Genomic DNA, 71,923 nt, shown 5'->3' on the forward strand with positions numbered 1-71,923 from the left:
GCTAACCTTCTCCCTGCCCCACAAGGCAAGGCACACAATAGGTATTCAATAATCAATCATTGACTGATTTCTCCTCTTCACCAGTGGGCATGGGAAAGAAACAGCAAACAAGTGCTAAAATATTTCACACTGTAATTTATCGGTTGAGAAATTAAGGATGTGGGGAAAAAACACACAAGTATGAAGGTCACCCTGATACAGAAAAAAACGTGTGAGAAGCCTACTGCACTTAAAATGCACACTGTTCGCAATGGCCAGAGATAACAAATATTTTCTAAAATCAAGGATTGCCAAATTGGTCTTCTTTGTTTCTCCATTAACACGGTATAGGGAGTCTGGTCCATCTTTGACAATCTATTCAAAATGTGAGGGATTTTCCCCTTTTCTTTTCTTTTCACCCTTTGAACATAATCCAATAAGTCTCCATTCCCAAAGCACCTCCCAAATAGTGGCGGGGGGAGCACTCTGGGAAGCCCTTGCTGAGATACTTAGCGGAACTTTGTTCTCCACATGGGCTATTTGGAGCGTCTCGGGTTCCTTGGGTTACTCCACAGTCTCCCTCGTTTCTTGTGGCAGCGAACAGTAGTCAGGGCGAGGAGATCCTCCCAGGCGGTCCGCGGAGGCGCTGACCATGGTCCTGGCCTCCGAGCTCCGGACGCGAGCGCCGAGGGCGCCCGAGAAGGTATCGTGGGAGAGCGCGCAGGGCGCGGCGGGGAGCGGCTGTCGAAGCCCCCGCCCCCCCGAACCCCGGGGAGCCTTCGGGCCTGCACGCGAACCCTCCACTGCACGCTCCGAGATGCATCAAAAAAGGGTGGGGCACCCAGCCACAACTGCAATCGGAAGCCTCCCGGAAGGATTTAAGAAGAATGGAATCGGTTCAACCCTCCCTCACACCACCATACGAACCCCAACCGGGGATCGGTTCATCCTTTACCCCCACCCCCCACCTCCCAGGCCCAGGGAGGCGCGGGCAGCCTTTGTGGGAGCAGAGCCGCCCACCGCCGAGCCCGAGCTTCCCCGCACCCTGTACGTAGAAGGGGCAAGTAGGGTGGGGTGCATGTACAGATTTGAGGATGCAATATTCAAGACAGGCAGGACGGTGGGCACGCTGGGATCCTCGGATTTCCACCGAGCTGGAAGGGGGGCGAGGGAGGGGCGACCCCACGTCTGGTCCTGCGTCTCGATCACCCCCCCCACCCCCATACCAACCTGGTCGTTGATGTTCTGCAGGGCTTCCTTGCCCGAGGCCCGCCGGATCTCCACCTTCCGGCTCGATTCAACAGATGGCTCCCCGCCGGCGCGCCGGCCCTGCCGGGAGTACGGCGGCTGCGGGTCCGGGCCCAAGTGGGCGACGTCCCGCTGCTGAGCCACCACCTGCCCCGAGCCCCGGCCCACAGACAACGAGTCGAAGTCGATGGTCTTGTTCTCGGAGGACCCTTCCACCGGGCAGAACATGCCACAGAATTTCTGCCGGGGCTTGGGGCTGCCTGAGCCCAGGTTTTTAAAAAAGGCAGGGACTTCTTCGTCCTCTGCCGCTTTCCCGGATTGCTTCCTCTCAGCCATGGCGCGGGAGCTCGGGGAGGGTCCTCTCTGTCCGTCCGTCTGCTGGTCCCTAAATCGGCCTCTCTGTGCACAAAACCTCCTGGCTGCTGCCGAGGCTGCCGCTCTCTGCCTACCGCAAGGTGTACAGAAAGGAAGGAGGGCTGGCGAGCGAGCGACCCACCCCTCCCGGTCCCTCCCTCTGACCCCGCTTTCTCCCCTCCCTGCCCACGCCCCCCGCCGCCGCGCCAGCTCCCGCGAGCGGCAAAGTTGGGTCTGGGAGGGCGGCCGCTGCGGCAGCGCGAACAGAGAGGCTGCCAGTTCCTGGCAGCGGCGGGAGGAGGGAGGCGCGGGCGGGGCGGGGGCGGGGCGCGGCGCAGGGTAGGCAAGCCTAGAGCACGGGAGGGAGGGGAGGGCCGGGCGCCGAGAGCCCCGCGCTCCGGAAGTGAAGCTGCCAGACCACCCGCTAATGGATGCGGAGCGCAGGGCCTGCTGACCGCTCTCCGCGCCAGTGTAAGTATGGGGCAGGGCACGCAGGGGCGAAGACCTGAGGGCGCAGCCCCTGGTCTCTGCTCCCCTCTCCCCCACCTGCCTGGCCCAGGAGCCTCTCCCCCACCGCATTGCAGAGGTGGGCCAGGGGCGAGGGCCCACCGGAGAGAGGACTCCCTCCCCCTTACCCAGGGTATGAACTGATGGATGGGGAAAGAGGGACGAACCGACTGACGCCTAGACACCCGGGGGGAGGGCAAGGAGCTGACTATGGAGAAGGGGCTGCGCAGACCATATGGAGAGGTGGGGGCCTTACGAGACCCGGGATACCAAACCTTGTTACCCAGGGACCTTGGTCGGCTACGCAGGGATTGAAACGAAAAGGTTCTCACTCACTGCACCCACAGTGGTGGGGGGCGCCTGGCATGGCGGGGAGAAATGCAGAGGGGCGTAGCAAAGGCGGAGGGGGGTGTGGATAAAGACATAGGTCTACGCGCCGTGGGAGTGTAGCAAAAAGTGCTGTCTGCAAATTCTGGCACCGAACGACAACTTGTAGTAAGAGTGGGTAGAGACCTGTTCTATTGCCCGAAGGCGTCATGTACCGTAACTGCGCCCTGCACCAGAAGGGCCCGGGAGAATGTCTTGATTTGGTATCTTCCGCCCCTCCTTCCTCGCAAAAAAAAAAGGGGGGGGGGCAAGACAAGGATTGAAGCCCACTCCCCAAGTCTCCAGCCGTTCTCGGCGCCCAGAGTGCCCCGCCTCGATTCCCCCGCCCGCGTTGCGCACTGCGCCAGAGACGCGGGGTTTCCCAGGTTGCCAGACGCCAAGTGCCTGGGATGTAAAGTGCGTGCTCACGAGTTCAGTGGTGGGGTAGGAGATGGGGTGCAGTCTGTGACTGTGCTTTGAATTCTGTGAGGCCACGCCGGGGAAAGGTGTGTGGGACTTAGTGTGTATGTGAGGCTAAATCAGCCATAACTACTGGGTTGGTGGGCGATAAGGGGCATTTTGATTGTGCCGGTAACGCGGTCTCTGAGAGTCCTTCATTGCTTATTCCTGTCCCCAGGTTTTTTCCATGTATCAGTCCCTGCCTGTGGTCGATTACAGCCCCGCCCCTCTTTCCATAGTGGCAAAATCCTGCAGGAATGATGCCCATCCTTTGGCGGCTGGAGAGGGAGATCTGGGCATGCTCAGTAACCAGGGTGGGTTTGGGCTAGGAGAAGCTGTATACCGCAAGACCGTCGCGCAGGGCAGCGTGACCAAGGATCCATTCCCATTGTCAGCCCTTGCCCCTGGAAGAATTAAGTTCGGATATCCGCCCCCCCCCCCCCCGCCAATCGTGAGGGACAGTTTGGGGAATGGAGTTAAATTTACAACCAGTCACAGTTTGTAGGACAACCAGTCACAGTTTGAAGACGAGCCCACTGTGACAGGTTTGAAGGAGGACCCGGCTGAGAAGAGGAGGCTGTGAGAGGGGAGGAATATTTGTGTGGAGGGGCCGGGAGAACCGGAGGCAGGCATTTGGACTTCGCACCAGATGTGCTTGGCGTTTGAATAAAGTGCTTCCACACGAATTACACCGTTTCCTACCCAGAACTAGCCCGTGAGATGAGTGCTTTTATCATCACCCATTTCCAGAGCAGGAAACAGATTTAGAGAGATTGAAGCGCTTTGGCCAAGGTCACTATCTAGCTAAATGATCCAACAATTACAGCTGAAAATCTTATTCCTTTTCCAACTTATCCCATCTTTACGTGAGAAAATACAAGATTTTTACTTTTTTTTTTTTCATGTCCAAACATTTCCATTGCAGGTAGATCTCGCCTTTGGAAGAAGCAGCCAGCCAAAGGTAGCCTAACCTCAGCATGGCCGTTATTTTGTAGACCCTGGAGATGTTTCTTTCAGGGCATTCAATGCCTTTTTACATCTCCTGTTTCCTCTAAATATAACAAGGGCCGGAAGGTTACCCCTATATCATATAAGGGAAAGTGCGGCATGGAGAGGCCCCTGGGTTCAGATCCCTGGGGCTGCTGGCTGAAGGTCGGATCCAGCATTTTGCCCTCCTGGCCCCCTGGCACACCCCAGGCCTTCAGCACCTTCCAGAAGGACTCAGGAGCAGCTGCCGCTATAGCTGCAGACTGACATCTGTGGCATATGGACCCCATTTGGACTGATGGTGATTTTTCAGGCCTATGGAAGAATATTTGTAGCCCCTTAACACACATCTCATGGCAGTAACTGGAGACGGTAGGAACTCTTCCCTTTCTCCATCCCCTGGTCTCCACCACTCTCCACAGATGTGCTTCCTGTTTTTCTTTTTCCTCCGATGACCCATTCAAGCTTAAATGTTATGAAGCATTTTTAACATTCATAGCAAAAGAAACACCTAGTTGTGCATTTGCAAAGCCTGCCCACACATAACAGAAGAGAATTCATAATTCCAAGTTTAACTTATTTGGATTTTTTTTTTATTATTGTTAAACCTAGGGGCACCTGGGTGGCTCAGTTGCTTAAGTGTCTGTCTTTGGCTCAGGTCGTGATCCCAGGGTCATGGGACTGAGCTCCTTATTGGGCTCCTTGCTCAGTGGGAAGTCTGCTTCTCCCTCTCCCTTTGGCCCTCTTCCCTGCTTGTGCTCTCTCTCTCATGCGCTCTTTCTCTCAAATAAATAAATTAAATCTTTTAAAAAAATTGTTAAACCTATACTAAATTGTTATGCCTATAGTATAGTCTGGTATATAAGTTAAACTAGTATATCTACATTAAATTGGTTTTAAATGTTTGAGTGATTTCTAAATGGATTTTTTAGTCAAAGAAATGCAACAATTCAATACCGTTCAGTAGATATAATTAAATTGTAAAGGATTGTCATATTTTTTTAATAAGTGCATTAACAGTCATCACTGGATATCATCAAGCCATAAATATATATTATTATTATTTATGTGTAACAGGGCAGCTTGGCTTGGCTGGAGCTAAGAAAGACCCAGACACACCATTGTGTGGAGTTGGGTGACATCTTCCTTTTCTAGAAGCTGACTAAATAAGCTCGTGACTCTCACGGAACAACTGGAACACATGCACAGGTATCTAGGTACAACTGATTCCGTTCTTCACGTGGGGAAAATCTCCAGTCCTTTCCACAGCTGGGGCTCAGACATTATTGGCATGCCTGATGAGCAAATGGTGGGGAAGCCAGATTGCAGGAGTGTCCCCAAGAGAAAAAAGTCACTCTAAGCAAAGAAGAGGTCTGACAGAGTGGGGCAGATGCAAATCCAATGTGGGACAGAACCCCTGGTTTACCCCCACTTCCTCCTGAACCGAAGCGCGATGCTCCCCGGGAAGGAGAGGGCTGTGTGTGTGGTAAAACTGACCATTGTTTCGCTAGGAGTCCAAGCCACCCTGCTGGGACACTTCTCTCCGGGAGCTTTGGGTGCCGGAGTGGAGGCCTTTCCCTGTGACTAGCAGAGGAGAGGTGAGGTGAGGCGGCAAAGACAGGGAGAGCAGCAGAAGCAGCTCTTGCAGGTGCCTCGGGCAGTCGGAGAAGGGTCAACACCACCATGTGGCTGCTAGCACTGGGGAGAGAGCAGCAGCAGCCCCCGGACCGCAGAGCCAGTCACAGGCAGTGGTGTGGTCATCACCGACATACCAACCAGCCACCTTGGGTCAGGGCTAGAGACCTAACTGGAAGTGCTGAGTTCTTGCCCCTGGGCAAGGAAGGGTTATTGGTCCAGAAGACTTTGGGACTGCTGTGGGAGTGGCCTGGGACCCCTTTACGGGTGGAGTAGAAGTTCAGGAGCTCGCCCAGGATATTCTGAGTCCTAAGGCAGCGTCTATCTGCACCACGGACTAACTGGTAGCCATAGAGTTAGAGTGAGCGACTACTCGGACGATGGCGCTGGCATTGTTGGAGAGCTGGTGCAGAATCATGAGTGTGGATGAACAGAAATCCCTGATGGTTATGGGGATACCAGTGGACCGTGATGAGGCTGAGATTCGGGAGGTTCTCCAGGAGACTTTGAAGGCTCTTGGCAGGTATAGACTGCTTGGCAAAATATTCAGGAAGCAGGAGAATGCCAATGCGGTCTTATTAGAGCTTCTGGAGGATATTGATGTCTCGCTGATCCCCAGTGAGGTTCGGGGAAAAGGGGGGATCTGGAAAGTGATCTTTAAGACCCCTAATCAGGACACCGAGTTTCTTGAACGACTGAACCTCTTTCTGGAAAAAGAGGGGCAGATGGTCTCTGGGATGTTCCGAGCCCTCGGTCATGAGGGAGTGTCTCCGGCCACCGCGCCCTGGGTATCCCCGGAGTTATTGGCTCACTGGTTGGGACAGGCAATAGCACATGCCCCGCAGCCTCTGCTGCCGATGAGATACCGGAAGCTGAGTGTGTTCTCAGGGAGTGCCATGCCCGCCCCTGAGGAGGAGCCCTTTGAAATCTGGTTGGAACAAGCCACTGAGATCGTCAAAGAGTGGCCGGTCACAGAGGCTAAAAAGAAAAGGTGGTTGATGGAAAGCCTGCGGGGCCCCGCCCTAGACCTCCTGCATATAGTGCAGGCGGACAACGCAGCTATCAGCGTGGAAGAGTGCTTGGAGGCATTTAAGCAAGTGTTTGGAAGCCTGGAGAGCCACAGGGCCTCCCAGGTGAAGTGCCTGAAGACCTATCAGGAGGAGGGGGAGAAGGTCTCAGCCTATGTGCTACGGTTGGAAACACTGCTCCGGTGAGCAGTGGAGAAACACGCCATCCCCAGGAATATCGCAGATCAGGTCCGCCTGGTGCAGGTGATGGCGGGGGCCGGCCTTAGCGAGGTCCTTTGGTGCAGGCTGAGGGAACTGAAGGATCAGGGCCCGCCTCCCAGCTTTCTTGAGTTAATGAAGATAATCAGGGAGGAAGAGGAGGAAGAGGCCTCTTTTGAAAATGAGAATACTGAAGAGCCAGATGAAGGGGACGGCTATGGCCACTGGGATCGTGAGGCAGATGACTAAAAACCAGCTGAGCCCAGGAGCCCCAGCCAGTGCACCTAGGGACATTCGCTTTATCCGGCTGAGACCGCGTGGCTATTTTTGTCCTTAAATGTAGGCAAATGAAATCGAGGCTTGCCAGGGAGCCAGGTCTTGCTGCTGCTTTCTCAGAAAAAAATATCCCAGAGTTTCTTGGACCCTACATCGATGATGAATTAATGCCAGATTTAATTCCAAATATGAGGTGGGAAGCCTGAAGGAAGCTGAGGCACTTCAGGTCTCCCAAGTAGACCAGAGTTTACCCATACCATAAAAGAGAGAAATGATGTGAGGGGAAAAAAAGTATCTTTTGTAATCTATTTAAAAATCTAAGCTCTTGGGCTTGTCAGGTGATTTCCTTTCTCAAATCAGCACCTTCTCTCTGAGTACCTAGCAGTGTGAGGCGCTGGTCAAGGAGGTAAGGATCCTAAACCTAGGCGCATGGGCGGTGCTCTCGGAGCTTACCGCCTCCTTGAGGGTGTGGCCTCAGCAATGAAGACGCTAAATAACCTATAAGTCACCACACCAGTAGAAGCGCCATTGCCAGATGAATGCCACCACCTCTGCCATGATGTGTCTTTTTCTTGACTTGGGATGCACTCCTCCACTTCTCTGCTAGGTGTCAGGTGGACGGTTCCAGGCACTGTGTTAGGCCCTCAAGACACAGATGACTCAGCCCAATCCCTGCCTTCAAGAGATCTACAGTGTGCCAGACACCTTTGAGAAAGTGGACGTTACAGGAAGGCATGCTAGAGAGGGAGGATTGGAGTTAGAGCAGACCGTTCTGGTCAGAGAAGTTTTTAGTGGCGACAAAGGGGACAGAGGAGAGGAAAGGAGCTTGTATTTATTGAGGGTCTATTGTGTCCCAGGTGTTTTACACATACCTCGTTTAATGTACCCAGCAACCCCAGTAGGGCATCATTTTGCCCTTTTTAAAGAGAAGACGAAGCTCTGATGAATTAAGTGGTCTCCTCAATATGGAAACTCTAACAAGTGGCAGAGCTGAGATAGAAGTCCGAGCTCTCTGACTCTTGCTAATCCTCCCACCACTATGATGGTGATTTTCAAGTTGTGCTCCACAGTTCTGCAGAGATTTCTCAGCAGTTCCATCTTTAAACTCTTCACATCTCTACTGAGAAATAGGTAGATTCAAGTGTGTTGATATTCAACTGCTCACACGTTGGCATTCACCCGCAGGCTCACTTACGTTTCCAGATTGACTCGTTTGGTGCAGACCTTGGAAGTAAGGTTCCCTTGTGATATCTGAGTGCATATCTGGACTTCTCTTAATTGTTCAAAGATTAAAGAAGTTATGGCACCTCACAGGTGTTTAAATCATGTCCATGCATGCCCTGTGATGTCATGTGTGCTCATGGAGCACAAATGAGCACCATTCAGTTAAATGCTAGTTAATATATAGCATCATGGTAGCTTTTTGTATACAACAAACTTCTCTAAACATCAGTTTCGTCTTTGGGAAAATGGGAACATAAGAGAATCAGGTTGTTGTTAGGCTCCAGTGACGTAATGCCTTTGAATCACTTAGCATGATGTCTGGAACATAGAAAGGCTTCAATACATCAAGATTCATGATTTTCATGATACTTATTGTATGTTCAACGCATGCTCTCTTTATTGTTCTAACAGTGGTGCAGTAACAAGTAAATATATAATCTGTGAGTCAAGTTGTAACAACATTGCATTAGAAACCATTTTAGCTCCTCTGGTACGTTTGAGTGCTTGCTGTCTGTTATCTCTGTGATAAGTGTGCCAGCAGCTGTTGACTGTTGTCAGTGATCTGACTTGGAAACAACAAATTATCCTTAGTGATTGTGGATAATTTTAATGGAAGAATATCCTGAGATTGTAAGAAAAGCATTTTTAAAAAGGTACCATTTGTGATCATTTCTAAGTTATAATTTTTCAGTACTGTCCAACGAAAATGATACAGTTGTCATCCAGTACACCCTGATTTCTTGGTTTTTTTGTATTCATGAAAATGGCCTCATTGTTCTCAGTGATTGACAGTATACAAAGTAAAATGTTATAAACATGAAGTTATAAAATAAATACATGCTAATAAAATTCTGAGGGTTTTTTTGTTTGTTTGTTTCATGTATTGTGATTCTGTATTAGCTATTGCTTGAAGGAGTTTCATTTAAAAAAAAAATTGATAGCTAAGGTTAGAAAATCAAACCAAAGTCAAAAGGTCTTGAACTCTTCTAGATAGGAAAACATGAGAGCAAAATGCTGGAATAAGACTACTTGAGCTTTGTCTCCAGGGATGAAAGAGAGCTCAGTCCACCCATCATCGATTTCCCTTTTAAAATACATAGAAACAACAGATGGAGGCCTGTTCCCTCAGAGACCTCCAACTCATTTTCTTGGGCAAGTTAATGTACAGATAAATTCACCACATCTATTCTGCCAAGAGTGAAATGACCTAGACGTAAAACATTGCATCTTTCAGATGAAGTAATTTTTTTTTCCTTGCCAATGTGTAGGAGGAAAATTCCTCTTGCCATTGGCCTTCTTGAAATTGTTCCTCTTCCGCTGTTCTACAGTGCAATGGGGAGGATTCCTCCCTGGGCTATACACAGGCTATTCTTCCATCCTAGTACAAGATGAGTGTCCTGAGGGATGCCCAACACCCTCTCCCAATCACTTGAGCAAAAACCTCTTAAAAAATTGGCCTCACCTTATACTTCCAATGTCTCCAGTCCTGACCCTTGGACGCTGAGGCCTCCAAGATTACACAGCCCACTGCTGAAGACAACTTTTCACCATGGCCATCAGCTTTTTCAGGCCTTAGGGTCATCTGACATCTTCACTGCACCAGCCAGTACTGCCAAGCTTCGCATCCTATTGTCATCCGTTTCCACCCCAAATGCAAGACTCTGATCATCAGTTCTCATCTTTACGCCGCGTTGCGTTTCCTCCCAGTGCTGATCTTCAAGGTCGTTCAACATGCCTTCCTGATTCTCATGATGTCCTAGACGAACTAGCCTATATCATCAGAGTCCCTGCAAAATACCCTGTCACCATATTCCTTAATTGAACCAGGTCCTCCTTGTAGCCTGCTGCCCTCAAGTCTCTTGATTGGAGACTGCTCGGTCTCCCCGTCTCAGGAAAGATTGGAGAGTGCTTGTGGCACTTCTCTTAGTTCACCATGGTCACCTCCCCACTTGCAAACACATTTCCTGGCATAAATTGACCCTCTCTGCCCCACAGCTCACTGTGGGTCAGTCTTGACAAGCCTGGACAGAGCATTGGCAAAGCAACCTAATGTGCGAAGGGCCTATTTAGGATGGCACCTGGCCAGATGTCATCTCTAGCAACAAAAAGTAGGAAGAAAAAGATAATGAAAATAATCCATATCTAAGGGAGTCCTACAAGTCAAGACTGGGAAAGCAAAGATGGCTGGAAGCTAGAGTTTTGAGGAGTGGAGCCTGAAATGAAACAGAGAAGTGAAGTAAGAGGATCTTAGACAGGATTGTCAAATACATTCTGAGTTCATTTTTTGTTGACCACCAGCATAATCTTTGGATGGTGTAAAGACTCATGATCAGAGCAGACATCACTCCCATCTCCTCTCTTTCAGGGTGGGCAAGGAACTCCTTGAGTTTGCTCAGGGAAGACTTCTCTACTCATTGAGAAAGTCTCTTGGGGTGCAAGATGGTGTCCAGAGATGGGCTTCTCAGAAGCTAGCCTCCCCACCATAGCAGGCTCTGGATTTGTCCCGGGTCCTGACCTGCATTACACGACCTTCTGCCGTGCCCGAATGGTCCTTGACATCCCAGATGAACATTTTCTTAAAAACTAACTCCAGAAATGGATGCCAAAATCAAATTCGATCATAAGAAAAAAAGGTTTAGGATTTCAATCTGTCTTTCAGGATGCCAGCTGGAGCTGCCCATTAATTCTGTGGGGTGCTTAAAGCAGCAGCTGAGACTTTTTCCCAATCTGCCCCACCCCCACCGACCCTGAAAGGGAAAGGTTACCAAAGGGAGGCTTTACCCAGACTATGTGGTGGTGCTGAGGCTAGGAGGTCCCCAGAGAAGGCAGGGAAGGCTCACCTCCATCCCACCCTGTCCCAGACCTGCCCCTGCTCTGCACAGCCTAAAGGCAGTCCCGCTGAAGCCCTTCCCTATTTTCTTGGTACAACAGCTTTCCCAATTAACTCAGCTACTAACACAGTTTTCTTGAAATAACAAGCAATTGTCACAAAAGTAAACTTCTTTGTTTTCCAGCTTTATTTAAGGTATAATTGACAAGTACAAATTGTGTATATTTAAGAAGTGCAATGTGATATTTTGATGTACTTATAAATTATGAAATGATCCCCACAATCAAACTAATTAACACATTCATCACCTCACATGGTTACCATGTGCACATGTGCACACATGCGTGTGGTAAGAACACCGAAAATCTATTCTCTTAGCAAATTTCAGGTACACAGCATAGTATTATTAACTATAGTCATTGTGCTGTACATTAGATCTCCAGAACTTATGCATCCTATATAAATGAAAGTTTATACCATTTGACCAGCCTGTTCCCTTTTCTCTCAACTCCTAGCCCCTAATAACAGCCATTCTACTCTCTGCCTGTATGAGTTCTACTTTTTTAGATTCCACATGTAAGTGAGATAATGCAGTATTTATCTTTCTGTGTCTGGCTTATTTCATTTGGCATAATGTCCTCCAGGCTCACCCATAGCAGGATTTCCTTCTACAAAAGTAAACTATATTGTAAGTGAACATAAGAAAGACAGTGGAATCCAGGTTGCGGAATAAGGGATGTTGAGTTCTGCTAACTAGTGATCAATTGCATTCCCTGGTAAAATCCCAAACAAGGGATGGCAAGCCTCTGATGACATTTGTTGAGCTTGGGAACCCTGCTTTTCCAAATAGTAGCTAGTGGACATTTTTTTTAATAAGACTTTTTTTTTTAAGATTTTATTTATTTATTTATTTGACAGTGAGAGAGGTAACACAAACAGGGGGGATGCGAGAGGGAGAAACAGGCTTCCCGCCAAGCAGGGAGCCCAATGCGGGGCTCGATCCCAGAACGCTGGGATCATGACCTGAGCTGAAGGCAGACGCTTAACCACTGAGCCACCCAGGTGCCCCTGGACATTTTAAAGGTTCTAAATAGAAAGCTTTTACATGAGCCTAAGACAACTGTAAAAGTCTGGGGCTAGATGTGCTGCCATCTTGGGGAAAATATCTACCAATCCAGAATTCCCAATTACTGCTTCAAATTGTATGATTTATGGGTCTAAAACTAAGGTCATAATCCTTTAGACTCCCAAGTCCTGTCACTGGCCTGCGTTTATGACTGACAAGTGGCAATGGGGGGGTGAGGACCCAGTCATTAGGGGTCCCACAGGCCATAGTCAGGTCCTTGAATGGGCTTTTATAGATCACCAAATGGGCAACTTGGCAGAGCCATGGAATCCCCACTTCCACACAGGGACCACTAAGTTTTATCAGTAGCTGAACTGCTTGGGAGCTATTCTTCTTTGACTAGGGCCCACCCAAAAGTTCTTTGATGCTTCAGAACACACAATGGCATGGATCTGAGATGTTTTCCACTGGTATCTAGAATATTTTTGGCTCAGCTTAAGAATCCATCAAAGTTGTAGTGCAACTTCGAGCACATGGGCTGAGCACATCTATCTCCTCTGTTACTAGGAAGGCTGTGGTGTATGCCAGGAGAGGGCAGGTTAACCTGAACTGGGCTTCTGCTTATGAAGCAGACAAAACTCTCATAGGCAAAAGGATTGGAACTGATATATATTGGGGAATAAGAAGAGAGGGAGAAGGGGTCATGCATGTCTCCTGCCCACCCACCCGCACTCCTGACACTTCCAACCTACATCAGAAACAAAGGAGAGAGCAACAGAAATTAAACCCTAAGGAGTAGAACAAAACATAAGCAAGAGAAAACAGACAACCCAAATAGAATAAGTATGAAGAAAATCATACATAAGCACATGATAATTACACTGCTGTAACCAAAAATAAACTGCTATAAACCAAGAAAATCTTGAGAGCAGCCAGAGGAAAATGAGATATTAAATACGAAAGAATAGTTATAGGAATTCTACTGACTTCTCGAGAAAACATGGCGACCAGAAGACAAGGCAATAACATCTTTAAACCACTGGATAAATAGAGGGTTTTTTGTTGCTTTTCAGCCAAAGTTTACTAAAAATTTGCCTTTAAAATCATCTGCACCTGAAATATATAGAGACAGTTGGAAGTGTGGGGAATTGGGACAGCTGGGGAGAAACTTCTAACTACTGATTAGATTTCTTTAATGGTTTTTGGAATATTAAGTTTTTCTATTTTCTTCTGAATTCAACTTTCATAGTTCAAATATTCTACTTTTTTTCCATTTCATCTAAGTTTTTCAAATGTATGTAGTCAGTGTTCTCTTCAGATGTTTTAAATAATTAACAGTTCTGTGGTTATGGCTCCCTTTTCATTCCTAATATTATTTGTTGGTGTTTTTTTCCGTTTCTTTCTGTGTTAATATTCTCAGAAAGTTATCTATTTCATTAATGTTGAAATTTCAAAGGATCACCTTTTGGGTTGGTTTTATATTTTTTATCATTTTATTAATTTCTGTTATTTTTATTACTTCTCTATCATTACTTTATTAATTTCTGTCCTCGTTTTTATTATTTCCTTCCTCTTACCATGATTAGAATTAATATGCCCTTTCATTTTTAGCTCCTTGAGGATTCTTCCTTGTTTTCTGTGTTTCATGATTTTTCAAGAAATGTACTTAAGTGTAGGAACTTATGTCTGAGTACAACTTTAATTACATCCGATTACTTTGCTATGTAATATTTTAAATAGTTTCATTATGACTTTTTTCATTAAGGCATGAATTAGTTTTAGAGGAAAGCAAAGTAATTAACAATATTATTGAAATTGTGATTGATAAAAAATATGTATTTTGGTCGTCCAGCCACAGTTTCTTGCTTAAAGCTCCCCAAACCCTTGGAATTTCCTAAGTGATAAGAACAATGGGAGCATCTTTTGTTCTATTTGGTCTCATTGACTTCTGTTCCTTAAGTGACTTCAGAGCCATAAAGCTGAAATGGGGGTCTTACTATTCAGAAGCGCTTTTCAACCACAATTGAGTTTATGTTAATGATGTGACTTTTGAAAATCCCCTGAAGATGGGTGGAGCTGGCTGCCAGGGGAACCAACCATGAATAAGAGAGTTGGAACCTTCAGTCCCGCACCCTGATTTCCAGGCAGGGGAGAGGGGCAGGAGGTTGAATCAATCACCAATGGCCAAAGACTTAATCAATTGTGGTTAAGTGATAAAGCCTCCACAAAAAAACAAATGGAGGGGGTTCATAGACTTTCCAGGTTGGTGAACCGGAATGCTTCTTCGTGCCAAAAACATCAGATACAGAGTGAATTCCTCAGACACAAATATCCAATCACAGTGTGAAGCAGAATCACAAAAGGACTCTTTAAGGAGAGTGAAATGTGACCCTGGCCACATGATTACATAGCCCCTTGTGTTAGGAGACTTGAAAGGAAAAACCTGCCTCTGGCTTGATATAATTTTCTAGGGTGTTTAGGCCAGGTATCTTCCTGAGTATTTTGTGTTACACATTAAGCCAACCCGAATTCCTAAAGTTGACTGTACAGAAATCCTATTTCTTTCCCTGTATTGGCCAAGCCCAGACAAGATTATCATAAGTTCCCCCAAACAACCACCATCATCATAAAAAATTAATTATGGTAAAAAAAATTAATTATGGTAAAGCCTGTGAAAAGACATCTTGTTATTTTTAAATATTAATATCATCATATATGTAAGTACTTTATAAAACTACTCTTACATATATTTTGGTTCTCCCCAATAACCTGTGACATAGATGTTTTCTGAGAGATTTAAAATAATTTCCTAGGTCATAGAACTATGAAGTAACAGAAGCAGATGAGAAACTAGATATTCTAATTTCACATCCCACAGTATGTCCAGTAAGTATTTGGTGATCTCAAGATCTATACAACCTATAAAATATTAATTGCTTAAGCCTTTCACAGGCATCTCAAACCTAAATTTTGCTATCAAAATTTATCAGTGAAAATTTATCAAAATTATCAGTGAAGCCAACAAAACCTGGAGATTGATTTAGGGAAAGGTTTTAATCATTATTATTATTATTATTTTTAAGTAGACTCCATGCCCAACCTGGGACTCAAACTCAACCCTGAGATTAAGAGTCACATGCTCTACGGACTGAGCCAGCCAGGCACCCCTATGGAAAGGCTTTATTACAAATTCAAGTCATTCCATTTTTCTATTTTTTATCGAGTCAATTCTGGCAATTTCAAGAAATACAATTGTGTATTTCATTTAAGTGATCAAATTTATTGTCAAAAAATTTTATTGTGATAATAAATGTATTGCTCATAATACACCCTTTGTATCTTTTCCAAGACTGTAGGAACCCTAGTATCCCCCCCCGCCCCGTTTTCATTCCTGATATTAGTATTTTGCATCCATTCTTTTTCCCTTGATCACTCTAACTAGAGGTTTGTCAGTGTTACTGACCATTTTAACAACACAACTTTTGGTTTTATTGATTTCTCTATTTGCTCATTTTCTATTTCATAGATTTCTGCTTTTACCCTAATTATTTTCTATCTCTTTACTTTGTGCTTAATTTCTTTTTCTAGCTTCTTACAGTGGAATATAAGCATTTGAAAGCTATAAGTTTCCCTTTATAAACTGTTTTACCTGCATTTTGCAAATTTTTATATGTTTTTATTAGTAGTCATTTCAAAATATTTCCTCCTTTCTCTTGTGATTTCTTCTTTGATTCATGAATTACTTAATAATGTTTGTCCAATTTCCAATATTTGGGGTTTTTCAATCATCTTTCCATTACTGATTTCTCATCTAATTCTCTAGTGGTAATGGAATACACTCTGTCTGATTTAAAGGTATTAAGACTATATTAGATCTTATGATCTAACATATGGTCTATTGTAGTGAGTGTTCAATGTGCCCATGGAAAAAAATGTGGACTCTAGTATTGAAGGTTATATGTTTTGCTAACCTTCAAAATAGAACTACCAGTTATTTTACCAACAAAAATGGGTTTATTCAGGAATAGCTGAGAACTACCATCCAGAACAAACAAGCTACTGCTAAACCATAGGCAAGTCCCAGAGAACAAAGGAGAGAAATGCTTTTTTATAGAGAAAAAAGGGAGTTGGGAGGGACTGTTATAAACTAAAAGTCCATTGGAGTAAACTGGGAGTTCAAAGTATCGTTGCTTTTCATTGGCTGAGCTATGACTGTCTCTCATTGGCTAGGCTGTTACCAGGATAGGAAGAAATTTTCCTTCCTCCTGCTGGAATAATTGTACTATTGACTTGCAAGGTCTGACTCTTCCTCTTGGATTTTCAATTGAGAAGTGCTGGACGTGGCAGCTCCCTGTGTTAGCTTCCTGATGCCATTCTAAGTGAGTTTCCTTTGTATTAATTTTCACAGTTTTAATTAAGTCAGGTTGGTTGAAAAGGTTGACAATTTTTCTATTTTCTTACTCATCTGGCTACATGTTTTATGAATTACTGAGAGAGGAGTATTACAATATCCAATTATAATTGTAGATTTTTCTATTTCCGTCATTTAGTTCTTCCAGTTTTTGTGTCTTTTTTTATCTCTTTTGCATATGGATATCCAATTGTTCCAGCACCATTTGTTGAAAAGACTATCATTTCTTTACTAAGTTGCCTTTAAATCATTGTCAAGTCAGTTGGCCATATATGGAGGTGCCTGTTTCTGTACTTTATTGTATCCTATTGATCTGTTTGTCTATCTTGACACCAATACCTTGCTTACAGTGTAAGCAATATAATGTCTTGATATCAAGGAGTATAAGTTCTCCAATTTCGTTCTCCTTTTTCAGTGTTGTTTTAGCTATTCAAGATCCTTTGCATTTCCATCTGAATGTTAGAACCAGCTTTTCAATCTCTAGCCAAAAAGCCTTCTGGAATTTTGTTTGGATTGCCTTTAATTTACAAATCAATTTGGGGATAATTGACATGATGACAATAGTTAACCTTCTGATCTATGAATTTCATATATCTCTTCATTTACTAGGTCATATTTATTTTTTTACAGCAATGTTTTATAGTTCTTAGTATTGATGTCTTATGCATATTTTGTCAAATATAATCCTAAGTATTTCATTTTTAATGATATTGTAAGTCATACTGTCTTTTAATTTGTTTGTTGCTAGTATAAATTAATTTTTACATGTCAGTCTGTGTCCTGCAACCTTGCTAAACTGACTTATCAGTTGTAGTAGCTCTTTTAAAAAATATTTTATTTATTTATTTGAGAGAGAGAGAGAGAGAGCACAAGCAGAGGGGGAGGGATGAAGGGAGAGGGACTAGCAGACTCCCTGCTGAGTAGGGAGCCCAACATGGGGCTTCATCCCAGGACTGGGAGACCATGACCCAAGCTGAAGGCAGATGCTTAACCAACTGAGCCACCCAGGCACACTGTAGTCACTTTCTCAAAGATTTCATGGGACTTTTTACAGAAGAGATCATGTCATCTTAGATTAAAGACTGACTTCTTTCATTCCAATCTGGATATCATTTATTTCTTTTTCTTGCCTTATGGCACTGGCTGGAACCTACAGTACCATATTGAATAAAAGTGGTGAGAACAAACATTCTTGTCTTGTTCTTATCTTAAGGGGAAAGCATTCAATTTTTTACCATTAAGTTTGATGGTAGCTAGGTTTTTCATTGATACTTGTAGTAGGTAGAATTTCTAAAATGGCTCCCCAAAGATGTTCCTCCTAATCCTTTGAAAAACTGATTATACAACTGCCAGGCCATGTATAAAAGTAGAACTCTGACACAAAACTTCTGCAGCAACCAGCCCAAAATAGTCAGCAAATGGTCAATAACCGCCAGCTTCCCTAATCATTTCCCACTTCCAACTTAAAAACTATAAGAGAAAGCCAAATATGCTCCCCTAAGAAACCACATAGGATGTCCTGCCTCTATTTAGCCCACTTCCAGGTTTCCTATACCAAAAGTCTCCAATCAGGGTGTACTTTAAGCCTTCTCTTTTTCCACTATAAAGCCTTCCACTTCCCCAGCCTGACTTTGAGTGTCTACTAAATGCAAATGATGGTGTCTCACTCTCCTGCAAGTGCTAAATAAGTAGCTTGTGTTTGTTCTTAGTTGGGTAGTCTTCGTTTACTCCCATGCCCTGGAACCTGTGGATATAATGAGATCTCAGTCCTGCAATTATGTTATGCTATACGGCACGATTGACCTTAAGATAGAGATTATCTCTGGGCCTTATCTAATCATGTGAACCCTTGAAATTAGAGACCTTTATGGACCAAAGACCTTAACAGACACTTCACCAAAGAAAATATACAGATGACAAGCATATAAAAAGATGTTCCACATAATATCATCAGGGAAATGAAAATTAAAGTGACAAGATACCATTACACACCCATTAGAATGGCCCAAATCCAGAGCATTAACAATACCAAATGCTCAAGAGCATGTGAAGCAACAGAAACTCTCATCTATTGATGAGAAGAATGCAAAATGGGTACAGTCACTTTGGAAGACAGTTTATCAGTTTCTTACGAAGCTAAACACACTTTTTTTTTAAAGATTTTATTTATTTATTTGACAGAGAGAGAGAGACAGCCAGCGAGAGAGGGAACACAAGCAGGGGGAGTGGGAGAGAGAGAAGCAGGCTTCCAACCAAGCAGGGAGCCCCATGCAGGGCTCAATCCCAGCACCCTGGGATCATGACCCAAGCCGAAGGCAGACACTTAACGACTGAGCCACCCAGGTGCCCCTAAACATTCTTTTAATATATGATCCAGCAATCGTACTCTTTGGAGGAGCTGACAACTTATGTCCACACAAAAACCTGTCCATAGTTGTTTATAGCAGCTTTATTTATAATTGTCCAAACTTGGAAACTACCAAGATATCTTTCCATAGGTGAATGGGTAAATAAACTGTGGTACATCCAGACAATGGAATGTTATTCAGTGCCAAAAAGATATAAGCTCTCCATGAGATGCCTGGGTGGCTCATTTGGTTAGGTGTCTGCCTTCACCTCAGGTCATGATTCCAGGGTCCTGGGATCGAGTCCTGCATTGAGTTCCCTGTTCAGCGGGAAGCTGGCTTCTCCCTCTGCCTGCTATTCCCCTCCTTGTGCTATCTCTCTTTCTCTCTGACAAATAAATAAATAAAACCTTTAAAAATAAAAAAAGAAATAAGCTCTCCAAACCTTGAAAAGGACATGGAGGAAGATTGAATGCATATTACTAAGTGAAAGAAGCCAATTTAAAAAAGCAACTTACTGTATGATTCCAACAACATGACATTCTTAGATACAAAACTATGGAAACAACTTTTTTTTAAAAAAACGGTGTTTGCCCGGGGTTAGGGTGAAGGGGAGGGATAAATAGGCAGAACACAGAGGACTTTTTGGGGAAAATATTCCGTATGATATTATAACGATGGATACAGATCATTATACATTTGTTCAAAGCCATGAGATGTATAGCACCATGAGTGAATGTAAGGTATACAGTGGACTAATGATGTGTCAATATTGATCCATCAATTGTAACAAATGTAAGGAATACTGGTAATGGTAGAGGCTCTTGATAGGGGATGCTCTGATAAGAGGTGTTGATAATGGGAGAGGTTTTGCATGTGTGTAGCAGAGGGTATATGGGAAATCCCTGTACCCTCCCCTTAATTTTGCTGTGAATCTAAAACTACTCTAAAAAAATCTTTTTAAAAGGTTAGGGACTTTTCTATGGTTGATAGAAAGGGAAGTCACACAGATTCAAAGTATGAGTGAAAACTTGATATATGATTGCTGCTTTGATGATGGAAGGTGTACCCTTGAGAAGAAATGTGGACCTCAAGGAGGTGATGTCAGGACCTGGCTACCAGTCAGCTAGAAAACATAGATCTTATACCTACAACCTAAAACCTAAACCTGAGGTCTGCCAACAACCTGAATAAGCTTGAAAGTAGATTCTTCCTCAGAGCTTCCAGAAGAGAACCCAGCCCAACCAATACCGTGAATGTGAGATTCTGAGCAGAGAATCTATGCCAGCCCACTCTGATTTCTGGTCTACAGAGTGTTGGGTAATAAGTGGGTGGCATTTTAAGTCTCTGAGTTTGTGGTAATTTACTACACATCAACAGAAAACTAATTCCAGACACTCTCACTTTGAGGATGTTTTTAACACTAATGAATGTTGGATTTTGTCATTTGTATGTATTGAGATAATCATATGGTTTTCTTTTTTAGTCTGTTTATGTGGGGAGTTGCCTTCAGTGATTTGCAAATTTAAAACCAACCTTGCGTTCCTGGGATAAATCTCACTTGGTCATGAGACACTAGACTTCATAAAAATCTTATAAATTGTTGAATTGGATCAGCTAACATTTTAAGAATTTCCTCACCTATATGTATGAGGGATATTGGTCCTTAGTTTGACCTTTTGTAATTTCCTTGTCTGATTCAAAAGTGACCACAATGCTGACCTTATAGCAGGAATTGGCAAATATGCCCTCCTTTTGAGTTTCCTAGAAGAAGTTGGTTAGAATTGACATTATTTCTTCCTTGAATGTTTGGTAGAATGCACCAATTAAACCTGGGACTGGAGCTTTCTTTATGGAAACATGAAAGAAATGTTTTAACTACAAATTCAATTCCTTTAATATTTGTAGGCCTACATAGATTATCTATACTTTCTTGTGGAAGTTTTGCATTTTGTCTCTTTTGAGAATTTTTTCCATATAAGTTGTCTAATTTATTGTCATAAATTTTTCACAATACTCATTTTTGTCCTTTTAGTATCTGTGAAATCACCTCTTCTTCTTCTCTGTCATTGGTTAATTGTGTCTTCTCTCTTCCTGACCAGTCTGCTTAAACCTATGGAATACAGTCTAATAATTGTTTTAATGATCTCTTCTACTAACTCTATCTTCTGAGTCATTTCTGGGTCAGTTTCAATTAATTTTCTTCTCATTGTGAGTCATTTACTTCTGGTTGTGTGCATGCCTGGTGATTTTTGCCAGACATTGTGAGTTTTGCCTGCTGAATAATTTTCTAATCTTATAAATATTCTTGAGCTTTGTTCTGGAATATGGGCAAGTTACTTGGTAACTACTTTATCGTTTTGATTTTTGCTTTTAAGCAGTTAAGCAACACCAGAAGAATATAATTTAATCTAAGTCTAATTTTACCCAATACTTTTAGAAGTACTCTACCTAATACCCCATGAATTAAGAGACTTTCTGCTCTGGCTTGTGGGAACAGGCACTATTCCTGGACCTGGTATGAGTACCAGCAGGACTATCTCACTAATCCTTTGAAGTGATTCTTTTCTCAGCATTAGATAGTTTCCTCACACACATGATCTAATCAGTACTTAGCTGGATCCTTAGGGGCACCTTCTGCAGATCTCTGGAATTCTCACTATGTGAAAGCTCTCTTATCTCCAATACTCTGGCTTATGAATTCTATGAATTCTCTTTGTGCTCCCACCTCCATGAATTTAACTCAGGGAATCCACCAAGCTCTATCTGGGTTCCTTCTCCCTGCACTACAGTTGAAATTCTCTTCAGGCAGCAAGCTGGGGCAATTATGGAGGTCACCTCATTTGTTTCCTGATTCTCAGGGATCACTGGCCTTTGATGCCTGGTAGTCAATATCCTATAAACTGGTATTTCATATTTTTTTTCTGGTTGTTTCAGACCAAAAAAAAAAAAAGTATAAATCCAATTCCTCTTAATCCATCTTGGTTGAAAACAAGTCTTCTGGGTTCAATTTTCTTTTAAACAAAACTAGAACAAATGTCTTCTAGTTTTAATATTTTTAGCACTCTTTATTTTTTGTGTACAGTTGAGTTTCCATCTAGTATCATTTTCTTTCAGCCTGAGGACACAACAGTTTCTTTAGTGCTAGCTTATTGGCAGTGAATTATCTTAGCTTGTTTATATGAAAATGTCTTTATTTTATCTATACTTTTTAAGAATATTTTTACTAGATATAGAATTCAAGGTTGGTAATTTTTTTTATTGTAGCACACTAAAAGCCATTCCTTTATCTTCTGGCTTGCACTGCTCTTGACAAAAATACTGTGGTAGATCTCATTTTGTTCTCCTGTATATGATGCATCTTTTTTCTCTAGTTTCTTTAAGATTTTCTCTTTCCCACTGGTTTTCATCAATTAGATTATAATGTGCTTTGATGTGGTATTTATTCTGCTTGGCATTTGTTGAGCTTCTTGAATATTGAGGTTTATATTTTTCATCACATTTGGAAAAATTTTAACTATTTTTTCAAACTATTTTCTGATTCCACTCTCTTTTTGGAACTCCAGTTGCAAATTTCTTAGACTGCTTGGTATTGTCCTTACAGTCATTGAGACTCTGTTCCTTTTGTCAGCCTTTTATCCCTCTCTGTGCTTCAACTTTGAGAGCTGCTATTACTATGTCTACAAGTTTATTAATTTTTTTTCTTCTGTGGTCCCCAATCTATAGTTAAGCCCATTTGGTGAATTTTTCATGTTAGGTAATTTTTTTTCAGCTCTGGATGTTCCATTTGGTTCCTTTTATGACCTCTATTTATCCATTATCTTCAGTTTTTCCTTTAAATTCTTTTTTTTAAATAATATGGTTTTACTTATTTATTTTTTAAGGTAATCTCTACATACAATGTAGGGCTTGAACTCATGACCCTGAAATCAAGAGTCACATGGTCTACCAACTGAGCCAGCCTCCTTTAAATTCTGCAGTATGTTTATTATGGATTTTTCGAAGTCCTTTTCTATTAATTCCATGATTTCTGTCATATACAGTTCTGTTTATATTTTTTTCCTGGTTATGGGTCCCATTTTCCTGCTTCCTTGAATGTCTAATATTTTTTAATGGATGCTGAATGAGATGGCTTTGTGATGTGTCAAGTTGGCTAGGCTGAACTATGCTCCCCAAAATTGTTTTTCTGGTGAAAATTGTACCCAATTAGGATAGGGTACAAGGCATACTGTCTCATGGAAGTTAGAGTGTACAAGGAAAGCAGCAGTGGTTTTGTAGGACATGCACACCTTTTCCAAATTATTCAGTCAAACACAAATCTAGGTGCTGTTTTGAAGCAATTTTACAGATGTAATTCAAGTCCATATTCAATTGTCTTTCATCTAATAAAAAGGATATTATTACAAGTGGGCCTAACTTTATCATTTGGAAGACTTTAAAAGAGGGCTCACACCTCCCAGAACTCAGAGACTCCAACAGCTAGGTCTGAAATTACTCTTCTTTGTTCTTTCTCCCTTCCCTTCCAGTCTGCTGTGATCTCTCCTTCCTGACTGTCTGTGCTATGGACTTCAGGCTTGCTTTGCCAGTTTCCATAATTATATAAGCCCTCCTCTAATAAATCCATACACATACACACTTTTTTTTTTTTTTTTACAATTTTGAGGTGTTTTTGTTTGTTTGTTTGTTTGTTTTTATACTTACCATGCTACGAAATCCTAGGGAATGGGTTCCAGCATCTCAGGCTCCTTTCTCAGGTTCTCACAAGTGTGCTTTGGGTGGAGCTGGCTGGTGCTTCAGTTGAACCTAAATATCTTTCTCTTTGGCTTCCTTCTTTTTCTGATCATTTTCCTTCACACACTTCAGGAAGCTATCTTGGCTCTTTGAGTACTTAATATACTCAATATGCACATTAATTCTCTTGGCAAGAATCTTGCCCTCATTTGTTTACAACAATGCCAACAACATGCTGGGTAACATTGTAGATTCATCCAGTTTTGCCCTGGTAACCCTTGTGGGGGTATTCCTTTTTGAACAGTGCCCATTCCCTTAATATCTACAATATCACCTTTCTTGTAGATTCATGTGTATGTGGCCAAAGGAACAACTCCATGTTTTCTAAAAGGCCTAGAGAACTAATAGTGGGTGCCACTCTTCTTTCCCTTTGTTTTGGTCATTTTGGAAAATTACTGGAAGATGGTAGTTCCAGCTGAAAAGCACACATATGTATTTCTTAGACACTGACCCTTGAACAATGCAGGGGTTAGGGATGCCAACTCCCTGTGCAGTCAAAAGTCTATATAAAACTTTTGAATCCCCCAGAACTTAACTACTAATAGCCAATTGTTGACTGGAAGCCTTACCAATAACATAAACAGTTGATTAACACATACTTTGTATATGTGTTATACATTTATTTTTATGATAAACTAAAGAAAGCATTATTAAGAACATCATAAGGGAGAGAAAATACATTTATAATAGTATACTGTATTTATTTTTTTAAAAATCTGTGTATAAGTGGACCAATGCAGTTCAAATCCATATTGTTCAAGGGTCAACTAGATAGATAGATAGATAGATAGATAGATAGATAGATAGATAGATAGATGATAGTCTCCTACTCATTCTGCTTCTCTGGTTGAACTCTGACTTCTTATCCCTGACAATACACTAGTCATTGTGAATGTTAGATTGTTGAGTGTCTGGATTTTGTTATCTTCTCTTAAACAGTGTTGAAGTTAGTGCTGGCAGGTAAATTCTTTCTGAAAGAGCTTCAACCTTTTGAAGCTTGCATTTAAACTTTATTAAAAGGAGTCAACCAGGGCTCACTTAGCCGTGATCCTGCTGGAGGCTACTGAGTGATCCAGGTGCTCAAAGAGGCTTCACGCTTGCGGTTAGTCATAACTCAACTCCAAGCCCTGTGTGAGCTCTGGCAATGCTCAGTTTTAGGAATTACAGTTTTATTTGCCTGGTGATGTGGAGTGTTTTTTATAGAGTCGTAATTAAGTATTTAGCCAAAGATTCAAGAGGACACTATGCTTCTATCTGGAGCTGTTTCTCTACACAGCTCCCTTCTCTCCAATACTCTTCCTTGACAAATTCCAATACCGTGGCTTCCCTTCAACTCAATGAGACCACTGTCTCTGCTTGAGTACCTCTTTCTTGCACCAACATCAAGAAAATGTCACTGGTAAGAAAGCCAGGGCAATCTTAGGGCTCATCTCATTTGTCTCCTATCTATCAGGAATCACAATTCTGCACTGTCTACAACTAATGTCTGAAAACACAATTTTTTTCATATATTTTAGCCAGTTTATTGATGTTTACAGTAGGAAGGCAAGTCTGGTGTCATGCTAGGTGTTACATCATGTACAAGAGTGTAAGTCCACTTTCTGGTTTGAAATATATAAAAAACATTCAGTACATTAAATGCTGGTAGGAAAGAACCATTAGAGAGAATGAAGTTGAAGATGGAGAAGAGGAGTGACTGAGGGTCAAGGTCTCTTAAGAGTAAGGTTCTTTGCACACAAGGCCTTGGGGAGGAGGAAAGAGAGAGTTGAAAGCTCTACGAAGAGCAGCTATTTGGGATGATGCTCAGTCGAAGTGTTAAGGCCAGAGTGTCTTAGAGATTGTCCAGTCTAAAATCCCACTGTAGAAATGAAGAAATTTCAGCTGCAGGGTTTGTGACTTGCCCAAGGTCCTGGCTTCTCTGAGCAGTGAAGGCAAAGGCAACACCTGTTTCCGTCTCTCCAGGCTCTCTTCCTAACTCACAGCCCTATTTCAGCAGGCTGTGTAAGTTCCTCTTCCTCCAGCCATGCCTTCCAGACCCCACATCCTCCTGCTCTTATTCGTGCACCAGGCCAGAAGGAGAGGGGGCAGGGAGAAGCTTCAGTTAAGCTTGAAGAGGTGAGAAACTTCAGGATGGACAAGTAACGAAGACAAAGGTGATCTGAGTCTGAGGGAACAAGCAGAGCAGAGTTACAATCGACGCATTTTTCTGGGACCAGAGAGGAAACTGAGCCAGCTAGAGCAAAATATTATTATCTGTAAAGACTGGAAATTAGGGAGAACTGTGAATGCCAGGGGGGGAAATTAAGAATTATTTCTTCTTTCATTTATCCATGAATTCATTCTTTCAATTGTATTGAGTGCTTACTGTGTGCAATCTCTTTGCTTGGAACTGTGGGCGTTGGTAGCCATTATGAGTTTGACTGAAGGAATGGAAAGATGGAACAGGTAACTCGAGTAAGTACACAGAGTCCTAGCAGGTCCTGCGAGACCTAGCACGTATATTTACACTCAGTTGCTGTCCCTGAGACAGTGTGCTTAACTGAAATTGCAGGTGTGGTCCTTGTTCTCCTGAAGCGGGTGTTCAGGCAGTGAGCTGTGTGTTAAGTTCATGGAATGGCAGAGCAGGAACATTCCCGAGCTGAGATCCCGGTGACCTTGGTTGTAGTGCTGCTTCTGCCTCTTGGTGCCTCAGACAAGCCATTTCACCGCCCTAAGCCTTTGTCCTCTTAAAAAAAAAAAAAAAAAAGCACATTAGGAACAAAAGACCACCAGTTTTCTTCCTCAGTAAGATTCATTAATGTATTCAAAAACACTTACTCCATGTCTTCATGCTAAGTACGGTCCCAGGGGCTGGGATGAAAAGGGGAAGAAGAGAGTGTGCCAACCTCAAGGAATCCCATTATGGGATCTCACGTGCATTACCATATGTTAAAGGTGATATTGTGGAAGAAGCAAGGACACAACCACGTGTGTGGCCCAGGCCTCCCTAAGCTGAATCACCCAGACCAGCCTTTGCCTCCTTTGGCTGGGCCTCCATCAGCAACTTCACAGGACGCTGTATCCAAGGAGAGAAAAGACCTTCAGACATGTCAAGACCCAAGTGTATCATGTGAGGGCAGCGAGCATGCTGGTGCCCCTAGTGGACCCCATCCTCTCAGAATGGGACTGTAAAGCAGAATGATTTGAGGCTGATGTTCCTGAGTCTGACAGATGGAGCCTCTGCAGCCCAGAGGGAGGTCATTAGTTTGCTCAGGCCGTCATAACAAAGTACCACAGACTGGGCGTCCTAAACAACCAACATTTATATCTTCCAGCTCTGGAGGCTGGAAGTCCCAGATCAAGATACGGGCAGGCTGGGTTTTTCCTGAGGCCTCGCTCTCTGGCTTGCTGATGGCCATCTTCTCATCGGGTCCTCACAAGGCCTTTGCTCTGTGTTTGCATCTCTTCCGTGTGTTCAAATTTCCTATTCTTATAAGGACACCACTCAGATTGGATCGGGGCCCACCCAGATAGCCTTGTTTTAACTTCCTTAAAGGCCCTATCTCCCCAAGGCACATTCTGAGGTGCTGGGAGTTGGGGCTCCGACATAAGATTGGGGGTGAGGGGCACGTCCATCTGGAACAGAAGTCAAGTCTGGGTCTCTCACTGCTTAGCACAGTGGGGACAAGGACGAGGAGCAGGGGCCGGGGGCAGCTCTCCTCTGAGGGGAAAGCACCACCCACGTGCCAAGACTGACAAAGAAACAAAAAAAGGGAAGCTAGCAGCTTCCAGGGCAGGCACGGCGGCTCAGAATGTGCGAACATGGCCCTTTTCCAAAATTAGAGAGCTCTGCCGCTACTATGTTGCTCTAAATAGCGCCTGTTGATGCCACTGTCAGCTTTTTTCAGACCTCATCTTTTAACCCCTGGGTGACCACCAGCGTGGCCCTCGGGAGACACATTGAGATGTACCCTCCCTGGCCAGCCCTGCTGGCCCCGCGTGGCTGGATGCTCTCTCCTTGTCTCATCTGATCTCATTTTCCATGCTGGCCATTACTCTCAAGAAGAGAAAGGCGGGGGTCTGGCACACCGAACAAGAAATTATTTCAAAGAAAGCCTGTTGCCATGGGAACCGGTTGTCAAATGCTTTTCTGCGAGGGAGGTGTCAAGAGTGGGGCCCAGCAGCTTTGCCTGCCTTTCTCCTTCATTTGCAACAAGAACAATGAATGATTGGAGAGGGGGGTGGGGGAGAAAGCACTCATCTGTCAGAAATTCACCCCGAAAGTGAGCCCAAGGGCTTAAGGTATGGCCTGCTCTAATGGAACCTTGGAACTGCTGTGCTTAGAGACAGGGCTGGGGAGGGGCTGGAAACAACGCAGCGAAGCCACCTTAGACGGATCAGAAAGTGTTCCCAGGGCTTTTACTCTGTGCTCAGCCTGGGGCGAGGCTCTGTCAGGGATGCTAAGAGAGTCAGACATAGTCTGTCGCTTTGGAGAACTGGCAGTCTCACTGGAGAAGGGGAACCAAGCCACTGAGAGCATGAAGCTTCCCCCCCTCCCCCCGCCGCGTCCTACCCGTGGGCCCAGGCAGCCCACGTGGCTTCTCCATTCCGGACGCTAGGCATTTCCTCCACTGCCCCTGGAAGCTCAACCTGATTGTACATCTCCGCAGCCTTAGATGTTCTTACCTTTTTGGGCTCAGGGACTGCTCAGAATCCGAAAACAAGTGTGTAGTTGCAGTTTCAGAGGCAGGGGAGGAAATGCCTCCACTCAATCTCTTCTTAAATTATCCAGAGATGGTTTCTGTCTCCTGTCACTAAGAACCTTTATAATTTGGGCACAAGGGTCACTGGATTACAGGAAGTGACTTTCTGTCATGAGGCAGCAGGAACTTTGCATCTGAAGAGACCTTGGGGATGAGGCAAGCCCCACAGAGAAGTGCTAAAGTGCAACATTATTTATTTTTATTTTTATTTTTTATTAAGTAAACTCTAAGCCCAACGTGGGGCTCGAACTCACAACCCGGAGACCGAGAGTCCCGTGTTCTACTGACTGAGCCAGCCAGGTGCCCCTAAAGTGCAACAGTATTAATCATATACAAGGCCAATATTAATTATAAGGAAGTCTAATAATTCAAATGTTCAAAGCCAATCCCTCCAAGCTTCTTTGAAAAAGGATGCATTTGAACAATCAGAGATATGCAACACGGTTGCTTCCCCTCAGCTCCTGGCATCCCCAACTCACTGAGCCTGAATCCCCACCTACATTGCCTTTGGACTGCTGGGTTCATGCTTGCTTCGGTTAGAAGCCCCAGTGAACAAGGAAGAGTAAAGGTGGGTTTTATGGTTGAATCACGTCCCCCTAAGACTCATTTGTTGAAGTCCTAACCCTCAGTACCTCAGGAAGTGACCTTATTTGGAAATAGCATCGTTGCAGATATCATTAGTTAAGAAGAGGTCTTACTGGAGCAGGGTGGGCCCTTAATCCAGTATGACTGGTGTCCTAATAAGAAGAGAAAGCACAGATAGACATACGGGGAGACACAGAGGCAGAGATCGGAAAGATGCATCTATAGGCCAAAAAACATCAAGGACTGTCGGGAACCACCGGAATCAGGGCAGAGGCATGGAGCAGACTCTTCCTTGTGGCCCTCAGAAGGCACCAGCCCTGCGGACACCTTGATCTCAGATTTCCACCCTCTCGAACTGGGATTCAAGAAACGTCTTTTATGCAATACGTGCCCTCCATATTGCATGGTGCACTGGGTGTTATACACAAGTAATGAATCATGGAACTTTAAAAACAAAAAAAATAAATAAAATAAAAAAAGAAATGTCTTTTATTTCATGGTTTCACGCATATGTGAAATTTAAGAAACAAAACAGATGAACATAGGGGAAGGGAAGGAAAAATTAATAGGATGAAAATTGAGAGGGAGGCAAACCATAGGAGACTCTTAACTCTAGGAAACAAAGTTTGAGAGTCATCGGAGAGGAGGTGGGTGGGGGATGGGGTAACTGGGTGATGGGCATTAAGTAGCACACTTGACGGAATGAGTACTGGGTGAACTGATGAATCACTAAACCTTACCCCTGAAACATTAAAATAAAATAAAATAAATGAAATGAAATGAAATAATTAAATTAAATTTAAATTAAATAATAAAATTAAATAAAATAAAAATAAAATAAAATAAACGTCTGTTGTTTAAGTCACTCGGTTTGAGGTGCCTTATTATGGCCCTGTTGGCCATCCGGTGCTTAAGTTCCTTAAGACCAGCGACACAGCAGGAGATCCTCCTTTGTTTCTGCTCTGCTCAGCCCTCCCCCCTCAGGCTCACCTAGACTTTGGGCCCCTGGCTAGCCCGTGAGTGTGTCACCTCCGCCCTGGCTCGGTGCTCCCACATGAACTTTCTTTTTCCTCACACTAGCATTCCTGGCCTTGAGACACTCATAAACCCCCTCAGGGAGTTCAGGTCCCCTCCCCTAGCCTCTGACCTGAAAGGTCGACAGTAGCACAGTCCCCTAAGCAGTGTCCTGCCGCAGAGAGTGAGGCTGTGGGGTGTCTGCCCCTTCCTCCCCCAGGCCCAGGCTCCTCGCCGGCCGCAGGGAACAGTACCGTAGAAAGGGACTGGTCTCAAAAGCTGTCTCAGCTGCCATGGGTGCCCCGAGGGCCCCAGGCTGGCCCAGCTGGCCCCCCTGAGGCCGACGTCATCTACTTGCATTTGCCGGGAGCCCGAACATTTTAATAAGCGGAGCAGAAGAACAGTGGGCTCGTTATGAGCTGTCAGGCACGAGGACAGCAGGTGAGGGGAGCGTGTGGGGGCAAGAGATCTGGTCCAAATCACACCTCACAGGAGGAGCCCTGTGCCGCCTCAGATGGCAGCCCTGATCCCAACACCCTTTCCGGGACCGGAAGGGACTTCAATGTGGCTTTTGCTTTCCCTTAAAATTAATGGCTTTGTCCCTGTTGAGTTGAAGGCCTTATAACAGAGGGAGAACCGACACCAAGGGAAGTGGAACAGTGGGATTATTTAGGGAATTGGAGAAACATACGTTATCAACACAATTATATTCACGAGGGAGGAGAACATCAGTTTACTTTTGCTGGGAGGCTCTGTCTTTTCAACAGACTTTATCGCAGAGGTTTTATTTTGTCAGGTCTCCGCCCCCCGCCCCGAACCTCGTGCTTGTGTATCTTCTTACGACAAAACAGAACAGAAAGGACCCGAGGCAGAATGAAGGGTGAGTGCTAAGACGCAGAAAGCAGTTCACCCTGTGGGCAGGGCCTCCGGGGTACCACTCTGCTCTGGGGGCCAGTGGAAGGAAAGTGCAGTCTGGTGGTAATGTTGGATCCCAGAAAACCAGTGTTCCAGGTGGTGGGCCAGGCACACAGTTGGCAGTAAGCTGGGAATGGGAGTGGGGGTGGGTTGGTCTAAGAAGTAGAAAGGAAGGGACCGATCCTTATTTACCTCTTCCCATATGCCAAACACTGTGCCAGCAACTTTGCAGATACTATTTCATTTAACCTCAGGGAAATTTTTATGGGAGAGTCCCATTTTACAGATGAGGACACCAGATCCCCAGGTCACCCAACTGGTAAACAACAGGGATGAAATCTGATCCGGATCCCTGACTCAGAGCCCAGAGTCTTTCCCCACAATACTAAAGCATCTGAAAAGTGAGCTGAAAGGTACTGGGAACACAGGGGCTTAATGGCAGCTTCCAATCCTTACAAGGAGGTCTAGAAAGAGAAAGACCAAGAGTCACCAGAGCAGGAAGCAAAGGGCAGACTACCTGATGGTCAAGTTATCACATGTGGGACTGGAGCCGCTTGAATCCCTCCTGCCCCGGGTCTGGATTCACCTGCAATTTATATTTTCCCACGATTTGTCTTCCTCAATAAGCCATGAGTTCCTGAAGTATTCTTTGTGGTACAGTAACTTGTGCTGGCTGGGTGCTCCATAAGTGACGATGGAATGAATGAATGAATGAATGAATGAGTCCTTCACTGAGGGACAGCACCACAGAGACTTCTAGATCTGGCAGTGACTGGTCAGATGAGGTGTCAACCCCCTGCAGAAATGTCTGTGGTCCTTGTTCAAATTCTTTCCTAGATTCTTTGTACTTTTACCTGGGTTTGATAGGTATAAGTTTTAAAAACCCACACATACTTGGTTTATTTTTTTTTAAAGATTTTATTTATTTATTTGACAGAGAGAGACTGCCAGCGAGAGAGGGAACACAAGCAGGGGGAGTGGGAGAGGAAGAAGCAGGTTCCCAGCGGAGCAGGGAGCCTGACATGGGGCTCGATCCCAGGACCCCGGGATCACGCCCTGAGCCAAAGGCAGACACTTAACAACTGAGCCACCCAGGCACCCCTCACATACTTGGTTTATAAAAATAAACAGGATTTTGGGGGGGAGGGTTCCTACATACTGAAGACTGAATTGACTTAAATTTTCTTTTTGCTTGCTTTTTGCATGTGTGGTGGGAGGGGCTGTAAACCGTGTTAGATAGAGAAGGAAGAGAGAAGGTTCTGGGCTTCTCAGAAGCATCCAATCCATTGTTTACCCAAGGCCACAAAGAGCCCAGAATGCTAGCATCCTCCTTCTGAGTTGTTCCCATGGAAACCATGCTTGTGCTGTGCATACAGAAGGGCAACTTCTAGCATGATCCGCTCTAGCTCCTGAGAGAATGTAGTGCCTGAGGTAGGAAACTGCAGACAAGCCACGAGGAGGGAAAAGCAAAAAGATTGCTGCTCTCCAACCAGAACATACACTTTCCTCCTCCTTCCTCTCACACCCCCTTTCCCCCAACACCCCAATGGGAACCGTGCCAGCCCTTGAAGGACACTGAGCGCAGACCTCCCCTGGACTGAGCAACGGGTCAAAAAGGCACCTGCTTATGAAAGCTAGAGTGTTAATTGCACCCTGTCATGTCAGAGGAGGAAAGAGACGGGGCTGAGGGGCAGAGAAGGAATTCTGCACAGGGCAGTGTCCGAGGCATTGTGTAGCATGGACAGAAGAGAGATGTGCCACCACTTTCCTGGACAGGGAGATAATGGCCTCCCAGCCATCCCCATCCACTTCTGCTCAGCCCATCGGTCTTTTAGGCAAGAGCCACTGGAGTTGTCATCTTGGTTTCTGATGCCAGCCCCATATCTGTTTCTGTGCCACCTACTAGTTGTGTGACCTTGGGACATTGCGTGACCTCTTTGAGCCTCTGTTTCCTTGTCTGTAACTGGAGGATAATAAGATCTGCTGCAAAAGGTTCATGAAATTCAAAACAGAGTTGATGCACAGGAGGTTGCCAGTATGGGACTGGGCAAGAATGAGCATCCAGCCAATGTCCTCTCCCTCTTCCTGCTGCACCTGCACACTGATGTCCACTCTGTGAAAGACTAGAGCTTCTGCCTTTGAAATGTCTCTCAAGATGCCCCTCCTCCCCACCCTTCTCTCTCTGTGTTTATATGGAACAGGCGTCTGCCAAGGAAGTGCTCAAGTGCAAATTAGACTCAGGGATGTCTTGTCAAATACTGAGATGGGAAACACAGCCCAGAGCCAGGAACGTGGACCAAACGGTCCCTTGTCTTATTGTGCTGCAGGGTACCTGTCTCTCCCTGCTTGTTCGCTTGCCCTGCCTCTGTGCACACGTGGAAGAAACAGTCATGCCAGCTCTGACTGCACATGGCCTTCCAACTTGTCTGTTCGATGAGAACTAAAGAGTCTCTATGCCAGCCAGCCTGCAATTCCAGGACGATCACCTCGTTTATCCACATTCAGTCAGGTGTCCTTCTGCAGTCCATTCAGTTATGGCCACAGACAGTGCCTAGGGTCAGACCTACCCCTTCCGCAGGAGGAATTCACTGAGAAGGGGCTTAAAAATGACCAGGCACCCAAAGTCTTCTTTGGTTCTTCAAGGCCCCCCCCCCCGGGGGGGGGCCCTGCCTTATTGGATTTGTTCCTAAATCTTAGGACAGATGACTCAGAGAGAAGTGCTTGTCCGGACTTTCTCCTAACACATGCCCTGTCCTGGGTAAAGCAGGCTGCAAGTTCCTGGAAGAAATAGAGGGGCCCATCTGCACCCGTCATATGTCCACATCAACCAAATGCAAGAGGAGGAGACAGAGCTAAACCCGTCCTACGATAGGGTGCTGAAATTCGGATCTTACAAATGTGTCCAAATGTTGGCATGTGGAATCCTGAGCGCTTCCCTCAAGCTCCAAGGAAACGCAAAAGATGTAAAATACATGCTAGATTCCAGGTGTAGCTGTGCCCTGGGACAAAGAAACAGTATCTTGTTGTACTGGATCCTTTCACAGAAAGTCAAAAAACATCCTCCATAGCAGAGTTTAATAGGCTGCATCTGTCTCAGAGTCACTCATGTTTTGGGGTGGTGTTTTATCTGAATTATTACACCAGCCTTAGAAGGAGGCAGCCAGGAGGCTCAGTCCTATATGTAGAATTCTAGACAGAAGTGGTTCATTTAGTCATTTATTCATTCAGCAAATATTTATTGAGTGCCTGCTATGAGTGTGACAGTGTATTAAGCACTGGGGATAAAATGAACAAAAGCAGACAAAATCTCCAATTTCATGGAGTTCGCTGGCTAATAGTGAAAGCTCCGATCACACAAGCTTTACAAAATTGCAGCTGTAACAGGAGTTCCATAGGAGAGGGAGCCTGAGCTGTGAAAGTGAGGCTTGTCCCACTCAGGGAGTCAGCTGCCTTGCCAAGTGATGCCTACTTGAGCTGAGTTATGAATACGGAGCAGGTGTTCCCAGGTATTAAAGCAAGGAAGGATTCTAACTAGAGGAAACTGCACACGCAAAGGGCCTGAGGTCTGAGGGACATGGAGAGGAGGGACTAAATCAGGCCAATGTGAGTAGAGTGGGGAGTGGTGTTTGTGGAGCAGGGACCGTGTTAGGGGTTTTGCCTATTCTGGAAGCAAGAGTGTGACTTGAAGAGATTTGCATGTTGAGTCTAGCTATTGTCCCACTTGAAGTAATTCTGGTGAGAAAAAGTATAGCCTTGGGTGCCTGGGTGGCTCAGTCAGTTAAACGTCTCCCTTGGGCTCAGGTCATGATCCCAGGGTCCTGGGATCAAGTCCCGCATCGGGCTCCTTGCTCAGCAGGGAGCCTGCTTCTCCCTCTGCCTGCTGCTCCCCCTGCTTGTGCGCTCTCTCTGCCTCTCTCTGCCAAATAAATAAATAAAATCTTTAAAAAGAAAGAAAGAAAAAACAGGTTGTTATTGTTTTTGGTTGTGATGGCAGGGGTGGAGACGAGTGGATTTGAGAAATATTCTGGAGTTACAGCTGACCATAACCTGAATATGAGGAAGAGGGAGAGGGAGGGGAGGGTGGCCCCGAGGGCTCTGGCTTACCCAAGTTGATGGTGACATACACAGAGACAGGGACTGCCAGAGGAGGGCCAGGACCGGGTGCTGAGCATTAGAAATTTCTCCCCTCTGATCAGACTTTCCTTGTCTAACCTAGTCTAGATTTCTCTCAAAGAAGGATTAGCACTTTCACAGAACTTAGAATAGGGGGGTTAATAAGTCGTATCTGACTTCAAGGGACCAGAAGCCCCAGCTGTCACCTGGTTACACATTTTATGAAGAGAGCTCGACAGATGGCAAATAAGCATAAGAGCAGATGCACTACATCATATGTCATGAGGCGACTGCAAATTAAAGCCACAATGAAACACCACTGCACACCTATTAGAATGGCTAATGTCCAAAGATCTGACAATACCAAATGTTGACAGAGCCACAGGAACTGTCATCCATTGCTGGTGGGCATGCAAAATGGTACGTCCACTTTAGAAGACAGTTGGGCAGTTTCTTACAAAGTTGAACCTACCCCTACCACACCACCCAGCAATCGTGCTACTTGGTGCGTATACCCAAATGAGTTGAAAACTTATGTCCACAAGAAAACCTGCACACAGATATTGATTGCAGCTGTACTCATAACTGCCGAAACTTGGAAACCACCGAGCTGTCTTCTGGGAGGGGGAGGGATAAATAAAGCGTGCATTCAGACAATGCAATATTATTCCATGCTCAAAAGAATGAGCTAGCAAACCATGAAAACCCTGGAGGAACTTCAAGTGCATATTGCTAAGTGAAAGAAGCCAATCTGAAAGGGCTACATACTGTATGTTTCCAACTATATGACATTCCAGAAGAGGCAAAACTATGGAGACAGTAACAAGATCAATGGCTGCCTGGGGTTGAGCGGCGGTGGGGAGGAGGAAAGGGATGAGTAGGTGAAGCACGGGTGATTTTTAGGGCAGTGAAACTCACCTGTAAGATACCATAGCTATGGACATACGTCATCATACATTTGTCCAAACCCATAGAATTCTTTGTCCGACACAGAGACTGAAACTTGAGGTAAACTACAGACTTTAGTTAATAATAGTGTATCAATACTGGTTCATTAATTGTCAGGGATGTACCACACTAAGGCGAGACGTTAAAAATAGGGGAAACTGGGGGGGGGGGCAGGGATAGTATATAGGAATTTTCTGTGCTCTCTGCTCAATTTTTCTGTAAACCAAAAACTTCTAAAACATAAAATCAATTAGTTGAAAAAGAGAGCAAATAGACAATGTTTATCTCTGTGTGCTGAGGCTGCAACATCTTTTTCTTTTCTATTTGGCTGTATCTCGAAATTTTAACATAAGAAGGCTTTGTTGCTGGGGCACCTAGGTGGCTCAGTCTGTTTAGCCTCTGACTCTTGATTTTCACTGGGGTCGTGATTTCAAGGTTGTGGGATCAAGCTCCGCCTGGGACTCCAGGCTGCATGGGAAGCCTGCTTAGGATTCCCTCTCTCCCTCTCCCTCTGCCCCCACCCCCCAAGAAAGTTTTATGTTATGTGTCTTAAAAATTGGTAATTACCTGATTCATACACAAATACTTCCTTATTGAAAATATTTGAAACACTACCAAACTATTTAGAGGAAAAAGTCAATCCCACTCCATTCCAGGGTGGTAACCATAAACAATTTGGTGAGAATCCTTCTGGATATTCTCTGTGTATCTTCTCTGAATGTACATAAACCAATAGGTGATTGTATCCATTAGAAATGTGTTCATCTAGAAACTTTTACAAAAAGTAACTTAAACGAATGGGGATTTTATTTGACTCGCAGTCTAAGAATTCCAGACATGAGTAGTCCTAGAGTTAGCTCAGGGGTCCATGACCTTAGGTGTCACCACTGTCCTGGTGATTCCCTGGAACTTTCCCTGGTTTGTGACCTCATTGCTGCAAGATGACTCTCGCCTTCCAGCAGTCCACCTGCTACATGTTTGTGTTCAGACTGGAAGAAGGGGAAAGGACTGCTGTATCTGACCTTTCAATCAGAAAATCAAGAATTTCCTGGAAACCTACCAACAAAATTCCGTACCATTTCATTTGTCAAATGTGTCACGTGGCCACCTCTAGCCATAGAAAACTGAAAAGCAAGCACTTCAGTCTTCCAACCACTAGAGGACTTGGCATCAAGGAGGCGGTATGGCAATTACTTTGGGGTCTGCCAACAGCTGTATCGGACAAAGCAGCTATTTTTTAAAAATTTGTGTATGTTTTCAATTAACAATATGTAGTACATTTATATCATTCTTTTTAATTCTGCATGATATTCCATAGTATAAATACATGATGATTTTTGTTTTGTGTTGATAAACATCGAGATGACTCTTAAATATCCCAACTTCAAACAATGCTGCAGCGAACTCTTTGTGCAAGTTTCTTCGGGAACAGGTGATAGTGTCATTCTAGGATAGCTATAAATGCAATTGTTTGTCAAAGGATAAGCGTTTTTATTTTATTTATTTATTTATTTATTTATTTATATTTTTAAAAAGATTTTATTTATTTATTTGACAGAGAGAGAGACAGTCAGCGAGAGGGGGAACACAAACAGGGGGAGTGCGAGAGGGTGAAGCAAGCTTCCCGCTGAGCAGGGAGCCCAATGCGGGGCTCAATCCCAGGATCCTGGGATCATGACGTGAGGCGAAGGCAGACGTTTAACAACTGAGCCACCCAGGCGCCCCCGGATAAGCATTTTTAAAATGTGGGTAGATGAAAATAGAGCTACCCTACAACCTAGCATTGCACTCCTGGGAATTTACCCCAGAGATACAAATGTAGTGACCTGAAGGGGCACCTGCACCCCAATGTACATAGCAGCAACGTCCACAATAGCCAAACTATGGAAAGAGCCCAGATGCCCATCAACAGATAATTGGATAAAGAAGAGGTGCTATATATATATACACACACACACACACACACACACACACACACAGTGGAATATTACTCAGCCATCAAAAAATTGAAATCTTGCCATTTGCAATGATATGGATGGAACTAGAAGGTATTATGCTAAGCGAAATAAGTCAATGAGAGAAAGACAATTATATGATCTCACTGATATGGGGAATTTAAGAAACAAGGCAGAGGATCATAGAAGAGAGGAAAAAATGAAACAAAACCAAACCAGAGAGGGAGACAAATCATAAGAGACTCTTAATCATAGGAAATAAACTGAGGGTTGCAGACAGGAGGGGGTAGAGAGATGGGATAACTGGGTGATGGACACTGGGGAGGGTGTGTGATGAATCACAGACCTATACCCTTGGAACAAATGGTACATTATATGTTAATTAACTGAATTTAAACCAAAAATCAAAAAATAAAATAAAATAAGATGAAATAAAATAAAATAAAACGTGAATAGATTCTGCTGAATCTCCCTCGAAAATGGACCGATTTACCTCCCTACCAATCCTGGGTGTGTGAGTGCCTATTTCCCATAGCCCTACAAACAGGGGACGTTCTAAATTTTATCCAAATAAGGAGCAAAAATAGCACATTGTTTTATTCTTATTTGTTGGATTACTGGGTGTCTCAACTGATTCTCTAGGATGTTCGTTGTAGATAATGATAGTAACTCAAACAACAGTCTTCTCTCTTTAATGTTTGAAACTTTTATTTGGATTAGCCTTTCTTTTCGTTTTGAGGGGGCCTTTAAAAAAGCTTTTTTCAGGGGCGCCTGGGTGGCGCAGTCGTTAAGCGTCTGCCTTCGGCTCAGGGCGTGATCCCGGCGTTCTGGGATCGAGCCCCACATCAGGCTCCTCTGCTAGGAGCCTGCTTCTTCCTCTCCCACTCCCCCTGCTTGTGTTCCCTCTCTCGCTGGCTGTCTCTCTCTGTCAAATAAATAAATAATCTTAAAATTTAAAAAAAAAAGCCTTTTTCAGCTGAATGCTTAGTTCTCTTATGTTCTGCGTTTACTATTTTCTAATATGTGCATTTTAATATGTGCATTTCTAATATGTGCTATACATTCCTTCTGGCTACTGCTTTGTATTCATCTGCAGGTTTTGAAAAATAATGGTATTTTGCTTATTATATATCTTATTCATTTGTTACTTTATATATCTGTTACTTCAGATGCTTCAGGATGCATGACATACTTTACACACTGATGGCTTAGATTACTGATTTGCTTAATATAAAATTCAAGCAAATACTTCATGCATGAGAGGATATTTAAAGACTTCCAGACCCACCTCCAACTCTTCCCCAGAAATAATCACTACCAACAGGTTTTGATTCTTTCTTAAATTAACATATGACTGTTTTCATATTTTGTTTTCTTTTGCGATCATTTTCTTTTTTGTGGACATCCTGCATTTTTGGTATTGAGATTTTCTTTGTGACCTGGTAGCTAAAATTTATTCGTGTTAGTTAAGTGTGTCAAAATAATATAGCTTCTCTTTGTTGTGTATAAAATTCTACATATAGTTATTTGTAAAGAGTTCATTTATTCAGACCCTTTGCATCTTCACTTAGTTTTTGTTTACTTTGTCAATATCTGAAAGAGATCTTTTCAGTCTTCCACTATGATTATGAATTCATTAATTTCTCTTTATACTTCTGTCAGTTTATGCTTACTATGTTTCGAAGCTACATTATTAGTTGCAAAGGATTTATAACTATTATAACTCCTTGATGAATTATAACTTTTAAAATTAAAAAAACCCTTCTCTCATAATAATTTTCACTTTGAATTCTATTTTTGTCTGATACTGCTTAAAATATCTTATTCATGTTTGCTTAAAATATCTTATTCATGTTTTGTTTTCAACTGTCCTAAAGACATTTCATTTTAAGAAGTTCTCCTCTAAAGTATATATTCCTGGATTTGAGGTTGTTTTTCTTTTTTTAGCTCAATCTGAGAGACTTTAAATAGAATTTTTTAACCCACTTTTCATTTGATGTGATTACTGATGTACTTAGAGTTATTTCTGATTATCTTTTGTGTTTTTTACTTGTTATGCTTTCTCGTTCTTTATTTTATTTCTCTTCTGGCTTTTATTAGACTGCATTTTTTTTCTAAGGATTTGGGAATTCTACATGATGATTCTATTTTTTCAACTGATAGCCCTTAACTTAAAATTGATTTTTTTCCATCAAAATCTAGGGCTAATCAGAAAGAAATGATTCTCTCTCTTTTTTTTTTAAGATTTTATTTATTTGAGAAAGAGTGAGAGAAGGGGAGAGAGAGCAGGAGTGGGGGTGGGGGAGGGGGCAGAGGGAGAGGGAGAAGCAGGCTCCCCGCTGAGCAGGGAACCCATGCAAGGCTCAGCCCACAAAGACCTGAGCTGAAGGCAGTCGCTTAACTGACTGAGCCACTCAGGTGCCCCAGGAATACATCATTCTTCTAAATGCTCTCAGTACAGGTGGAGGGGAACTAGTGTGTTTGAACCTGGAGGCTCTCCTTGATAAAGACATATTTTTTGTCATTTCATTGGATTTGGGATAATAGAAGAAATAGATCCGTATGTCATTTTGATCGAATCTCTATTCTTTCATTATAAGGGGTAAGGCAATTGAGAAAGCATATTTCAAAACAAAAAGAGAGAGAGAGAGAAAGCAGAGGATGATGCTAAGACAAAGGGAATGATTTGATGATGGGAACATTTTAAGCATCAGAGTGAGCTGATCTGGGGGCTTGGAGCCTCTAAGGCAATCCGATTACCCCGTGAAGGTAAACCCTTCCAAGCGTAAGTTCAGCTCTGCTTGCTGTGTCTGGATTGACATTGGCTGGAGAGAAAGGAAAGCAGATAGTCTGAAGAGCCAGGTAACAAGCTTAATCTTTGATGAAAGAGTCAAGGCCAAGAGCAAGGAGCCAAGTTCCATTTTGAGTGTCACCAGGAATTGCCAAGATTTGAGCCAAAGAGAAACTATAAGACATTGTAAATTGTATCTGGGACTGTTTTAATCAGGTTTAGTGACTGTCATGAAGGAAGCTTTTCACACGCGCACCTAAAACTGGGGGACACAGCATGCCATGCAGGGCCATACCGGAAAGCACCAGGGTCAACCAAGAGGGAGAGGAAGCGAGGGGGAAACAGGGACAACAGCCTTTACTGTGGCTTTTGCTGGAAAGGCAAAGCAAGGAAGCAGGTTTAGGATCTGAGGCATTTGGGTGGGCTCTGGGGTATAGGAGCTGTCCCTACTTGTCCAATACCCGGCCCTGGGGTGATTAGGATAAGCGGATAGTGGCCCAGAGTATGAGAGCCGGATAAAGACGGTTGGGATGTGGACTTTGGATTGGTCAGATTGCTTAGGAAATGCATACTTTCAGCAGGCCGGTCTTCACTATCTCTAGAATTTGGCCAGCCCTGGGAGGGGCAGTCCCTCCAGCATGAGCAAGGCCCCAGATGTCAAACATCAGAAAATAAAAAGGCATGATTAATACAAAAGTCTCAGCTCAAAGTGGGAATTGAGGATCAGGAACCAGCAACCAAATCAAAGTGCCGGCAGACCGGAAGATAAGAAAGGTGGAGATCTACCATTGGCCAGAGAGGACCGTGGGGATGTTTCAAAACACTGCCCACACAAGGGCTCACTGTAGCCTCTGCCATCTGTCTGTCCTAAAGGCAACGCCTGATGTTGCTCAGAAACAGAAAATTGTGTTCTCAGCTGGAACACCTTGTCTCTCCATTTCCCCGTAGCTCACGTAACACAAGAATTAAGGGCAAGGGGCTGTCCGAAGGATTTTTTAAATTAGTGAATTTACATAAAAAACTTTACGAAGATATAAAATGTACATCACATTCAACTGCGACGTTTAGCACTTCATCTCCATTCCAGTGAATAAAATAACGATCATCTGAACTATTCCAGAAAAAACCCAGGCCTACCTCAGCCTGTTCCTCTGAACACAGGGAGGTCTGGTTTCTACGAAGTGATGGACAGAGCCAGCTCCCCCTGCTGAGAGCTTCCGAGGAGAAGGCAGGCGCAGAGGGAAGCTGCCAGGCCAGCAGACGGGCACACATACAAGACGCTAATGTCCAAATGCACCCCAGCGGACCAGCCTCTTCCCTGGGCTGTCCGACGCAGCCAAGTCCAGCTGAGATGTTAAACAGAGCCCATCAGTGACAGGAAGCCCGGCCAGCCCCGAGCCAACACGTCTGGTCTAATGAAAAGGCCTTTGGCTGGGAGCGCGGGAGGCAACAAGTACGATCCTCTGAGATGTTTGAGGCGCCTCGTCCATCCCCTTCCTCTGCGCTCTTGGCAGCTGGGCTTGCTTGACCGAGAAATGCTGAGGCAGCAGGACAGCTCTGACCCAGAGTTTACAATTCCAAGAGGGCAGGAGAAAGAAGAGCTCCATCGATTCCTTTTCCGTTTCCCCATCAGGTTGAGAGGCAACAAAGCCAGTGGCTATGGATTCTCACCCATTTTTATAACCATCAAACATTTGTGCAGGCTCCAGGCTGGGCACTGGGCAAGGTGCAAAGCGTACGATCCAGGCCCTGCATTTTGCAAGCTCACAGATCAGGAAGGGGAGGAGGTCAGCACACAAGACCCAGACAGACAGGGAAAGAGAGTCAGAAATGGTCTCACGGGGAGGCAAAGCATCCCCCTCAAACCAGCAGCACCCTACCACGGTTGGACTGGACTGTGCTGGGAGCCGGAACAAGTACATCCTCTCCAGCCTCGGGAATTCAGTCTCGTGCGGGGAGCAAAGGAAGGCGTGCAAGGAAACACCTCCAAGCCAATGCTGTGTGGACAGTGATCGCAGTGTGGACGAGCCACGGACACAGCAGAATGGAGCACCTGAGCTGGGTTTTTAAGCATGGGATCTCAACAGAGTGGGGAGGAGTGAAATCAATGCTCCAGCCAGAGGGAGCAGTGCTTGCTGAGACAGAGAGGCCGGGACGTCCAGGGCAGGTCCAGGTTAGGTAAACGAGAGAAGACATGGGAGGGCTTGAAAGGCCAGGGTGCAGAAGATAGATTTAGGCCCTTAATCCATCAGTCATTTTTAAACATTGTGGTGAAAAGCACGTAACATCAAATTTCCCATCCTGTTTTAAGTAGACAGCTCAGTAGTGTGAAGTATATTCATGTTGTTGTGAAACACAGCTCCAGAATCTTTTCCTCTTGCAAATTTGAAAGTCTGTATCTAGTAAACAACAAATCCTCTTTCCTCCCTCCCCCCGCTCCCCAAACCCCAGGTTACTCCCATTCTACCCTCTGCCTCTATAAATGTGACTGCTCTAGGTACCTCATTTAAGTGGAATCATAGAGAGTTTGCTTTTTTTCTGACTGGCTTACTTCCCTTAACATGCGATATTTAAGATTCATCCACGTTTTAACATGTGACAGAATTTCCTTTCTTTTTAAGGCTGGATAATATTCCATTATAGGTGTAGACCACATTTCGTTTATCTACTTGTCTGTTGATAAACACTTGTGCTATTTCTGTCCCTTGGCTATCATGAATATTGCTGCCGTGAACAAGAGTGTGCAAATATCTCTTTGAGTCCCTGCCTTTAATTCTTTGGAGTATTATACCCAGAAGCAGGATTGCTGCATCATACAATAGTTCTATCTTTAACTTTTTTAGGAACCACCACGCTGTTTCCCATAGTGGCTGTGCCACTGTACTTTCCCACCCACGGCACACGAGGCTTCCAATTTCTCCGCATCCTTGCCAGCATTTGTTACTTTCTGTTTTTGATAGTAGGCATCCTTGTGTGTCTGAGTATCATTAGTCATTTCTGAGTAGAGGCCTGATAAGCCAGAGCTGCCCATCAGAGGTTCTTTTCCGGCAGAAGAAAAGTCAAGACGCAGAAGACGGTCAAAAGGCTTTGGCAGTGGTCGGACTAGCGGGAAGGACTCCTGTCTTGGTGTGGCGACAGAGGAAACCAGGCCACCAAAGAAAAGAAGTAGCCAGACTCAGGGCAGGAGAGGGATGCCAGAGAGAGGGAGGAGCTAAATGGGACTCGAGTTAAAGCAAAAAGACTGAGAAAATAGCAATACAGTGAGGGAAAATGGGAAGTTGGGAGAGGGTGCTGCTTGTGGGGAGGTGCTGAGATGTGAGAGGTGCCCGCAGGTGACAGGTTAGTTGTCGATACAGGACTGGTGTCCCGCAGAGAAGCCAGAACTAGACACAATCATGGCATTCATTTGTACAACATTTTTATTTACAGGAGCCCCTCGATGCTCACACCGGGTCAGTCCAAGCAGGTGTCATTTCCATCAGCTGAGCGACCAGAAGCCAGGAAGTACAAGGGATAAGCCAAGGACACATCACACGTCAGACAGCATCAGAGCCTGGGTAAGCTCCTGAGTCTGCTTCTAGTCAAGTGGCCTCTTCTTTTCCTGAGATAAGACTTGCCTAGGAGCGCACAGGGGGTCTGATCAGTGGAAGACACGTTTGCTTATTTGACAAATTCTGAGTGCCAGGTGCTAGAGACTCACTAGTTAATAAAACAGACAGAATACACACGATCCTGCCATCATGGAGCCTATATTCTTGTAGATGGTGGAACAAACTAGCTGGTCTTTTGGCGGTTTTCCAAGAAGCCCAAAGAATTCCCCAGGAGAAGTGTCCCCAGGCAAACCTGTGTCCTAAGAGAACGGTGCTCTGCTCAGTCTGTCATGCTAACTCAAGTTGGACCCACATGCAGTCTTGACGGACCACATTCAGGACAACAGCAAAGGAGAGCACCGCCTAGAATAAGTCCATAAAGTATTCAGGCACAAAGAGTACTTATAGCTGACTTTCAGGGGAAACATTTCTTTCTCCCTATTTTCCTTCCCTTTTACTTGAAACTCATCAGCCAGAAGTCTGTCTTCTTCACTAAATACCAATAATTCACATCTACAAGAAGGTTTCCAATATAACCATGTTTATAGCAGCATTATTTACAATAGCCAAAAGGTGGAAAGAACCCAAGTGTCCATCAACAGATGAAGGGAAAAAAATGTGGTCTATAAGTACAATGGAATATTATTCAGCTTTGCAAAGGAAGGAAATGCTGTCACATATCACAACATGGATGAACCTTGAAGACATCGTGCCCAGGGAAATAAGCCAGGCACAAAAAGACAAATATTGTATGAGTCCACTGTGTATGTGTGGAGGATTTCATGTACCCAGAGTCGTCAAATTCATAGAGACGGAAAGTAGAAGAGTAGTTACCAGGGCCTGGGGAGGGAAGGGGGATACGGGAGTTACTGTAATGGGTACAGAGTTTCAGTTTATGAGAATGATGAGAAATTCCTGGAGATGGATGCTGGCAATGGCTGCCCAATATTATGAATGTACTTACCGCCACAGAGCCATACACTTAAAATGGCTAGAATGGTAAATTTTATGTTGTGTATTTTACCCTGCTGCCAGTAGGAAAGTCAGTAAATCACTTCCCCATCTCGTATTCTCATCATCGTTAATAAGAGGGGCTGACTAGACGCTTCTTGGTCTACCATCTAATGTTTCCATGGTAACCACTGTAAGGCAGATAGATGCCTGGTGGGCATGATCTCACCAGCAGATCCACAGGGTTCACCCTACCGGCCTCTCCTCCATGCGCTCCACTCTGTAAGCTGCTCCACAGAGAGCAAAAAGTCAGTGTCAAATCGTGTGCCTCTCTGATCTCACACCATCTTCAGCCACTCTGAGGCTCGGTTCTTCGAACATTCCACTTGATAGCTTGCTCCCAGACAGTCACACATGCTCTTCTTTCCACTCCAGAACGTCTTCTCCTTCTTCTCCTGCCCCACTCCCCCACCTTGTTCCTTTACTCGCTCTTCCTCTTCCTCAGAATTCTTCAGGGCTCCGATGAGATGTCTCTTCCTCCAGGAGGCCTTCCTTTCCTGAATGCCCAGACGATGTTATATTTTTTGTTTCATGCTCCCGTGGAAAAAACCACAGTGAGAGTGAGAAAATCAGGCAGCGGGAGAGGGGAGTCATCCCAGATGCCTTTTATTTAAATTAGACAGAAGCCTGTGAACATAATGGACTTTGGATTCAGAACCCATCGGACTGGAAACCCCAGATGTCCTGCTCACAAGCTGTGTCACTATAAGCAAGCTACTTAATTGCTCCAAGTCCCTTCCCTTTCCTTTTCTGTAAAGCAGGGATCAAATGTCCCAATTTTTCATGGTGCTGAAAAGGTGGGTGGGGGGAAGTGGCATATCCCAACTGTTCTTGTCTTGGGCCACTCCCCACTGGTTAAATGTCCTCACCAACTCCCAGATTCCCACCTGCCCTCTACCCCCCTCCAGCCCACTTCTCAGGGTGCAGCTGGATCATCTTTCTAAACTGCACATGCGGGGTGCCTGGGTGGTGCCGTCTGTTAAGCTGTCGACTCTTGATTTCGGCTCAGGTCATGATCTCAGGGTCAAGGGATTGAGCCCCACGTCCGGCTCTGTGCTCAGCACAGAGTCTGCTTGGGATTCTCTCTCTCTCTCCCTCCGCCTGCTTGCTATACAATCAATCAATAAAATATTTTTAAAAAATAAAACAAACTGCACATATGACAGCCCCCTGCTTGCCTGTAGTCTTTCTCCATTGACTTCAGGAGAAAATCCACATTCACAGTTGGTCCCTGGCTTCTCTCCCTGGTCCTCCTGGCTCACTACTGCCCCCCTGCCCTGAGTTCCAGCCACACCCAGGTCTAGCCTCAGGTTCTTTCGGGCCTGTGAGTCTTCCCACACATTTCCTCCTCCTTAGGAAAGACCCTCTCCTACCCCACATGCTGCCTGACAACACTTACTCGTCCTCAGGTGGCTCCTGCTGGGAAGCCTTACCCGACCGCCACCACTTGCACGCGCAGCCCCGTCCTGCGCCCCCGGGGAAACCTATGGTTTCCCTGCCCCTTACTTATTGCATTTTTCCTGTGCATTAATTTTGTTTTAATTTTGGCTTTAACAACTTTATTAATGTGCAATTACGTACATTATACAAATATGTACTTATAATGTAATAAACTGTACGTACTTAAATGCATAATCTGATAAGATTTGACATATGTAAACACCATGAACAAATGACCACAATCAAAATAAAGGATTTATCTACAACTCCCCCCCAAATTTCCCCTGTGCCCCCTGATAATCTCTTCTTCCTGCCCTCCCTGACTTCTCTCTCATTCGCAGGCAACCACTGATTGACTCTCTATCACCATATATTAATTAACATTTTCTAGATTTCTATAGAAATGTAATCATACAGTATATACTCTTTTTTGCCTGGTTTTGCCCAGCATAATTATTTTGTGATTCATCCATGTAGTAGCAATGGTTCATCCTTTTTCTTTTATTGTCGAGTAGTATTCTATTGTTTGCATGTAACAGTTGGTTTATCTGTTTATCTGTTGATGGACATTTGTACTGTTTCCTATTTGTATGAATGTATGCCTTCATTTCTCCTGGGTAAATCTGTAGGAGTACAATGGCTGGATCATGTAACAGTATATGTAGCTAACTTTTTAGAACAAACTGCCAAACCGTTTTCCAAAGCGGTTGTACCATTTTACATTCTCCCCAGGAGTATATGAGGGTTCCACTTGCTCTACAGCTTCAGCACTGGGTATGGTCAATCTCTCCAACTTTAACCATTTAGGTGTGTTATGGTGTCTTACTCTGGTTATATTTTCCTAATGACTAATGATGTTGAGCCTCTTTTCATGTGCTTCTTTGTTACCCATACATCTTGGTTCCTGAAGTGTCTGTTCAGAAAATTTTTAAAGGAAACAAATTGTAAAGGTTAAGCCTGTTAGGTAAATTTTTTCATGAACTTATTTTCTATGCTTTATTTCACTGTCTAAAGGTAGTATCATCATTTTTTTCACACTCGAAAAAACTGTGATAAAATATACACAACATAAAACTTACAGTTTCACCATTTTTCACTGTACAGTGTACTAAGTACACTGTCACTATCATGCAACGGTCACCACCATCTAACTTCAGAATTTTTGTCATCATTCCAAATCGAAACTCTGTATCCAGTAAACACTAACTCTCCACTCCTCCTCCCACCTCCCAGCCCCTGACAACCATCATTCTACTTTCTGTCTCTCTGCATTTGGCCACTCTAGGTACAGTATAGGTTTTTTGTGACTGGCTTATTTCACTTAGTACAATGTTTCCAAGGTTTGTCCATGCTGTAGCATGTGTCAGAAGTTCCTTCCTTTTTCATGGCTGAATAATATTCTTTTGTACGTCTATACATTTTACCGCTATCCATCGATGGACACATGGGTGGCTTCTACGTTTTTGGGCTATTGTGACTAATGCTGTTACAAACATGGGTGTACAGATATCTGAGTCCCTTTTTAATTGCATTTTTAATTTTGCAATATAATTTTTAACCAACTGCATTTTTTTAAAGATTTATTTATTTGAGAGAGAGGGAGAGCGAGCATAAGTGGGGGGAGGGGCAGAGGGAGAGCATCTTCCAACAGACTCCCCACTGAGCAGGGAGCCAGATGAAGGGCTCAATCTCATGACCCATGAGGACATGACCTGAGCCAAAACCATGAGTCTGACGCTTAACCAACTGAGCCACTCAGGGGCCCCTGATCGTTTTGCATTTTAATGGTTACATTCCATTGCCTACCACAGGACCTGACACGTAGCAAGCATTTAATAAACATATGTGAAATTAATAGCCAAATGAATGAGCAAGTGAGTGAATATCTGAGGGATTCCCACACTGGACTCCAGCGCGCGCACAGCTACACCATTCGTCCTGTAGGTGTCAGTCACGGTGTCCTAACGCCAGGCTCCTGAGCCTGGGAAGAGACTGATCTCTGAATCCCTGCCAAGAAGTGAAGAAAACACTTCCCTTGCCTTGGTTTGTCACCCTTGCCACCACTGTTGCCCCACAGGAGGCCCAGCTGCCTGAGGTCTCTGCGTTAGTCACAAGCTACTAAGTCAGGGGGAGGCACAGCTGAGGCTACTGCGAGAAGGAATGCTCTCCTCCGAGACATCTGGGGAAGCACTCACCGCATTCCTTCCCCCACGATCATAACAGCATCAACAGCTCCCATACTCGTGTGCTTCCTCTGTGTCAGGTGCTCTTGAAGCAGGACCTCAGTTAATTGATAAACAGCCCCGAAGTAGGCACCGTGAGAGTCCTCGCTTTATAAAGCAAGCAAACAAAAAGACACAGAGAAGTTAATGAACTTACCCATGGGATGACCATGGAGAATCCAGGCTCTCTTCTCCTGAACCTACCAGGCAGAAGGGAAAACCAAACCCAACCATTCAGGCTGAAAGCAGTTTTCAGTTAGTTCTGCTGAAATTAACCAGAGTCCTTCTACAATCATTCGTTTCTAAGTTTCAATAATATTTATTGAATATACTTTGGAAAACACATTAAAAAACTTTAAGTCACATAAGCCCACCAAAAAAGGTCACTCTTAACACATTAAAATATTTCCTCCCAGTGTTTCCCCCGACTTATATATTTTATTTATTTTTTTTAAAGATTTTATTTATTTATTTGACAGACATAGAGACAGCCAGCGAGAGAGGGAACACAAGCAGGGGGAGTGGGAGAGGAAGAAGCAGGCTCATAGCGGAGGAGCCCGATGTGGGGCTCGATCCCATCACACCGGGATCACGCCCTGAGCCGAAGGCAGACGCTCAACCACTGTGCCACCCAGGCGCCCCCGACTTATGTATTTTAATTCAGTTGATAGAATGAGTGTCTTCATTCTGTTAGGAGGCATCAGTCCTCTCTTGACAACTGCTGTTCCCACCCGCTCCTCCTGCTCTTTCTCTCTCTCTCTCTCTCATCCCTGCCAAATGATGCAGTAAAAACGGGGATGGTATGTACAGTAACAATGAGGCCAGTTGGCAGTGAGCGCCCACCGCAAGCCGGGCGCTGAAGCACCTCACACACGTGACCTCATGGGGTTCACACGTGACCTCATGGGGTTCTCGCGCGACCATATTAGGTGGGAGCCACTATCCTGCCCATTTTACTGATGAGGAGTCTGAGACCGAACATGAACACGGGGCTCTTCCTCCCCACCGCTCGTGCTGGTGCTCACTCTCCCTCGCTCTCTCGCTCTTGCTCTCTTTCAAATAAAATCTTTAAAAAATAGAACAATATTGTAGGCTCCTTTTGTCCTCTCTCGCTCCAGCCATTTGCCCTAGGAGCACTGGTCCCTCTCAGCAGAGGTGGAGGAACGGGCGCTCATTACAAACTCTACAGCGACAAGCAATCCCTGGGTGTCACCTACTCAACAGTGCTGCCCGTGTATGTGTTTCTAGGCCCAGCTTTCTCATTCGCCTTCAATCGCCACGCGTCCCGCGCTGGCCCGGACACTAAATATGAAAGCACATAGTACTCTCCGTGTGGTGGCCCATGTGTAGCACGTAATGTAGCAGAAGCAAGAGCAGAAGGGCCACTGCGTCCATGGCCTGTATGGCGCCCACAGAACAGGAACGCGGCCAGGCCCTTGCCTCCTTGGTTGGCCTGCCCCAGGTGCTGCTCAGCACAGGGCCCTGCGCCCTGCAGGTGCTCAACATCTGCACAGATGTTTCCAACTGGTGAACCCTCTGAACTTTCCATGTGGCACTCAGTTGCGGAGACTGATGGCATTATTTCCCTTGCTTCTTGAGCCAGGGAAAGCACACTTCTTGGCACTCGGCAGTATTTTTTTTAAGATTTTATTTATTTATTCGAGAGAGATTGAGCATGAGTGGGGCTTAGGGCAGAGAAAGAGGGAGAAGCAGATTCCCTGAAGAGCACGGAGCCTGACATGAGGCTCAATCCCAGGACCCCGGGAGCATGACCTGAGCCCAAGGCAGACGCTTAACAGACTGAGCCCCCCAGGCGCCCCCAGCACTCGGCAGTATTAGAGCTTCCTGGGCTGCTCCAGATCTTACTCCGAGGTAGCTGAGCTGTGTCTGGGCCCCTAGAAGGATCTGGCCTCTTCCCACCCGAGGGCTAAGGCCAGAGGGCTGCAGATACAGGGAAGGACTAATGGTTGGGGTGGGGGGGGGCTGCGGTGACAATGAGGGGCTGCGCCCGCTCAGAAGGGCCCTCTCCACCAGCGAGGGGGCTTGGAATCACACAGCTGCCCCTAAAGGCTTCACTTTCTGAAGCTCAGTAAGCATCGGCATGAGAGACAATGGATTTTTTCCTTCCTGAAAAGTCTCAAGCAGCCATTTAAACACATAGCTCTTCTGAATTTCCTATTAGAGGGAAATTCTTAACATCCACGAAGATACTTGTTGAACCTGTGCCCCTAGTGGATGGAAAGCTGGAAGGTAAACTTGACTGCCAGAAAGAAAGTGGTCCTAGTCTGACACAGAGACCACAGTACGGCACCCAACAGTTGCTTAGTTTTCCTCTGGATCACGTGGGCACCAAACCCTCCAGGTGGGCCCCTCTCTTATCTCTCTTCTTTTCCTCATGCCCTGTGGAGCCTCCCTCTGTCCACCCGGGGCCCTTCCCACACGATCCAGCCAGAATCATGAGCCTTTGGCTCAGGCCGCGCGTCAGAGCCACCTGGTTTCCAGGCCGTGGCACTGGAGGGGATGTGGGTCTGGTGAGCTAAGGGCAGGGGTGCAGAGGGGTGTCAGGTCCAGGGAAATGGGCCCTCCCGGGCTATTGCACAGCAACATTTCTGAAAGCCCCGCCTCTCTTAATGAGGTAGTATGGTTTTAAAAACAGCCACAATCATCCCTCCCATCCCGCATGCCTTTTTGCAGTGTGACTCTCGCCACTCCTCCTATCAAGAGATGGGGTCCATGTCCCCCCAGAGTCTTGGCTGGCCCTGCGACTTTTTTAGTCAATAGACTGCAGAAGTGACACTGAGTGACTCCTAGGCCTTGGCAAGAAAGGCCTCTCAGAACGAAGCAGCCATGCTGTGAAGAGTCGGCCTGGCCCATGGAAAGGATGAGCGGCTCCATGGAGAACTGAGGAGCTCCAGCTGAGGGCCAGCACCGACTGCAGCCACGTGAGGGAGGCCATCTCGGACCCGCACCAATGAGCTCCCATCTGAATGCAACCACACAAGCAACCCCAGGCAAGAATGGGCAGCAAAATCGTCTGCCTGAGCCCAGCCAGGCTGGCAGGTTCATGAGCAAACAAACAGTTGGTTTTAAGTCACTAAGTTTTGGGGGTAGGAGTTGTCACACTGGAAAGAGAACAAAAACGCTGCTAAAGCTGACTGCTTTCCTAGCAAGGCCCTGGCGTGTAAGTATACCCCTTTCCTCCATCTTACCAAGAACTTACCTCTTCCTAGCTGGGCATGGCTCAGAGCCCCAGGACACGGAGAAGGAAATGAATACAACCTACCAGTTAGACCCGGACGTAGTTAGTGAGAGCCTGAAACACATTCAGCCTCACTTTCGGTGCCATAGGAATACGAAGACATATCTGGGAGCCTCTCTGTCACCAGGAAACCGACACTCCAGATGAAAAATTAAAATTCATAAACATAGAACAATGGCAGGCACCTTACAATCAGATACAAGTGTATGAAGGGACTCTGAATGCTGTATTAGTTCCCAGAGCCAGGCTGGAGCTGTCAGGGAAGGACTGAGGTGGTGGTGGTTGCACTAGCCCTTGAGGATGGGAAGGACTGACCGAGGTGGGAGAGAATATTCCGGGTGTGTGTACGAGGGTGTTCTCACGACAGGTAAAAAGATATCAATGAGCTGCCGAGGAGAGGGGCAGCATAATGCTCAGAGGACAAAGGGGCGGGAAGACAATAGCCAGACCAGAGTGAAGAGGGGTCTCACCAGCCAATGCTGTCTCTAGGCTTCACTGGGATGTTTCAATGACCTTTAAGAGCTGACGTCGGCAAAGCCCGCTCGGCATGGCATTCTGTAAAGCGCTATGGAAGAGCTCCAAGGATGGACCTTTCGTCAGAGCAGGGCCCACCTGGAGCAGGACACAAGGAAGGGGCCAGGTTCCGGAGGGTTCGGCTGACTGCCACCCCTCAGGCAGGAAGAACGTGTACACCTATTTGCATGTAACAGCCCTGATTATGCCATCAAACTACTTCCCAAATCAGAGTCCACATTTGTTACAAAGAGAAGCCTCCCTTGTCTTGGCCAGCATCCGGGCATTCCCAGAGCTGTGCTCTGCCCCTGGGAAGAGGCCACTGGAAATCCGTGATGTCTCTCTCCACCAAATGTGCCACACCTCTCCAGCCTTCCTCCTCCCCTCCCTTTGGGGGTGGGGGGTACCACCCTCCCCACCAGGCTTTTCCCTGCTTCTCTGAGTTGCCTCAGCCATGCCAGGGCACTGAACTCACTGGAAGACCACACCCACACCACCCCACAAAAATGACAGTCCCACCCACCAACTGCCTTAAGGTGGGAGCAGCTGTTTAAGACTGCACCTACCCTAAGGGAAGCTATAAGGCCAGTATCCTTGCTCCTAATTTATAGGTGGTGACACTGAGTCACAGAAATGATTTACGAGGGCATTCTCAACACTCCAGTGACTCATCAGGGTCAAAATCCCACAAAGCCCAACCCACAAGTTGTGTGACTTCAGGCACGTATCTCTGCTCTCGCTGGTGCCTGAGGTTTTCCCAAGGGCTCTGCCGTAGTGGTACCGGGGTCCCACCTCTCAGACCCTGTTAGATCTCTACCATTAAAGCTAGAATCCCAAACCCAACATAAAAGTTGCAAGTCAAGGAATTCTGGCTGAGGATAACCTGAGTGGTTGTGTGTACCTATGAGAGAGAGAATGCCATTAAATGTGTGTTTTTGTGAGTGTGCGTGTCCATGCCGATGCAGTCAGTTCAGCCAGTTGCCTCTGTTGTGATGTGTAAGAATTCTTAAAAAGAATAAACAAGTTGAGACCCTGGCCTTAACGCAGACCCAGTCTGTCAGAGGATGTGCATTCCAGAAACAGATGGCCAGCCAGGCCAGGCACCTATTCTGGAAGGACTCTTAGCGATTCTGTTGGACTCTATTTGGCTCTTAGCTGTGTTCCTAGTGTCCACAGAAGCCTCACAAGTTGACTTCCTTCTCCTTCCAGAAGGGAAAGGATCTAAGTTTATTAAGCTGCGTGATGCTGGGAAAGGCATGATTTCATTCGCATGTCTTACAAATCGTTCCAACAGCGAGCTATTGTCTCACCTACTCAGGAGGACACGGAGGACAGGACACCGTGGCTCACAAAGGCTACCTTTGCCAGGTCACACTGCCGAGTGTGGGGGCGTCGCCTTGCACCAGACAGGCTCTGCAGGGCACTGAACTAACCTGGAACCTCGGGCTCCCCTCCCACTCCTCCAGTCCTTGACCCCAGCAAGTCATGTCCCTGCCTCCACATCTCTCCCTCTACCTGAGGCACCCACCTCTCCACCGGCCAGATGGCCCCCAAGACCCATGCCTCCTCTGCGCTGGAGCTTACACAACCCATGATCAGACCCCCTTCAACGACCCCCCAATAGCTGACCCTCTCGGAGTCCTCCTGGTTGCCTGTATTCCAGTCCCCATCTCCCTCACCCGCCCCGCACCGGGCACACACCCCCACCCCTCCGCCCCGCCAGCAAGCACCAAGGGACATGACCCCGACGTCCCTCCCCCCGGGAGCGGGGTCCAGCAGCTGAGGGAGGGAAGGGCGGCGGCTGGAGAAAGGCCTGGGAAGCACTGAAACGCCCAGAAACGTGCTGTGACCGGAAACCTCCTGGGCGCGGCGACAGTGCGAGAGCCAAAGCTCAGCGGGCGCGGGTACGCGCGTCCCGTCCCCGCGGGCCCCAGACCGACCCCTCCCGCACCACCAGCTCCGTCCCTTCCCCTGATGGACCAGTAATGATTCTCCAGGGCCACGGTCCGGAGACCAGGCCTCAGCCAGGCGGCGGGAAAACCGCTCCCGCCCTCATCCCCTCCCTCCCCGCCCCTGCCGCCGGTCCCACCCTAGTCTGTCCCCCGCCGCGCCCCCGCCCCTTTCCTCTCCGGCTCCTCCGCACTCCGCCCCTCCCCCTCCTCTCCCTGCACCCCGCCCCCACCCCGCCTGCCTCCCTGGCCCCACCCCGCCCCTCTGTGCCTCCGCGCCCTTCCCTTCCCGCCCCATCCCCCCGCGCACCCCGCGGCGCAGTCTCCCGGCGCCGCGCGTCACCTCTCGGCCCACCTCCTTCGCAGCCAATCACTGCTCACCTCCGCATCCGGCCCGTCCTCCCGGGGGAAGCCTGTGGCCCCAGACGCGGAATCCGGGACAGTGTGTGCAGTCACCGCGCGACTGCGTCTCCAGTGCAGAAGAAACCAGAAGATGGGGTGGTGGGGATGAAGGGCGCGACACCAGTCATTTGGGTGTAATCGTGGCGCTGCCACTGTCGTGTGTGTTTCGTTTAGCTCTTAATGACTTACAAAATGCTTTTCTATGAATGATCTCACTTGGGCAGCAAAACAACCCAGGGAGGATGGTGGTTATCTCCTTTCCCAGGGGAGGAAATGAAAGCGGGGAGTGCTAGAGGAATTCGCCCCAGGTCCCAGACTGGGCGGCGGAGCCCGGCTGGGTCAGACGCAGATCCAGGCCGCACTCCACCGCCCTCCTGCTCGGAAAGCGAGGACAAGTTGAAGCACGGGTGGTTGTCTCGGTCAGCCCCGATCTCGGTTTGAGATCCACTTGCCTGGTCTACTCTTTTAAGAGTGTCCGTGGTTAGGGCAAGGAAAAACGGGAAGCTGCTGGGGAGAGGGGTGGAGTTTACGGAAGACGGTTAGATTGAGGAAGCCAAGAGAAAGGAGTATATTCAAAGGGTTACTTGGCGGTTTCTTCTGCTACAAACCTGACTGATATTAAGGGGAGAATTTGCATCTTAAAAGGAAACCCAAAGATAGATAAGCTTTGGACGGAATGGCAGAAACTCTAGGCAAATACGCTTTACTTGTGAGTGTCCCAAGTAAGCACCCTGGTGCGTCCCAGGGCCTGGCTAATTGGCGGCGCGCTCAAATTACAGCGCTGAACCAGCGCCCCGACACACCCAAAACAGAGGGCCTGGAATAATGAGTCCGATGCTTCTTCACCAGCTCCCAGTGCCTGGGGGCCTCAGCATTAGCTGCAGCCTCTTCCTCCAGGGATCTGCGGAGCTCACCTCTGGTACCCCAAGGACTCCTTCCCAGTGAGGCCTCCCTAACCCCTGATGTAGGAAAGGTTGGAGTTTGAAGATTCTTGAGACATCTTCTGTGCAAAAAGGTGGTTTTATTAAAGCCTGGGGGACAGGACCTGTGGGCAGAAAGCCCTGGGGTCCCGAGGAGTGGCCCATTATATACTTGCAAGTTGGAAGGGGGATAGGGATAGCGAAAGTCTCTAAGGAATTTTGGAAGCAAGGTTTCCAGGACCTTGAGGGGGCTAAGTTATTGTTAGGAAAAGGTCATTTATTACTGTCTAATGAAAACCTGAGTCATGAGACCCTTCAGATGAATATCAGTGGGCCATTTGCTTGGAAGATGATTGCCAACACATATCTTTGGGAGGAAGGAGGAGATAAAGGGAGTTTCCAAAGGGACTTATATATGTTAAAGAAGACTTACAGGATCGGGGGGGGGGGGGGGGGGGGTAGTGTTAAGTTTAGATTCCTTTTTTTTTTTTAAGGTTTTATTTATTTATTTGACACAGAGAGAGATAGTACAAGCACAGGGAGTAGCAGAGGGAGAGGGAGAAACAGGCTTCCCGCCAAGCAGGGAGCCTAATGTGGGGCTTGACCCCAGGACCCTGGGTTCGTGACCTGAGCGGAAAGCAGACGCCTAATCCACTGAGCCATCCAGGAGCCCCTAAGATTCCTTTTTGCCCTTAGCAAAGTATTAATATCGAGGCAGCTGAGTCCCTAGAGAAATGTCACTCTGCCTGTGTCAAGGACTTGTCAGTGGGCTGTAAGTAGTAAAGAAATTTAATTTCTCTTTTGCCCCTCTGTTTCCCACATCAACCCCTTCCCTGCCTAATTTTCCTAAAACCCTAGCACTCGGCAGGGGCTTGGCAGTGCTTCTCAAACCTGAATGTGCCCATGAATCATCTGGGCATCTTGCTAGACATAAATGCACACTCAGCTGGCTCGGGATGGGTCCCCAAGTTTCTAACAGGTTCCCACTTCGTGTTGCTGCTGCCCTTCTGCCTGTGAATCCGTGGAGGACACTTTAAATAGAAAAGATCAAAACACGATACTATATTTCCATATTGATCTTTCTTACTTCCTTCCTTCCTGCACTAGAACGTAAGTTCAAAAGGGTCTAATTAATAGGTTTGGTCTATTTTGTTCCCCGCCAAGACCCCAGCACCCACAAGGGTACCTGGTACACAGCTGGGGCAGTGGCTATTTCGGGGCAGTGGTTCCCAATGAAGGAGTAAATGAAAGATAAGCCAAGAAAGAAGGCAGAGGGATAAATGTGTCATATCAAGAAGAACTCAAGGTGAAAATTGTAAATGGAACAAAGGTTTACTTTGCACTTATGAAATAAAGGAAGAAATAATAGCCACAAATGCTTAGGTCTTGAATAATAGGATGTCAACTTATTTAAAGTAAAAACTGTCCAAAGAACAAGAAAATTTGCAGATATCACATTGATTTTAGAAACTTCAACTCCCTCTCTTTTGGTCACCTCTCATAGGCAGAAGGTGACATGGAAGACTTGTAGAAAGAAATTAACTTAATTTTAGGGCTCTGTGTTTACTTTTTTATTGTGGTAAAATATACATAATGTAAAATTTAGCATTTTAGCCATTTTTAAATGTACGGTTCAGGGACATTAAGTATGTTCACATTGTTGTGTAACCATCAGCATCATCTATCTCCAGAACTTTCCATCTTCCCAAACTGAAACTCTGTTCCCATTCTGCCTCCTCCAGCCTAAGACAACCCCATCGTAGTTTCTGTCTCTGAATTTGACCTCTCAAGGTACCTCATATAAGTGAAATCGTACGGTATTTTTCCTTTTGGAACCGGCTTATCTCACTTGGCACGATATTCCCAAGGTTCATCTATGGTGTGGCCCATATCAGAATTTCCTTCCTTTTTAAGGCTAAATAGTATTCCATTTTATGTACATACCACATTTTATTCATCTCTTCTTTAGCTGATGGACGCTGGGGCTGTTTGTACGTTTGGCTATGGTGAATAACCTGCTATGAACATGGGTGTACAAAAATTTCAGTCCCTGCTTACAGTTCCTCTGAGTATACACCCAGAGATGGGATGGCTGGATTCTTTGGACCACGACTTGTTTAATTTTTTAAGGAACCACCATACTGTTTTCCACAGCATCTGTACCATTCTTATATCCCCACTGGCAAAGAGCAAGGTTTCCAATTTGTATACATCCTTGCCCACGCTTGTTACTTTCTTTCTTTATTTTTATACTAGCCATCCTATTGGCTGCCAGGTGGTATCCCATTATGGTTTTGATTTGCATTTCCTTAGTGCTTAGTGATGCTGAGCATCTTTTCATGTGCTCATTGGCCATTTGGATGTCTTCTGTGGAGAAATGTCTATTCAAATCCTTTGCCCATTTTTGAATCTGATCGTTTGGTTTTTGTTGTTGAGTTGTAAGAGTTTGTTATGTATGCCGGCTATGAATCCCTTGTCAGATATATGATTTACAAACATTTTCTCCTATTTTATAGGTTGCCTTTTCATTCTGTTGGTAGTACCCTTTGAAGTACAAAAGTTTGGGTTTTTTTAAGATTATTTATTTTAGAGAGAGAGAAAGAGCACGTGCACAGGGGGCTAGGGGGGACACAGAGAGAGGGAGACAAGCAGACTCCCTGCCGACCCTGAGATCATGATCTGAGCTGATGCTTAACTGACTGAGCTACCCAGGCACTCCCAAAGTTTTTAATTTTGGTGAAGTCCAATTTATTATTTTCTTTTGTTGCCCATGCTTTTGGTGTCATATCCAAGAAATCATTGGCAAACCCCATGTCGGAAAGTTTTTGCCCTGTTTTCTTCTCAATAGTTGTATAGTTTTTAAGAACTCTCGATTGACTTTTGCAGAGAAGATACATTCTTTTTAAAAGCTCCATACAGGTCAAAAGTAGGAGCTGTACAGGCCACAATATCTAGCTGCAATGTAGTAAAAACTAGTAATTACTAGTAATTAATATTCTAGTAATTATATATGTGAGCATTGCGAAGAGAGTAGATCATAAATGTTCTCATCACAAGGAAAAAAACGGGTAACTATGTGATGGGTGCTAACTAAAGTTATCGTGCTGATCATTTTGCAAGATATACGTGAACCAAATCATCATGTTTATACCCAAACGTAATGCAGTGCTACATGTCAATTATATCTCTATTAAAAAACAAAGAAAAGAAAACTAAAAGCACTAGGCAGTAAAGCAAGTAACTGGGACTTGATTCTCTACAACCATTTCTGACCTACCCCTGTGTTTCCTGCGGAGTTGAGCATAATGCCCTCACACAGTTGGTGACAGCCAATTCAGGTCAAATAAACAAGTTTTTCCTAAACATTCCCAAACACAAATAACCTGCCCACCCACACCTCACTCCACCAGCCAAAAAAGAGAAAGAGAGAGAGAGAACAACTGTAATTAATGACAAAAGGTTAACCACTTGGAAAGGTTAGAACCCTCTCTTTAACTCTGGGGTCAAAGAGAAAGTCAAGACTGAAATGCTAGATCATTTAGAAAATAACACAGAGAACACTGACCACTGAAAAATAAACTTAAAGAAATGAAGAGGAAGAAATTAAGGGGAATAAAACAAAAATGGATTAGTTAGAAAAGAAAAAAATCCTTGTGAACAAACAAAAAATAAAGTTTTTTCTGATTAAGAAAACTGGATGTGGTGGATGGCCAGGAACTCGTGGAGATAGGCAGGTGGTGCCAGGACAAGAGAGAAAAGGAGTCAACTCACTGTCACCTCCCTGGCCGCTGCCACAGCCTGAGGCCACCCCGCAGGGTTCACCTCTACAGCCCGGCTGGTGCTAGGTCCTAGGTCAGTGAGCCTGGACGCATTACTCAACCCCTCTCTGAACTTCAGTGTGTTCGTCTCAATAGTAGGGGTGATACCTACTTTTTCGACTACTGGTCAGAACGGACTAAATACAGGGCATGCATGTGGGACTGGTGGTTATGATTTGTTGATAATTAAATTATTAATGAGAATATTAATATCCCGTTTCACCCTATGGGAGGTCCTAAAGAAGAGTAGGTGGGTAGAAATCTGAGATGGGTAGAAATTTGGGGGGTTCAGTCGGTTAAGCATCTGCCTTCAGCTCCCAGGGTCCTGGGGTTGAGCTCAGCATCAGGCTCCCTACTCAACAGGGAAGTCTGCTTCTCTCCTCTGCCTCTCCCCTGCCCCAGGCCCTGGCTTGTGCTCTCTCTCTCTCTTTCAATCTCTCTCTCTCAAATAAATAAATAAAATCTTAAAAAAAAAAAAAATCTAAGTGCCAAGCCAGGGACCCTGTTTACCTGTGACAAAGGGAAGAAAAGCATCCAGCCAAGCAGCTGGCCAACCCCGTCCAGGAGGCCCATGCCAGTCACGGCAAAACATGTGCTTCCTCCTCCTCCAACGTCTCCCCATAGGTAAATGGGGGTGAAAATGAAGGTCTCACCGTCTATATAGGGTGGGACCTGGATTTGTTGTTCCTCGGGTTTTTCCTTGCTCTGCCAGTCTCTGGTCAGGTCTGAGGATGAACAACATAGGAGGGAAGCCAGCTGGAGGGAGTTGGGCAGTTTTCCAGCTTAGATGCTGAAAGTGCTGATGCTGGCAGTAGTGGGATGTTTCTGGAGTGACGACCCAGGTGTGGACCTCTGGACGTTTTTAGCTTCTTGCTTGCCTGTGCTGGGAGAGGTAGGCCAGTTTGGAGCACCAGGCAGACAGGGGTTCTCTGCATCTGGAGGAGATTGTGAAGGGAGAACTTTATGTGCACAAGGAGTCCCAAAGCTAACAGTACAAGGAGCAGTGCTCAGTGGCCAGCCATCTTCAGTGTCATGGCCCCGGAGGCAGAGAACAGTAAAGAAATTCTAGGTGCTAAGCCCAGCTTGCTCAGTTGGGTGACCTGGTTTCCTGGCTTTTTTCTCCTGTGGGCAGGTGAGGACACTAGGGAAAATGCTAGGTTCCTGAATAGAATAAAGTACATGATTGTCAGATATGTGTCCACCAAAACCACATGAACAGTAAGTCAGAAGATACAGTGCCATCCATTGTGTAAGCTGCCCACAAGAATAAGATTGCCAGGAAGAAGCTGGTATTTCCAGCTGGGGCTTTCTCTCCTTGCCCTCATGTCCTCATCTGCCTAGAGGCAGAGAGAGAACATTGCCTGGCAGCACTCTGTGGAATTATCCCCCACATTCCATGATAATCCTCTTCAATTGTTATAATTTGGGCAAGTTGCCTCCATGCCTCAAAGGATGGGCATGTGACCTGTGACTCCTATGGTACGGTTGCCATAGACTAGGGGGAGACCTTTGTCTGGGATCACTTTTGTAAACCTGAATGTAACCAGGCTGGGTGGAGGGTGGTCTTAGCCATCCTGTGGAGGGATCCTTCCTGAGAACGAAGCAACACCGAGGACAGCAGATCTACTCCCATGTGCTTCAAATTTGGCCAGTAGACAAACTCCCTCTCTTCCCCTCAAGCCAGAGCTTGCCTGACACTTCCAACCAGAGCAGCGCTAATAGACCTATGGTGGGTTGAACTGTGTCTGCCCAAAAGATACATCCAAGTCCTAACTCTGGTACCTGTGAATATGACCATATTTGAAATTAGGGTTTTTCAAATGTGATAAAGCTAAGATGAGGTCATCATGGATTAGGGTGGGTCTTATAAGACAGGAAATTTGAGCACAGAGACACATGCAGGGGAGAGCACCATGTGAAGACGGAGGCGGAGATCAGTGTGATGTGTCTACACGCCAAGTGGCACCAAGGATTATCGGGAGCCTCCAACAGCTGGGGAGAGGCAAGGGAATTCCCCCTCAGATTCTCTCTCAGAACCTCCAAAAGGAACCAACCCTGCTGACACCTGGAGTTTGGACTTTCAGCTTCCAGATCCAAGAAATATATGCAAGAGGCTTTTATGAAGTTGAATCAGTATTATGCCCTATTTACCAAAAGATGACGTTTTGGCAGCTGTTTTCATCAGATCCCTGCCCTTTTGGCTAGCCTGCCAACTCTTTCCCCAGCAACTGTGCTAAAAGAAATTTTAGTGTGGGCCCTTATCATATCTTGCCTGGATTGCTATAAAGAGTCTATATTCAGGGCGCCTGGGGGGCTCAGTCAGTTAAGTGTCTGCCTTTGGCTCAGGTCATGATCTCAGGGTCCTGGGATTGAGTCCTGGGTCCGTCTGGGCTCCCTGCTCGGTGGAGAGTTTGCTTCTCCCTCTCCCACTCCCTCTCTTGTGCTCTCTCTCTCAAATAAATAAATAAAATATATTTTTTAAAAAGAGTGTCATCTTTTTCTTTCTTAGTTCCTCTACCTTCCTGCCACTTTTCCCCAAACATACTGATCTCATCGTCGGTTGTTACCCATGCTCTGCAGAAGAATTCCAAGCTCGCCAGCATGTCATTCAAGAATTTAAAGAATCTCATCTCAACCTCTCTGTGTGTTGTCCACCATCTCTCCCTTGCCATGTGCCTTATACTTTGGCGATACCAAATTATTTGATCCTAAATATTCCACACACTTCCACAGCTGCATGTTTTTGCGAATCCTGTTCTGTCTAAAATGATCTGTTAGTTGCCTCACTCAGGAGCCAGTTCCAACCCCCGTCTCCGACCTGGCTTGCTATACAGAAGCTGGAAAAGGCAAATTGTCTCTTTCCCAGACTCTATTGCTGCTAAGGCTACTTATGTGACACAGTTCTGGCTAATGAGATATAAGGAGAAATCTGCCGGAGGGTTCTGGGAGCTTTTGCTTTGCTGCTAGAAGGGGAAACATGGCAGGCACTGTCCTCCTCATCTTTCACCTTTGAATGTGGACACAATGCCTGGGCTGCTACAGCCAACCTGGGACTATGACTAAAGGTCACGAGAATTCCAGAAACTTCAGCCCTGACATTGTTGAGCTGATGAGTCATCTTGAGTGCCTAACTTATTTGTTATAGTAAATATATATTGTATGTATCATATATATTATATTTCTTTATTATTATTATTTAAAGATTGATTTATGCTAAGAAAGTAGGGTGATCAAGGGCACCTGGGTGAGAGAGAGAGAGAGCACACAAACACGGTGAAGGGCAGAGGGAGAGAAAGAATTTTGAGCAGACTCTGTGCCGAGTGTGGAGCCATACTTGGGGCTCAATCTCATGACCCTGAGATCAAGACCTGAGTGGAAACCAAGAGTCGGATGCTTGACCCAATGAGTCTCCCAGGCGCCCCTGTTATTATTTTTTTTTAAACCACTGTTAGTTAAGCATTCTGTTCCTTGCAGCTGAGGACATTTCTAACCAATACTTTGGTAAAGTGTTCAATGTTCTAGATCTTTCTAGTTAAATTGTTGCTTGCTATGAGAAGTAGTCCCAGACATCCTGGTCAGACTACACCTTCCTCCTCTAAGCACCCATGACATTGGGCACTTATCTTAGCTGCAGTACACATCACGTTAGAATGAATTGCTTACTTCCTGCTCTAGGCTATGAGCTCTGATCTTAGTCTTGCCTGTCTCTGCCCAAGGTATGCTGGCACCCAGCAGAGTGGCCTATAGAGAGCAAAGACTCCAAAAACACAGGGCAAGTGGAGGACTCCATTCACAGCTGCTCATCGCTGCATTGTAGCCACTGGCAAGGATTCTCACCCTTTAAGATCTACAAGGGAATGGCCGACGCACCTCCCTGGGTCATTTCCATATTCTGTCCAGGCAGACTGTGCTCTAATGCATCCTGCAGATACTTGCTGTGCTTTCATGTGAAAGATGCTGTGCTATGCTCTGCACAGGACAAAGAGAAAGGAAGGGCACATCTTGTATTTTAAGAGAATACCTTAATAAGGAAATTAAGTTTCTTTTGCATATGCCTTAAATAACAACACAACCAGAGGGGTGGAAGAAATACATATTTGTTTGCAACTGCAATTCCCATCCCTGACTGCATGTTAGCATGACCTGGGAGCTTTTTAAAAAAGGCAAATGCCCAGGGGCACCTGGGTGGCTGTTAGTTAAACATCCAGGTCTTGATTTTGGCTCAGGTCATGATCTTAGGTTTGTGAGATGGAGTCCCCTCTTCGGGCTCAGCGCAGAGTCTGCTCGAGATTCTCTCTCTCCCTCTGTCCCTCCCCCCACTCATGCTCGTTCTCTCTCTCTTAAATAAATAAATTATATATATAAATATATTTTAAAGGCAAATGCCCTGGCACTCTCCCTGGGGAGCCTGATGAAATTGGTCTGCTGCTCCCTTCTCCGCCCCATCTAATTTTTTAAAGCTCCCTAGGTGATTCTAGTATCCAGTCAGGGGTCAGAACTACTGATTTAAAAGAGGAAGAGATGTGGACTAGGAAGGCATCTTGGAGGCCGTGGTCTCTGGGCCAAACCTTGAGGTATAAGGTTGGACAACAGGGAGCAGGGGTATCTGAGAGCGAGGAGTGGCAGAAACGAAACATCAGTCTAGCTGTCAGCCAATCAACCAGACTAGTTGTGGAAAAGAGTTCTGATGAGTCAGTACTAGAAATAAAAGTGGGTGTGTGGGGGAGGGGCCTTGAATGCCAGACCAACAAGGTTAGACCATTCTGAAGGCAAGGATCACCATCCTGATGGCAATTTTTATGCTAAGAAAGTAGCATGATTGGGGCACCTGAATGGCTCAATTGATTAAGCATCCGACTGTTGATCTCGGCTCAGGTCTCAGTCTCAGGGTGGTGAGTTCAAGCCCTATGTTGGGCTCCACACTGGGGGTAGAGCTTTCTTAAAAAAAAACAAAAAACAAAAAACTACCCCAAAAAAAGTTTTTTAAAGAAAGTACCATGATCAAAGAGAAATTGAAGAAGAAACTCTGCATGTAGAAGGAATATGGGCTGTATGAATTAGTAAACAACGATATAGTCTGTTAAGATAATTACACTCAAGCCACCAGTGAGGTTGCCTGTGGACCTGAGGTGCTCCCAGGTTAACCTTCCTTCCCACAACTTCCACTGGGAGCTCCCGCCCAGTTCAGACATGCTCAGACCTAAACAATGTTTCGAAGAAAACCCCACATTTCTTTGGAGTTCCTTGTAATCATCCATCATGTTCCTTTCATCCTTTTCTGCCTAATGCCTATCATAGCACACCACAGTGTCTGGGACCTTTCAGGTTCTCAAGAAACGCTTACAGAAAGGAAGAATCCAGCCACACAACTTAGCTTGGCTCAGCTGCAAGGCCTGCTGGGAGCTCAGAAACATGGGATGGTAGGGAGATGGAAGAGGAGGTCAGACCCAGTCAGAGCTGAAGGAAATAACTCGCTGTCAGACTGGCCTCAGGTGTGAGTGGAAGACTGTACAACACAGAACATTCCAGGGGCCGTGGTGAAGCACCAGGAATTGACTGAGGCCAGGAGCCAAGGAGGCGCAAATTTGGGAATGCTGGGAGAGCCCCAGTATGGGAGCTAAAGACCAAGTAGGAACGGAACCGCAATCCCTGCTGCCCAGTTGGGCCGGTGGGCTCTGGCCAAGGGGAACGGCCCGAGAGCTCAGCAGGGTATCAGGTCCAGACCAGAGTGGACGAGCCAAACAGAACATGGGGCCACATCCCCAGGGGAACGACAAGGCCGTCACAGCCAACATCAGGGCCAAGTTGTAGTTCTGAGGGCATATGGGGGTCTGAGCTTCGCCTGAGCCTTGGGCTCATGGCAGCAGGGATATGTCTGGCCCTCAACCGGGTGCTGGGATTAATTCAACCAGTGCTCTATCCAGCACTGACTCTGGGGCTGCAGGAGGGGGGCCATCCCACCCACCACATCTCCAGCCGATCAAAATGGGGAGGTGCTGAAGATGCCCAGGGCCAAGGTGCCCATGAGAAAAAAAACCAGGAGTTGTTGGTTTGTTTTCAAAACCTAGCATGGGTTCCAAATCAATGAAATGAAAACACAAATTTCTGGCTTCTTTCATCCTCTCTGCAAGAGAGATGATGTGACCCTGCCTTCACCACGCCAGGCCCCACCGAAGGCCCCACCTGTCCCTTGGTCATCCCAGCCTTGCTGAGCCTGCGCTCATGTGCTCCCCCCAGGGTCCTCAGGCAGCAAAGAAGTTGCTCCAGGGGCAGAAGCCATTGCAGGAAGGCGAGCAGGCAGCGGACTGTTGGGGAAAGAGGCCTGGCCTCGATCAGAAGAGCCGAGTTCCAGGCCTGATTGCATCACTAATCTGCCGCATGCCCGTGAGCACAGTACACACAAGGCCTGTCATTGTGCCCACACGCAGCCCAGATGTTTTCCAAGTTCCTTTCTTGCTCTGCCACTCTGAGGCTTCCCATTAGCATGCGAACAGCAGGCCAGGTATGTGGGGAGTTAGAACAAAAGCCAAATGGCCACTCGGAGTCTGTCCCCTAACGGCTGTGACTTCTTGCGTCTTTCCCGGCACTTCTCGATGCTGCTGCTCGTCGTGCTGATTTGGTCACCGTGCTGTGCAATGCATGGGAGAAGGAAGAGGTGGGCAGTTGTTGGGAAATGGTGTCGACACTGAGCAATCAAACGGCTGCTGGGAGGTAGAAGCCACGGTGCCCTGCCCAGAACCACTGCCAGGCCCCTGTGCGGAGTGGCCCCCCTCGCCTCCACGGTGACCCTTCCCTGATGAGGGCCATCCACAGCCACGAACTGATATAGTTCACAAAGCTGCCCCCTCGCCTCAAGGTGGGTCAGCTCTACAGTGTAGTTTATGTTCTAGAAGCTTCCCCTTGTGGGTTAAGCCAGACCTAAACTTTACTTTTTTTTTTTTTTTAAGTTGAAAGAGGGTTGACAATGTTACATGAGTCTCAGGTGTATGGTATAATGATACCACAAGTCCGTGTGCAACGCTGGGCTCGCCACAGTGCACTCCTACCGTCTGTCACCACAATACCACTGACCACCTTCCCTGCCGTACTTCTCATGCCCATGACTTACTCCTTCCATACTGGGAGACCGTACCTTCCACACCGCTTCACCCATTTTGCCCATCTCCCTACCCCTTCCCTCTGGCAACCACCAGCTTGTTCTTTAAATTTGTGGCTCCGTTTCTGCTTTTTTGTGTGTTTCAAACCTAAACTTCACTTGAGACTACATCTTTGCTTGGCCCCAGCCCTTCCCCCTCGGTCCCTCACAGGGTTTCCCTGCAGCGTCCTCTCTGAATAAATCACTTTCACAAGAGTATCTGTCGCAGGTCCTGCTTCTAGGGACTTGATCCAAGACAGGGTGTTTTTAATAAATAAAAATGAAATGCCATCAATGGGCAAAACATGAATGTGGAGAAAACACGTATGAGAATATGGGATATAAACTCCCAGATTCATTTTTCTTTAAAGGAAAAAAGAAAAGTGTGCAACAAGTCTGTTTGTGGGGGAAGGAAGCAAAGACCAGCTTCCTGTTTGTCCCTGGAGGGCAGTAAGCTGAGTGGGTCCCTTCCCCGGTATTGAAACGCCATTTAGACTCATGCTTTTCCTAAACATCACGAGGTAGCCGGGAGCTCCCCAAATCAAGATCAGTCTGGTTTTCTCGAACGCTCCCGTCTATGACTTACCTGACTCATGCAAGTAACTATATCCTCTCTGTCTGTACAGGGGGCAGGAGCCCCTATAAGGAAACTCCAATAGTGAATGTGGTGTTTTTCTTTCAGAAACCAGGCTGATCTGTTAAAAGTCCGATTCAAAAAGGCTCAGAGGCCCCAACTATCCAGACTGCCCCAGCCCACAGTGGCCGCTCATGTCCAGACGAGGTGACCTAGTGAATAAAAGCTGTGCCTAATGAAAAGCTTTCCCGGGCCCTGAACTGTTGTCAGGCGCATCTTTCCGATGTTCTCTCATGGTCGTCAACGGCACAAGCTCTGGAATCAACATGCCCAAGTTTGATACCTGGCTCTTTCCCTTGGTGGCCGTGTGGCCTCGCCTCAGTGTCCTCATGCGTCAGATTAAGGGCTCATGTGTTATTACAGATGCATCAGTACAAGGGATGAGCTGAGAACACCGTTTGGCACAAGGTGAGGTTTAACACATGTTAACTTATTATTATCATGGTAACTAATTGCTCGTTCAGTGGAGGGCATTTGGGTCTCCACCACCGAGTTGCTGTATATCTGAGCAAATCACTTTTTAAGCACTTTACGCTCGCTCGTAAACACAAGGTTCAGCAGGATGCTCTCTGATGTCCTTTCCGGCCCTAAAATTATATGAGCCAATGAACTACTGATGTCAACTTCGAACTCACTTCCAGGTCCTGAACTATCCTGGTAACCAGGACGTTGTTCTTATTTGTCCATGAGAATTTGTAATATTGATAATTTTATATGTCAACTAGACTGGACCACAGGATGCCCAGATATTTGGTTAACCGTGATTCTGGGTGTGTCTGTGTGGCCATTTCTGGGTGATTCACGTGTGAATCGGGAGACTGGGTAAAGCAGATTGCCCTCCCCAATGTGGGTGGGCCTCATCCCACTTGTTGGAGGCCTGACTGGAACAGAAAGTTGGAGGAAGGGAGGATTTACTCTCTGCTTGTTTTCAAGCTGGTACATTGGCCTTCTGCACTCCAGTTGGAACTTCACCACCTAATTTACAGTAAGACCGAAATATAATAAGATAGAACATAAAATAAATCTATTTATGTATCACCCCAGTATGAAGGCTACCATCAAAAAAAAAAGCAGACTGGGTGACTTAAAGAAGAGAAATTTATTTTCTCACTGTCTGGAGGCTGCAAGTTCATGATCAAGGTGTTGGCAGGGTTGGTTTCTTCTTCCTCCCTCCTTGCTTGTAGATGGCTGTCTTCAGTGTCTTCACATCATCTTCCCTCTGAGTGTGTCCATGTCTTAATCTCCTCTTCTTATAAGGACACCAGTCATATTGGATTGGGTTCCACCCCACTGACCTCATTTTATCTTAATTACTTCTTGAAAGGGTCTATCTCCAAATACAGTCATTTTCTGAGGTATTGGGAATTTGGGCTTCAACCCTAACCATATTCAATTCAATATGAATTTTTGGAGGATGTACTTCAGCCCACGGCAACCGCTTAATACATAGCAGGCATGCAACAAACATATGTTGGACAAATAATAAAACTATGAGCATACCAATAGAAAAATAAATGAAGATAATACACTAGAAAATCACAAAAGAAAAACTTAAATGGACAGTAAACACATAAAAATATGTCCAGTCTCATTGGAATCACAGAAACACAAATTAAGACAATACTGAGATATTATCATTGTGCCAATCAAAATGGCCAAGATGAAAAAGAACAGACAGTAGCCACCCAGAGGAGTACAGATATGGGGAACACAGCTCTTTGTTACCTTGCTAGTGAGAATGCACTTGGAACACACCCTGGGCAAGGCAGCTTATCATCATTTTTTTAAAGTACCGCATTCTGGCAGGTGAGCAGACATCCTTAAAGAAATGACCTGAAGGGTAGTTCTTAGTCAAGTTAAGGAGGAGGGAGGAGCAAATAAGGCAGAGATAACAGTTTTGCGTGAAGGCCTGGTGGCCAGAAAGCACAGTGCCTTCGAAAAGGCAGGAGAATAAGGAGGGGAGGGACCCCATCATGCTGTCCATCCTGGACCAAGGTCAACGTGAATATCGTCTTCCTCCCCAGATCCCACTGCATCAATGCAACATGTCACCACGTACACTTACAGAATTTTTTCTTGTGATGAGAATGCTTAAGATCTGTTCTATCAACGACTTTCAAATGTACAATGCAGTACTATTAACTCTAATCGCCGTGATGTACACCATATCCCCATGATTTACCTTTTTTTAAAAGATTTTATTTTTTAAGTATTCTTTACACCCAACCTGGTGCTCAAACTCACAACCTTGAAATCAAGATCTCACGCTCTACCAACTGAGTCAGCCAGGTGCACCTTACTTATATTTTAATTGAAACTTTGTACCTTTTGACTCCCTTTACCCATTTAAACCACCCCCCATCCTACAACTCTGACAACCACCAACCTGTTCTTTGTATCTATGAGCTTATTATTTTTTTTATCCCACATATATGTGAGATTATACGGTGTTTGTCCTTGTCTGTCTGATTTCCCTTAGCATAATTCCTTCATGGTCCATGCATGTTGTCACAAATGGCAAAGTTTCATTCTTTTTAATGGTTGAATAACACTCCATTATGTATATATACCACATTTCCTTTATCCATTCATCTATCTGTAGAAACTTGGGCTGCTTCCCTATTCTTGGCCATTGTACATAATGCAGCATTGAAAATGGAGATGCAGATATTTTTTCAAGTTAGTGTTTTTATTTCCTTTGGATAAATACCCAGTAATGGAATTACTGGATCATAGGGTAGTTCTGCTTTTAACTTTTTGAGAAACATCCATACTGTCCTTCACCGTCGCTGCACCAGTTTGCATTCCCACCAACAGTGCACGAGGGTCCCTTTCCCCACTGTTTCTGGTATTGTTCATACACAAGAGTATAAGTGTTTTCAGAAATCAATTTAAGTCATCAACTATTTTCCTTAGGATTTTTGAGGTTAAGCCTGGAGCTCCCAATGTCCAATAAAACCCCCTTTTTCTTTGTTCTTTATGAGTTAGTTCTAAAGAATAAAAAACAAACAAAAAAAACACAAGAACTCACAAGGACAAGACAGGATCAGCAATATCTTTGGTGAAGAACTCTATTTTCTACATAAGCCAGGTTATGGTTTGCTGACCCACTGAATTTTAAAAATTCAGTATTGTGTTTATTCTAGAATTAATCGTTGAGGATGCAGGCATTCACAGGACACTGTGTCCTTTTTTTATTATCTCTCAGGGAAAAAAAATCAGGCATCACTAATCAAATCTACACAACTGGCTTCAGTTTTTGGACCGTGTGAACGCTGGACTGGATTATGTTTCTCCCTTTGCTCTGGATGCTCAGATCCAATCTTATTTATGCTTCGTCTAACAAAGAGTTTATCTTCCCAAAGTGTGTGGGAATTAATATTTGCTCTTTTAAGTTTTTTCTATCTTTCACTCCCTTCCTCCAATTTATCTTTTAATTTTTTCACTTGTCTTTAATGCAACATATCACATCCTTATTGAAAGGAGGTGGGAAAGGGGTGCCTGGGTGGCCCGGTTGGTTAAGCATATCCAGCCTGGAGTTGGCTCTGTGCTGGGCATGAAGCCTGCTTGGGATTCTCTCTCTCCCTCTCCCTCTGTTCCTCCCCTCCACACCGTCTCCCCTCACACACACTCTTGCATGCTCTAGCGCTCTCTCAAAAAAAGGGGGGGGGAGATAAGAAGGGATAAAAGGCAAAGACACAGCGAGAGAGAGGGGTAAGGAACAAACTCTGCTAAAACATGTACTTAGCAAGCAACAACCATTATTTACATTACCAAATTACACTTAACTTCACCATGGGGTTCCTTCCTGTAGCATTCCCTGAAAACATTTACATTTTTTCATTTGCTTTAATAAAAAGCACTTTCCCACAGGCACAGTATCTCTCCAACACGTCTGCTGTGTAAAGCAAATTTTATCTGTATTTCAAAAGAGTTTTACCCAGGTCCAGCAACGTCTGTCTGTAATGGGAAGAACTCAGCTCCATGCCGAACTCCAGCCTCCTCTGGTTGTTTCCCTTCATCTAGCCTAGCTGGCCGTGTGGTGAAGTGTCTGAGTGTGTCAGCCGGCTCTCCTACACTCAAGTTCCTTTCCATCCTCACTAGGAAGAGAGAGCATGGAGATGATGCGATCACTCACCCACCCAAAGTGTCAGAGACAACGCAGATCAAAATTCCTGTCTCCACTCCCCGGGCTTTTGCCACCATATCACATCGACTCCTTCTCTCCCAAATGATTCCAATTATGTCCTCACTGCTATTTAG

The 71,923-nt window shown here is 45.5% G+C and overlaps 2 protein-coding genes, 1 long non-coding RNA gene and 1 pseudogene across 4 annotated transcripts; 1 reads left to right on the plus strand and 3 right to left on the minus strand.

Moving 5' to 3' along the window:
* Positions 1 to 762: 762 nt before the first annotated feature.
* On the minus strand, positions 763 to 1,563 carry LOC121101888. Its single transcript, XM_040626482.1, has one exon. The coding sequence runs from the start codon at positions 1,561 to 1,563 to the stop codon at positions 931 to 933; it is 633 nt and encodes a 210-aa protein (XP_040482416.1). The 3' UTR covers positions 763 to 930.
* A 4,352-nt stretch (positions 1,564 to 5,915) lies between these two features.
* PNMA2 (PNMA family member 2) lies at positions 5,916 to 7,010 on the plus strand. The gene is given in 1 exon segment (XM_008702049.1): positions 5,916 to 7,010. A coding segment is annotated over 1 exon segment (1,095 nt).
* Positions 7,011 to 9,826: 2,816 nt separating this feature from the next.
* On the minus strand, positions 9,827 to 24,234 carry LOC121101684 (annotated as a pseudogene).
* Positions 24,235 to 24,488: 254 nt separating this feature from the next.
* On the minus strand, positions 24,489 to 55,697 carry LOC103673289. Of its 2 annotated transcripts, XR_005833933.1 has the most exons (4): positions 55,133 to 55,697; positions 52,760 to 52,901; positions 49,004 to 49,138; positions 24,489 to 26,429 (listed from the first exon to the last, which is right to left on the minus strand). It is a non-coding gene; the product is annotated as an uncharacterized LOC103673289 (long non-coding RNA). The 2 variants fall into 2 exon arrangements; XR_571366.1 differs by lacking the exon at positions 52,760 to 52,901.
* Between the last annotated feature and the right edge of the window lie 16,226 nt (positions 55,698 to 71,923).

Source organism: Ursus maritimus, unplaced genomic scaffold (assembly GCF_017311325.1).
Source record: "Ursus maritimus isolate PB19 unplaced genomic scaffold, ASM1731132v1 scaffold_11, whole genome shotgun sequence".
In the NCBI taxonomy this organism is placed as follows: Eukaryota; Metazoa; Chordata; class Mammalia; order Carnivora; family Ursidae; genus Ursus; species Ursus maritimus.

Coding starts and splice junctions, on each gene's coding strand:
- LOC121101888 (XM_040626482.1), bottom strand. CDS start 1,563: ATGGCTGAGAGGAAGCAATCCGGGAAAGCGGCAGAGGACGAAGAAGTC.